General features: G+C 39.6%; 1 protein-coding gene across 1 annotated transcript; it reads left to right on the top strand.

Moving 5' to 3' along the window:
* The first annotated feature begins 3,314 nt into the window (after positions 1-3,314).
* On the top strand, positions 3,315-38,802 carry BICRAL (BICRA like chromatin remodeling complex associated protein). Its single transcript, XM_050893377.1, has 12 exons — positions 3,315-3,523; positions 19,034-19,082; positions 22,049-22,097; positions 22,180-22,248; positions 27,031-28,731; positions 30,511-30,610; positions 31,861-31,958; positions 33,795-33,856; positions 33,986-34,131; positions 34,283-34,377; positions 35,858-35,960; positions 36,778-38,802. Exons 2-12 carry the CDS (start codon positions 19,039-19,041, stop codon positions 37,578-37,580), a joined length of 3,270 nt encoding a protein of 1,089 aa, XP_050749334.1. The 5' UTR covers positions 3,315-3,523; positions 19,034-19,038; the 3' UTR covers positions 37,581-38,802.
* The last annotated feature ends 33,287 nt before the right edge of the window (positions 38,803-72,089 follow it).

Genomic DNA, 72,089 nt, shown 5'->3' on the forward strand with positions numbered 1-72,089 from the left:
GGCATTCTTTTCCATCCAAGATACCGCAGAGAGGATGCAGTGAGTTGAGGTTACAAAACAACTATTCACGCAGGAATCTTGGGATGACTGTGGAATTCATTCCTTTAATGCAAATAGCTTAGGCCTTAAGTTCTTTCTTATGAAGCTACTGCTGCTTGATCTTCTTTTGGGGTACAAATTCATGATTGCACAAGAATTGGAATGCTTGTGATGCAGACCTGGAAAAATGGGCTGAATAATAATAATAAAGTGACTTGATCTAGGAGAAACCTGCAGACAGAATGAATGAGGAGGGTGTTTTGTACACCCTTGTTTTCTCCCTCTCGGTATCTAAGCCTAGTTTTTACTTCGGTACAATCTGTCATTTCAGGGCTATTTATCTCAGCTCACTCCAAATGTCATTTGGTGTCTTTGCACACCTGGGAGAGTGGTAGTTGTTAAACAGCATGGTCACAGTTCGACAGCTGATGTCAAAATATAGCCAAGTAGTATGTTGTGTGATGGGTGCACATGATGTTCCTGGTAGCTGTACTTAGAATTATTACGCCAATGTCTGTCTTCTAAGGATTTCTCCTATTCCTTTTTGACACTGGTCTTGCCTTTCTTCTCATGCTTATTTCCCCTTACTCCTCCTGAAGCTGCTGCAGGAAAATAAATGAGAAAATGAATGAATGTGATTGAGGAAGCTAAGGAGAGACAGCAACTGAATGTGCATTGTACGTAATTTGGAGAATAGGACTCTGGTTGAGGATGACAGCTCTGGGCAGGTGACCTTGGGGTAGAATAATTTTGACATATTGGGGTCTTTTGTGTTAATGCAGTAAGGCAGTGAGAAGAGGGGCAACCTCCTGGGGCAATGACACTCAGTTCAGAAACACCATGTGATCATCTTAAAAAAGCATGAGTACCTCACGGCAAAAAGCACTATTTCTTTACAAACATGGTCTGGAAAATTCTGTAGTACACCAGAAAGTGATAACACTACAGCTGAAGACCGCATTCGAACTTCTTAGTATTGAAGGTAACATTAAGTGCGTACTTCAATCTGACCTATAAAGTCACATCCAACTCTTGATTTTTTTAGTAACCATTTCTACCTGAGCCAGTTTTGTTTCTGAACAGATATAGCAAATATAGAAATATATGCAAATTTACTTCTGCAGAGGGTACAGTGTGTTCTGGTTTGGTTTTGTCCACTCAGTGGCAATGTAAAGGGTTTTCATTCTTAAACTCACTGACTTGTGTAGATCTGGAGAAATGTAGTTGCTTCAGGGTGCTTCACTGTATAGATGCTAGCTCTCCTTCCCTTTTTGTACTGTCCCTGGTTAGCGAGGTTATTGCCAACGCTGCTTTGAAACATCCTTCAGGGAAAGTAAGTGTAAATTGTGGTACAATCATGGACAATTTACGTAGGCTTCCTTGTGTTTCGTATGATAAGGGAATCTATTCAAAATCATTTGTCCTCCTTCCTCCTATTCCTTCTTTGTATTGCCTACTTCCTATTTGTGGTTTCTGTAGGCCTGGGAGAATAATAATATACTGATCAGATGTTCTGCCTCGTAACCTCTGAAGCAAAGTTCCTTCCTGTTAACCAAATCAGAAGAACGCTTGTGGTGTCCCTCCAGCTCACAAGTTCTTACTTCAGCAATGTTCTCTAAAGCCAGTGATGCTGAGTAGGCTTTAATTAAGGGCAGAGTTTGGCCCCTTGAAGCATTTGCTTAAGTTAGGGACCTTGAAGTTTGGCCTTTTCGATTTTCTAATGCTAGTGTCAGGCGTATAGGCTGTAAGAGCAATTAGGACGCTGAGCTCTTTGACATGTGGTGTTTATGTCCATATTGTTGGCTATTCAGCTCCATACTGTATTTATGAAAAGTGAAGTTAATATATTGGCTGATGGATTAGGCAGCGCCATGCTTAGGTTCAATTTGTCCGGACTGGATAAAGGATGTGTTGGACTTATGCGAAGGCCTGTTTGCGAGAGCCCAACCTTTCCATTTAGGGAGTGATTTGAAACTTCACCTAAATTTTCTACTGTGGGCATGCATGTGAACAAGAATTGCAGATGAGTCTTGGCTTTGGCAAAGGTTTGGAATCAGGCTTAACCTTTGTTTCCCATATTATAATATCAATTGGTTGATTACTTAAAAAATAATATAACCAGATTCTAGTTGAAAACAATGCTGAGGTGCTGACTTTTTTTTTTTAAACATAATAAATCTGGCCAGCTTCTTCGAGAAGGTCCACTTAGTACACGGCCCATAACCGTTTTCATGTAATTGTATTTAAAGACCAAAAACTTGAAGGGTTTTTTGAGCTGTAAAGCTAATCAAGAAGAATGTGCTACTAAATAAAGTCTTCAAATCCTTGTCTCTAAGGAGTTTTAACAAAGTTACTTTTTCTTAGGAAAAAAAATAGAAAAGGTTGCTGCCTGCACGTTCTTGGGAATTACGATTACTAGCAGAAAAAAGGTCTTAAAGAGATTTCTTGTTTTAAAAGCATTACCATACATATCTCTACACGCTAAGAATCTGTTTTCAATCAAAATGTTTGTTTTAAATAAACTAGGCTTCTCTGAATCATCTGAATAAAGAATTTTTAGTTATATTTTAATGAACAAAGTGAATATTTTAAGTTGAATTAGTTTTGTATAACCAAAAAGCTTTGAACAAAATTATAATACTAATGCTTTTAGCTGAAATAAATGGTAACTTGTATCAATGAACTCTCAGTGCTATAAGCTTTGACTGCAAATTAGGATTTTTAGGTTACTCAAAACTTTTTTTATGCAGGTGAAATTCATGTCATTTGTTTCCACCAAGGGTGATAAAAAGAAGAACGTATCTAAAAATATTCAAAATATTGCAACTTGTAAGAGGATCGAATCTTATCAAGGTGACCTTGCATTTATTTTTCTGGGGACCCCCCTGCCCACCCCAAGCGTGTAGTGGTTTACAACTTTTAATATGAAGGAAATCAACCAGGTTGTTAAAATTAACGTTCTTTTTAGTGGGAGAAAACCTGTTTATTTTTTTACTTTTCTGTAACCCAAAACACACCCCAACTTTTAACCGAAAGCAAACAGCTCAGGCACATATAGATTGCCAGACCTACGGCTTTCTCAAAAAAAAAAAAAAAAGGCAGCTAAACTTTTTAAAGGGACTGACTGTAAAAAACGCGAAGCGAGGACCGCGTTGGAGCTGGGGACTCATCATGTCAGGGCGGCGGTGCGTGTGCCCGGGCGCCGGTCTGCGGCACTGTCTCCCGGCGGAGCTGCACGGCCGGGCCCCGCCGGTGCGGTGCTGCGCGGCGCGGTGCTGCGCGGCGCTGCGCGGCGCGGTGCTGCGCTGCGCTCTCCTCTCTCGCTCGCTTTCTCTTTCCCCCTCTCTCGCTCGCTCGCTCTCTCGCTCGCGCTCTCCCCCCTCCCTCCCTCGCTCTCTCGCTCTCCCTCTCTCTCTCTTACACTGCCAGCCCCTGATGTGATGGCGAAGAAACCCCGTTGACAAGGCACTGCTTTTTCATGACGGTGAGTTTCCCTTTGAGTGTATTATAATTTTGTGATAAAAATTTCAAGGAAAAAAAAAACACACAACCTCCTTCCTCCCTTCCTTCGGGGAGGGAAAAGAGAGGGGGGAAATCTATCTCCAGACAGACAGAAAAGAAAGAGGAGCAAATTAACAACCAGGAGTTGCCAAAACCAGGATATTAGGTTTCAGCCCAGAGAGCTATTGGCTCTGGGGCTATGTATATAAATATATATCTAGAGAGAGAGCGAGCGAGAGGGGAGACGAGGAGGAAGAAGAGGGATGTTTTGTGGGTGGCTGTTGTTTGGGCAGATGTGGATTCACATGGAAATGAACTATATTTTTTTTTTTTTCCGCGAGGCTGGCGGTGGTGGCTGCTGAGGGCACTTAAAAAAAAAAGTTGTTTCTTAAAATAAAGGCGGGGGGGGGGGTAGAAGGGAGAGATAAGGTTTCAGGTCCAGGCTGATAGCTGCAGAGAGGGGAGAGGTTTGGGGTGGGTTTTTTTTTTCTTGCTGATGCCATGCAAATTCAGGAGAGGAGGGAAGAAAAATCTCTTTTAATGACTCATTGATTGAGCCGGTTTAAAATTAGTTGTTGTTGTTGTCTTTTTTTTTTTTTTTTATTTTCCGCCCCCTTGATGGCCATCAAGAGAGGGATGGAAAGAGGAGAGGAGGGAGAGAGAGAGAGTGTGTGTGTGTATGTGTGAGAGTGTGAGAGAGAGTGAGAGGGAGAGAGGGGGATAGAGAGAGTGTGTGAGGGAGAAAGAAAAATAATCTTTTCAAATCTCCTCCCTCTTTTTTTTCCCCCCTCGTTTCTTTGCTTTTCTCTAAAGCTCTGTGGTCTGTGAAACACTCTTTCTTCCTCCTCGTCGGGAAAATGGAGACACTTCGTCTCTCTCCTGGCTGTGGAGCTGGGAAGGATTTTTCTTTTCTTTTTTCCTTTTTCACTCCTGGCTTGATTTTTTCCTTTCCCACGTCCACTTGCCACCACCCTAATCTTGTCATTTCTTTGAGCTTGTGTCTCAGATTTGTGCCTTCTGGGGATTTATTTTTCACTCGTTTCCTCGTTTTCGGTGTCGCCACTAGATTTGATTTGATTTGTTTGGTTCTTTATTTGCAATTTCCTCTGAATTGCTCCGTGCCTCCTGCTTTTAACCAAGGAATGGAAACGGTGCAGCTTTTTGTGGGTGCGCGAAATGCTCGGGCGGTAGGTTTGGGCTAGTGCGCTTTTTTCTCCTTTTCGGGACGAAGTTTTCCGCTGTTTTGGTTTTCCACCCCCCCCTTTTGGAGAGAGAATATTTAACTGTAACGCCTCTTTAAAAAAATCTAACAATAAACCGTCTCTTTCTGGAGTAACCCCTTTGGCTTTGCTGTAGAGTGGATGCGAATCTGATCCTTTGTGCTGCTGGGATTATTTTCCGTAGAAGAAACAATGTTTTATAAATAGTTTTTGCTTGTGGCTTAAAACAGTAGTGGGTTGCGGAGGGGATTTTTCTGAGATCCTCACGGTTCACACTTACTGGTTTATGGGGGGTCTTCAGTACTTGTTATTTATTTTTGCTATTAATTACAAAATTCACTTACAGATTATAGCAGAAAGCAGATGTAGTAATGTTGAGAAATGGGCAAAATTAAACGACGTATAGAGGGCACGTTTATATTTACTTAGAACTGTTACTGAATTATCACTGGGGGAAGGAAAGAGATGTGGAGGCCTTTGCTTTTCCCCGATTCTCTGCTCCCCGCTCCTCTTCTCCTCGGGGCTCGGCAGTACGGAATGAAACAGGATTTGAAGGAGAGGCGAGAGGTTCTCCGGAGGTGGCTCCGGCCGTGCTCGGGCTCGGCGGCCGGCGCTTGCGATGCGGCTCTCGGGGCGAGTGGGAGTGGGAGAGAGCGGGGAAGATGGCGCTGTCTGGCTTCCTGCCAGCGTTTGTTGCGCAGTTTCACTCTGACTCTCCTCCCCCACGGGCGCCATTTTAAGGTCCTTTCTGCTGTCGCCGCGCCGCGCGGGGCGTTGCCGTCGCGCCGCGCTCGGGCCATTTCTCTTTCTGTCTCCGAAGCGTTACTGTCTCGGGCCTTGAGATCCTCTGCCCGAAATCCCAGAAGCTGCTTGCTCCCCCCCCCCCCGTTCTTTCTTTAAGAAATTGCTGTAAGGGATTTCTTCTGCGTGTGCTTTGGGGAGAGAGGTGGAGGATTCGTAGCTGTGTGTGTGCAGGGGAGCAAAAAGGTGGATTGTTCTGGGCATGGGTCTTTTCGGGAAGGGCCCTGTCAGAGTTGTTCCTCTTAATCACTACCTTCTCAGGCTTCCCCCCTCTCCTGAGTAGTCTGGGTCACGGTCCTGTGAGGTATTAAGCTGGCTTGGTTCAGGTGGGCCTGTGCTCCCAGCTTAAAGCCTGTAAACATCACTTCAGAGCTTGTTTTCTTATCTCTAAAATACGTGTTTCTTGATGGGAGATGCATTCAGACTGCAGGAAGAAGATTTGAAAGAACATCCTGTTCTGTTGAATGATGACCACAATACAACATGTCATTAAAAAAGAAATCCACCTTTAAAAAAATGCTCTAGTGTAGCACATAGGGCAAAGTAATCTTCATTGGAGAGCCTTCAATACCTTCAAAAGTGCATGTGAAAATACAAGGGCAAGTAACTTTTTGGTGGGTGGGTAGATAACTCATTTTGTTGCCGTTACTCTCTTGGTAATTTTTTTTGAGGGGGGGACTAGGATCTTTTCAAGTTTTTATCACTCCTTAATGTCTCACAGGAAGCAGTGCTTTTTCCAAATTACTCAAATTTGTCAGCTCCACTTCAATATGCTTTTTAAGTTTTATTTTGGTGCTTTTTTTAGGGAGAGCGTTGAAAATGGTCTCCTATTTTTTAATCAAACCTTTTTTTTCTTTACATTTCTTTGTAATCTGATCAAGGCTCATGAGGCTTGAGTTTAATACCAGCAACATCTGTATTCAGGAACGGCAAGTATGCTGCCAGACCAACTCATGCTGTGCCCACTAAGGAGTGTGGAATGCTTATTTAGTTCTTCATTTTATGTTTTTTGACAGATCAGAGGAGGGCTTCCCCATGCCTGTTGCTCGTTCCTGAAGGAAGTGGGAGTTTTTTTAAAATTTGGTATTAATTTTAAAGCTGTTTAAATTTTTTGCCTGTTGGTGTTGAAGGGTTTTAAATGACATTTCTTGTGAAATACACATTTTTATTGCTTGGAATATAGTAAAAAAATTGTTGGGATATAAACTCTTGTCTAAAGACTTCCATGGGGATAACCTCGTTAACATTTTAGCTTTTTAAACAATACACCTGGTAAAACTGTTTAAAAATCTGTTGAGTGTGGAGTACAGTATTTGTTCACTTATTTGAGAAATATTATTATTACTACATGAAATTCACTCTTTCTTGAAATTATTTTGCATTTTTCTTAACAGTCTTGGGATCAAGATAGTGATTTTTTTTTTTAGTGGTAGTGTATTTTTATACAATAAAATTTCTCTATTATGCACTAATGTTTGGCAGATTGTGTGTGGATTTTTTCATTAATTTGTGAAAATAATGCAGAAATGACAAAAATGGGATAGAAATGACCAGTTTGTATTCTCTCAGGGCATACTACTTGCCAAATGACTGTGTATACTCTCTACTCCGACCTGCTTGCCTTAAAGCAAAATGTATTCTCATCTTGAGTTGAGGTCTTCGGTGGATAGTGTTTAAATACACTAGATCTGTTCTTTTTAGATGTATTTCTTTGGCCTTGTCTGAGCTTAAAAGTTTTTTTCTTTTTGTTGTTGTTGCAAGTAGTACTTTGTATTTCGCATGGCTTGTTTACGTTGATGGAGGAGTGCAGAAGCTCACCATGTTGATGCACTAGCCCAATTGTGCTTTCATTGGTGCACTTTGGCTTATTCACTAGTACGATACTCGTATTTTAAGTGTGTTTTATTTTGTTCATATTTCGAGCACTTGCCGTGTGTATTATACTTGTATTCTTGAGTTGATAATACTCTCAGTGTACGTGTGGCCTTAGGTGAGGTCAGTGCTATGTAGTTTTGCCCTTGACAGGGATGCATCTACTGTAGCTAAATGTTTACCTCACCTTATAGATGTGGAGTTTTCCTGCCCCCCATGTGTCCTTTTCTAGTAGAGTTTATGTATTTAGCCTAATTGTACTGAGAGAAAAAAGTCAAAGTCCTGCTAGTATAAGCTGCATTTCCAGTTTCCTCCAAGAACCCTTTCTGTATCCATAAAGTTTTGCAACAGAGGTAAGTCCATAGTCTAGAGTTGAAGAGCTTTGCAGGCATGGATGTGTTCATGTGCTATTTGGGCTTTTTTTGTATTATGGCTGTGTTTTCAGAGTTTTGCTGGTATACTTCCACAGCAGTTCCAGAAAAGTTGTATCTGCATAACTGCAGTTATGTTTTATAATGTGGCTCTAATGGTCAGTGATCATGCCTTTTCATGCTGCATTAGGCTTGTGATAAGTCTAATGGCTGGTGCTTTTTAGCGTAGATGTAGCAGTGAGAGTATGAAAGCGTGCCATCCCTGTCTAAGTAATAGATATAGTCCAGGCACAAGAGCCTCTTTGATAATGTAGTTCATTCTGTTCAGAGAGTTGGCATAATTTCTTCTAGTAGTTCTGCTGGAATTAGCTGCATCTGTGCTTGAAAGGTTTTTTGTGGTGACATACCTGGTCCAGCATAGACATGGGGATTGTCTACAAAAACAAGTGTGTTTTGCTTTCTTACAGTAGGGGAAAAGCGGCAAGATTAATAAACTGTTCTAACATTCATTGTGACCTGCAACTGTTCTAGTTCGAAAGTTGGAGTAAGCAGTATCGGTAAAGCCCTTGTTGTACCAACATAAATGCATAAACACCGACCTGAACTGATGTTTTTTCAAGATCATCACGTAGTTAAATGAATATGTGTATATTTTCAAATGTTCATTTGTCCCTGCTTTCATTGTTGAAAAAACAACTACTGTGTCTGTATTATTTTTGCTTTATTTGAGAATCGCTGAGGTTTTAGACAAAATAAAAATTAACATGATTAACTAGCACAAATAGACTACCAAGTTTTTTTATTGCTTTAATTTATGTTCTTGCACTAGTTTTAAAATGTTCTAGAGCTACTTCTGATGTTACTTTGAGTAAGGGAATGCTTACCAAAAGGAAAAGAAAGTAGGCAAATCACTGTCAAAACTTAATACAATAGCCTTTTTTTCATTGAACGTATTAAGAAAGGGTGGTGAAGTAAAGAGAGGGGAGTCCAGGGAGAAAGTTTTAACTTCATTGCAAGAGACTGATAATTTTTGTAAGGGCTGATCTTATGCCTTGTCTCAGGTGGAGCTTGCAGTCGTTTTACTGTGAACTTGATCTGAGTGTGGAATTTCAAGATCTGGTGTTGAGCTTGAATTTATTGAGATGTGTCAACTACAGAAAGTATCTTGGCCCCACTGGAATAGGTGGCAAAATCTCCACTGGCTTCAGCAAGGCGTTGGCTTCAACAAGGACAGGATTGGCAGTGTGGAGGATTTTCTGTCTGGTTTTGGGGGCATTGATATGGACTGCACTGCTGAATTAGTTACACATCTGTCAATTCATTGTATTCAAATTTCAGTTGACTTCCCAAACATAATAACTGAAAGGAGTATAAATCTCTGTTCAGCTTTAATTATTGGCAGTTGTTAGCTGATACTAGCTTGTGTGAACCATGCCTGTGGCAAGGTAACCAGTTTTGTGTGGGTTTTTTTGTTTTGTTTTTTTTTTAAACTAGTATGGACTAGAGTGGCACTGAAAAGGTATTAATTGGGCATTGGTTTATAAATTAATTGAGAAATGATCAGTTCATAAGTTACATTCTGGGACTGCAGAAGTTTTTTTTCAGAATCTTTGAAAAGTATGCACAGAATGAGAAGTATGATACACAGGTATTCTCCAGTAGAAACAAGGTTAAAACATCTGAAGAACTGACCTGACATTTCTTGCATTGTGTTGCACAAATAACATATGCTAATAGCCTGCATTATTGCATACAGTAGTTTCTAGAAATACTTAAGAGCATCTAGCTTCCTTTGCGCAGGCGAACCTTTCTTTCCGAAGGAACTGTTGAGATTACGCCTCCTCCTTTTCCTGTTTTGGTATGAAACCAGGACCTTTCAAAATGTTTTATGAATATTGGGATTCCTGAAGAATTGTGTATGCGGTGGAGCAACTTAGAAAACAGAGCCCAAACTAGGCCATAGTGTAGTGATGAGGATAGCCACTGCTGGGGAAATGGGCTGAGCCGAGTGTTCAACTTGGTGAATCCTGTGGGGTAGGTAAGCGTCCTGACCTCCAGGCTGCGAGTTACTCTGGATTTTCTCTATGTGGTTTAAAACATCTGTTTCCAGATGAAAGTTGTGTCAAGATTTTGGTGTTGCCAAGAGCAGCTCTGGATGCAGTAGGAAAAAATTGTATTGAATAAATTAGAAATTCGACGCTGAACATGTGCGTCTGAGGGAAACTAGATTTTAGACAGCTGCACTGGGGGTTCACACATGTACTCGGTGTGCTTGACTGTAGCTGGCTTAACCTTTGCTATCATACATACTGTTAACAATTGAACTGCACATTTCCATTTTTTTCTTAATGTATTAAAATACCAGTAGTTTTTGGAAGCTTGGTAAGTTACCACATTTGCCAAACTCAAATCGAGAATCTTTTTTTTATATGGTATACTAAAGGGAAATAAAATTTAAGAGTTGGATAAACAACCTATTGTAGGTTGTCAGTGCTTTAGTGTGTGTTTTTTATTTGCCCTTCTGTATGTGGAGTTGGTATTTCACCATTGTGTAAAGACCCTGCCTGTCCTCTTAGGTGTTCTACTCCTGGCAGATCTTAGAAATCATGAAGATACATAATGTTGTGCCTTATCTTGTTGCTATTTACCTGACTCCTGAATGGTTCCCATTTTTTGGAGTAGTTTTTCACAGAGAGGTTTTGCATCATTCTTCTGAACATTTAAAATTACAAATTTCTTCTCGTACTCTGTTGCATAAAGATGTCCTTGAAATACTGATGATTAAATTCAGTTCCACAGCTAATTTCAAACATTGTAAGCTCATCTTAAAAGTACTACTCAGATTTAGAATCTTGGAATGAAAACACGTTTTCATATATAGAGAAAGTTCACACCTGCATATTGCACTGTGTTACTAGGTTAGAATCCCAAATTTCTTACTTTGTTAGCTCTTTTTTAGAGCACAATTCCTGGTAGATTTTGCAACAGTATAGTAGTTGCTTTTTGTTGATTACTGTGGAACAGAAAATATTCATAAGGAGTAATTACATATTGTAGAATATAAGCACAGCATGGTTTACAAGTGAGTAGTTAAATCCTTGGGTTTTAGAACGTACATTTTAAAAATTAATTTTGCTTCCTTACTCCTGTTGTCCTGAAATGACAACTTTTTGATAATTATGCCTTCTGTATTTTTGCCTGAATAAAATTGAGAGTGAGATTTTAATTTGCAATCAAGTTTTTCAATATTTACCTCTTTTCCATTGAATACTGTGTCATTATTTGGCTGCACATCATTTCTTACAGTAATGAGAGAGAAGAAGTGGAAATACCTCTTAATACTCGTTTTTTGTATTCCATCCGTGTAAAGATCAGTTTCTTGAAAATAAAGGGCTTGATGTGGTGAGCAGCTCGTAAGTTGATTATAAAACACACGCTTGGTTGGTTAAAAGAATCTGAAATTGTCCAGTTTGCAAGATACTAGATTGTTCAAAAGTAGCATGGACTTGAAATTTAAGAATAAAATACATGGTAGTAAGGGTTTGAGTTTATACTCCTTTCTTACACTCCTGTGTTGCAGAGAATGCAAATGAGGTCTGGTTGTTCCTGCGTAGGTAAGTTTCCTTCAATGAATCCAAGGCTGACTGTTTGTTAGGAACCTGAGAGATAACTGACGGTGTAAGGCAGGCAGTAGTTATAGCACCTTAGCAACCTGAAGCGCATACTGCTTAAATGATATACGTTACCTAATATGTGGTCAAATGGCATCTTCCCGCACCCCCGGTTCAGAAGCACACTGAGCAAAATATTAGCACTGTGAAAATTAATGGGAGTCGTGGTGGAAGTTCAACTCTGGGTGTTTTGCCTCTAGAGTCAGTGTGGAATCACGTAACGCTGCTGTAATCCTTTGATGTAATACAACAAGGGATGGATGCTTGTATTGGGTTAATAGAGTTACATCTGTATTCAGAAAGGACACGAGAGATAAAAATGTCATAAATTTGATGTAGTACACAGTTCACGACAATCCCATTCTCTACCGTGACTATTACAGTAACTTTGACGACTTCTATTTTTGTTGTTCTGATGATTATTGTTATAGTGACAATGTATTTCTTCAGATATTCCATAATGAAGTTACTGTTAATGTTGGGATTGTAGATTAAAATTCTGGAGAATGGTGTAGAGCAAACAGAACAGTACAGAAGATTTGATGACTCAGATCTATTATAAAGCATGATGGAGGTGTGGTCAGATTCCCTGCTGACTGGATGTGTACAACGTCTTACTGAGCTTGTGAGGATTAGTGGGCATGTCTCATAACTCAAACAGTAGTTGCTTCAGGTGCTACGTATGTTACTGTATGCAAGTCTGATTATCTCTCACTATAAAGCTGTAACTACAGCAGTCATTTCCTTGCTTTAAAGCATTGATTTCCAAAGGTCAGTGTTCACTCTCAGAAGTCATGGGCCAGCATGCTGCCAGCCAGGAAATGATCCCATGTAGTTGCATGGAAGTTATGAGTCTGTAGATTTTTCCAACAGTTTTGCAGATAAATTTATTTACTTGTGGCTTACCAAGTTTTGATGTTGATTGTATCACACTTTTGGGAATTACTGCTCTAAATGTTGCTTTTCTAAACTAGCCACTATCTTAGGCTTTTTACAAAATGTGAAAATAATATTTTACTGCTTTGTATCTGAAGTTATGTATTAAGGTTGCATGAAATTATAAACAACTTTGAGAAAGGAAAATAATTCTTTTGTGACAAGTGTCCTGGTTTCGGCTGGGATAGAGTTAATTTTCTTCCTAGTAGCTGGTACAGTGCTGTGTTTTGGATTTAGGATGAGAATAATGTTGATAACAGGCTGATGTTTTAGTTGGTGCTGAGCAGTGCTTACACTAAGTCAAGGACTTTTCAGCTTCTCATACTGCCCTGCCAGCGAGGAGGCTGGGGGTGCACAAGAAGCTGGGAGGGGACACAGCCAGGACAGCTGACCCAAACTGGCCAAAGGGATATTCCATACCATGTGACGTCATGCTGAACAATAAAACTGGGGGGAGTTGTCCGGGGGGGTGATGGCCCGCTGCTCCGGAACTAACTGGGCATCGATCAGCAAGTGGTGAGCAATTGCGATCACTTCTTTTGTATATTCTTTTATCATCATTATTTTCCCTTCCTTTTCTGTCCCATTAAACTGTCTTTTATCTCAGCCCATGGGGGCTGAGTTTTACCTTTTTTCCGATCCTTTCCCCCATCCCACAGGGGGGGAGTGAGCGAACGCCTGTGTGGTGTTTAGCTGGCTGCTGGGTTAAACCACAACACAAGCTTGAATATAATTTGCGTGAATTTAAAATCCAGTATTTATGGTGGTTTTGAATACTCCCATTTTTTAAGTCACAAAAATCATGTACAGTATATGAAGCATGTATGAATAGTTGGACTGTTTCTGGACAAATCCAGTTTGAATGACTCTGCAGGTGGTAGACCCTGCATGTGTTGCATGATACTGTGGATTGTGCAGCATGGTGATTAAAAATTTAGGCTGGTAAGGACCACTGGAGGTTATCTGGCCCTGCTCCCTGTTGTAAGCAGAACTAGCTTTCAAGTTAGGACAGGTTGGTCAGGGCCATCTGAGTTTTGAAAATTTCCAAAGAGCGTGATTCCACCCTCTTGCTTGAGCATTCTTGTCTGTGAACTTCTTTTTTCCTTATATCCAGTTGGGATTTTCTGCGTTGCGTGTTTTTGCTGTTGCCTTGTGTCTCGCTGCGCATTGATGAGAAGAGGCTGGCTCTGCTCGTCTTAGTATCCCTTTTAGCTAGAGGCAGACTGCAGGCAGCGCCTCAGCCTTCTGTTGTCCAGGCTGAAGAAATGTAGTTCCCTCAGACTTCCTTAGTGTCATGTGCCTGTAGGATTTTACTGGCACTCTGCTGGACTCTTTCAAGTTTTTCTGTATTTCTTCTAAAGGGGGGGGTGGGGTGTGGCAAAACTGGACACAGTATTTCAGATGGGAGCTCACAAGCATAGAGGGGAATAGAGGATAATAATCACTTCCATCGACCTGCTGCTTGCACTGCAGCTAACCTGAGAGTGGTGGCTGTATTAACTGTGCACATGCGGCTACAGTCCGACGGTCGCTTTAAGCTGGCTGAAGCACTGCTGCCTTTCCCCGTACTTAACTACCCAGCTCCCTCATTCCTATTCCTTCTCTTGTGCTGGTGCTAGTGCTCTTGTAGCCCCGTGGCAAGCCAGAACCAAATCAAGAAGCTAATCCAGGTTGAAACAGATCAATGTATTTGGTCAGATCAGTTTTCTGTTCCAGGTGACTGTTCAAAGCCTTGAGCTGACTAGGGGAAAGTGGATGAGAGGGGCGCAGGACTGCTCTCTTCCTCTTTTGTTGGTCTTTGCTCTGTAGTAGGTGAGAGTGTTGAAAGGGAGGCTGATGCTTTAAGGCTAAGTAATAACAGTCCCCCAGAGGATTGGCCTGCATAGCTGGGATTTCCTTGGCAGTTTTATTAGTTTCACCTTGTCTTATATTCTGTTTGGGAGCGTGCGATAAAGGGCACTCTGGTTATTTCCCAAAAGGGATAGGCAGTGCTGCTTCCAGAAGTACATGTGACCCAAGTTGAAGTTTACCAGTACAGTAGCAGGGGTATGAAATAAAACCATAGAGGCTTTGCTAATAATAAGTTACAGGGAATATCTGTGCTGGGTTGTGACTAATTAGTAAGGATTGCCCTTTGTAAATTAGTTGGATGCACCAGCAGCGCTCAGTTTGGCCTACTTATGATAAACAGATTTTTTTTGTGTGGGTTTTTTTAAAATTTTTTTAAAAAAGACACTGTTGAACAGTATTGATGATAACTAGATATTTGTTAGGCTACATTGTAACAGCTCTTCAGCAGGTTGTGTGAATCTTCCCAATGTGTATTTTCCCTGAACAGTCTCTAGCGTGGGCTCTTTGTCAGGGCCCTGGGTGCACTGATGGGCCCCAATGGCCCAGACAAGCCTCACCTGGAGCCTCCACCCACACCCCTTGCCCATGGGCTGAAGCCCCCATCAACTGATCCAAATACAGCAGTGAGTCAGTCTTTAAGAATCTAGGCCAGTGGTCTCCAAATGTTTTTGATCGCACACCTCTATTGCTAAAAGTTTTTTGAGCGTGCACTGCCAATATATGTATATTTATTTACAAATTATATGCATGTACTACTGAAGTTCTAATACTTTCTTCCTGCACCCCAGTGGATTGTCTTGCACTCACCCCACTTTGGAGACCACTGGTCTAGGCTACGTAACTCTAATCCTCTAATTCCACTCACTGTGTCGAGTTTTATTTTCAAACTGTGTTGGCTTAATACAGTTTATACCCATTTCATACATCAATCATTGATTTGGCCCACTATGTGTTAACAAACAGTGAGGAGGACAGAATTTGTATAAATTATGTCTAGAAAACCTGAAAAGATAGTCGGCAAGGAAAGCAGCAAACTTTTCTACCATTTGCGGTGTAGAAAACGTGTTAGGAAAATTTCACAGGATAGGCTTGCTTTTATTAACACACTTTTAAATGATCGTCTGTGTCAAGGTCATGTGTTGCTAAAGTTGCCCTCTTTTCTAAATAGACTGAACGAGTAGTTGCTTTTGGGTGTGGAAGGACTTGGTCTGATTGTGCACCTCCTCTGTTGCTGTCCTGAAGTTAACAGGACACTAATCCTCATTGAAAATCTGCATCAGTTAAAAAGATTTAAACCTGCAGTTACGTGGTTATGTAGATCTCGGGCATGTGTGGCGAAGTAGGAACAAAATTTAGTCTAAATAGGTAGGTTTGTGGCTTGGTTGTGATCTTCGTTGTTCTTTCACAGACCACATACCCCATGTGCACTGTTTAAATTGCGTGTTGGTCCTGTGGTATTTCACAAAAGCACTGCCATGCAGCATCATGTTAGTGTAGTGTTACCTAGCCATCATTTGTGGGGATATTGAGATGGTAGCGATCTGTCGTGCTTTATATGCAGTTTTCAAGGTGCGGGAGCATGTAGCCCCTTAGGCTGTGAATGCTGACCAGAACAACTTTTGAAGGTAGCAAGAGCTGTGTATGATAGGTATGTTCGTGGCTCTTTGATGGTACATTGATCAGCTGTATAAAAACTTGGTGATGGTTTTATACAGATTAGCTTTTTGGTAAACCAGCATTAAAAAAAAAAAGATGACTTTTTTTTTTTCATGTGTATATAGAATTCTGCTAGTGATGACAAGAATGTTGTTAAAGCTTGTTAGGGAGATGCACTTCTGGAGGGGACTGGTTGTGATTCCTGGGGTTTATCAAAAATATAGCTGTTTTCTTTGGGTTTTATTGTCTGTTGTAACTGGTAGGGGTTTACAGTATGTTGGGTAGATTTTTCTTGTATCATGTTTGTGAAATGAAAAACAAATCATTTTTTCTAATAAAGCCAACTGCATGTTCAGGTAAAGGGCTGAATAGTGAAGAGTATGTATTACCATTAAGATTTTCTCTCATTGGTGTTTTCAGGCAATTTATTTTCCTTCTGATCGTTATATGCAGGTTTTCAAGAACTTAGTGAACTTATCAAATTTGTCTAATTTGAGTTAGTAGTTTTAATACCCACAGGAGTACTGATTGAACAAAGTTCTCTGTGGTCACTTTCAATAATGTTGAACCCTTACGGTAGTATAACCACAGAAAATATTTGGTTTGGTAAAGCAAAGACATTTTATTTTATTTTATTTTATTTAAATAATGATGTCAGTATTGCCATAGACAGATGGGATGGGATTTTCAAAAGTAGGCATGCAATGTGAAAAGAAAGATCATGTTGACTTTCAATAGAGCTGATTTTTACTTTTGGTTAGCTAGGAGTCTTTGAAACCTTGCTCTTGAGAGATGGATATGCTCTTTAGCTGTTAGAGGAAATAACAGCTTTCTGTAAGTAGTACTAAGAGTGCAGTTAAAGCAGAATGCTAATCACTTAATGCTAATCACTTATTAATGTGTTCTTACTAATGCACATTTCCATTTAAATTTCGTGACATCATAAAATGTCATGTTATTTGCTTAGCATTAAATTGCAAAGTAAGTGCTCGTGCTAGTGGCTGTATGCAACAATGAGCAGATGTAATAATCATGGGAGAAATTATTTTTCTTAAGATGCATAATCACCTCATGAATGCTGATTTTGTCGACATTTGAGGTAGTTCTCTGTAGCCATGCTTTGTTTTCATGTTCTCCCAGAGAGGTAGTACTGAGGGATCCTTATAGCGATGTATGCTCTGGTTCTGCTTCACCCTCGCTGTAAGCTAAAGCACAGGAGATTGACGAAAAAATCTGATTGAGGCTATGCAGTATAGAGGACAGGGTACCCTCTGTGCTAGTCTACAGTATAAACCAGTTTCAGAATCAGTGCAGTATAGAAAAACTACAGGAAAGAGGTTGCAGAATCACAGGACAGCTGAGGTGGGAAGGAATGTCTGGAGATCATCTCATCCAACGTTGTGCTCACAGCAGGCTCAGCCAGAGCAGGCTGCTCAGGGCTGTGGTCCAGCTGGGTTCTGGGTATCTCCAAGGATGGGGACTCCATGACCTTGCTGGAAAACCTGTGCCGGTATTTGACTACCCTCGGAGTTTTTAAAAAAAAAAAAAAAAAAAAAGTTTTTTCTTACATTTAAATAGATTTATTTTGTTTGTTTGTTTCAATTTGTGCCCCTTGCCTCTTGTTCATTCACTGGATACCACTGAGAATAGTTTGGCACCGTCTTTGTGCCCTCCCACCAGGTATTTATACACATGGATAAGATTCCCCCATAGCCTTCTGTTCCCCAGGTGGAACAGTCCTGGTGCTGTCAGCCTCCTGTATAACAGATGCTCCAGTCCCTTCATTGTCTTAATCATTGTGGAGATCTGTATGAGGGAGAGCCTGAAGAATGATTCACGTGGATCTGGTCAGGGAGGGTAAGTTTCTATTTGGCAGGAAGTAAGAGAGAGAGCAAAATGAATTAAAGCCAAAACTATATTAATAAACTTGAGTGATAAGTATGATAGCAGACTTTTTAAGGGAAGTTGAGAAAAAACCAAGCATGGAATGCACAGTGGTCAATTTGATGTGTTTAGAAGATACTGTGAAGATGAGATTGGATAACTAAATGGAAGCCAGGGTACCAAGAGGTTTAGGAAGTGCTAGCATCAGTTGATAATAGAACTGGTGGATTGGATGGGATCTTTACAGAGAGAATAAGGGAGGATAAAGGGAGAAGGTACAGTCTCAGATGACATTCTGAGAGTTATGGTGCACAGGAGAACCAGGATATGCAAATAGAAGCTTCGAAGGAACAGTGATCGGACGAAAGAGTGATAGAATGTGTTTGGTACAGGCAGCACCTGACTGAATAGGCAGTGCATAAGAGAGTTGGTGGTCGTGATATTGTGAGGCTAAAAATGCTCTGCACCCAATGAATGGATGCTTACATTCAATTTGGCTAATGCAAACGTATTCCCCACCTGTTAAAAGGATTGTCAGAACTCTGTACTATTAATCACAAGTTCGTTTAAGTACACTTGCGAGTATTGTTGAGCAGAAAGTGGAAGTGGCCATATTGTCACCAGCAGTAGCTAAGAAAGGTCTGCTAGAAAATAGTGTTCTTTTTAATGCTTTGTAATGTCTTGGCTATAGTTTTGGTTCTAGCCTGTAACAGCACCGTGATCATACTGACCTAAATTTGTTTACCTTTTTGGCTGGTCAGTATTATAGCCACTAATGTAACAGTCTTTGTAGGTTCTGTAGTGTTCGGTTATTCCCTCACTAGGATTAGCTGGGAGTAAATTCCTATAGAAACATTTTAATTGGAGTCTTGAGATTGCATTCAGTGTTGATTTTTTTAGTACTCTTTTTAAGTCATAGAACTTCTTTTTAATCAGTTCGGTTAATCATTTGTCTTTCTCCAGTGTAAAATTCTAAAAAAAACCCTAAATGGTAAAACATTGCATGGGATTTTGTATATCATTACATGTGACTGAATTTGATTTTGAGATAGATCAGTGGACCTCTGTAGAAGGTGCAGGTTTATTTAAGAACTTTGCCAATAGTAGACATCTGTCAACTTCATAAATTGTTTAATAAAAATTATTGAGATAGTCTAAGTTGGTTTTATTGTTGAAAGCAGTCTTTTGTCTGATATATATCAAATATCCATCCTCTCCCTTTTTGTTCTAGTTGTCATGGATGATGATGATGATGAATCCTGTCTCCTTGATCTTATTGGGTAAGTTTTCCTTAAGCAATTCTTTCAGAAAAGTTGGGAAAAATAAGTTTGCAAAATCATCTTCCTAGAAGGTGATTCTATTTCAGTATTGTCTCAAGACTAGGTGATTTGCAAATGAAATGAGTAGCTGTGCTTCACTTCCTCCATGTGGAGATGTGTGTATCACAGAGCCTTCAGTCCCAGTGTGTACTAGCTGACGGTCCACTTGCTGGTATTCTCCTCAAGAGAGGCTAAGGAATGAGCGTGCATGGAGGTTGGATTCTCTTCTCAGCTAGTGGTAATATCAGGTCAGCGTTGAAACACGTTACTAGAGATGTTGTTACAAACTTCACTGCAAAGAACTATTTTTTGGGGTTTAAAAAATATCTCAATTTTTTTGAGTAGTGGAACTAGATGCTTTGTTGACACTATGCTTGTATTTTAAAGGGAAAAGTAAAATTACTCTCTTCTTAATTATAAATACTTAATATCTACTACTAACATGCATTTGCATAAAAATGTTAGAAAAATAGAATTGCTACCCAGTACTATTAAGTACTCACAACAAACAAGAATTGATCAGCATTTTGCTCAGATACTTGATTTTAATAAAATTGGGGATTTTTAAATGGTCCTGGTTTTTTGTTTTTCTTTTTTTTTTTCCCCCTTCATTATTTCCATAACAGATTTATTTGGACGTTTATAATTCCGTATGGGAATCTCAAAAAATAATTGGCATAGCTGAAGAATGAGCAAGATTTTTGTGGATTGTGTATGTGACAAGTTACCTTCCTTTGGCTAACATTCATGTCAGTATTCAAGAACAGATAATATGCTATAATGTATTTAAAACATAAGAATAAAATTGAAAATTTCATATATGATACTTTGTTCAAACTCTGCCAGAAATTAGTATGACATCAGTCTCGTAGCAGCTACTAAAAGATTGTCTCCGCTCATAGAATAATTTTCTACTGTCTTAAATGTAGTAAATAAATAGACCTTTTACCTTTCTCACGCACTCAAAGCTTCCAGTGAAACCAGTGAGAGCTTCAACTTTGGAAAAAACCAAAATATCACCACAGTGGCTGCTGTAATTTGAGGGTTACTCTGTGGATGCTATAGCAAAAGCATTGCCAGTAATGGCTCACAGTTATATTCTGTGAAGTGTACTGTGCAAGATCTAGTGAGGATATATCAAGCTGTAGCCCTATATGTAGTACTGATTGTAGCCGTATGAAAACACATCCTGCTTGGAACATAAAGATGATAATTGACTGCATGGGACAATTAAGCGCTCTGTCATGAGCGTGAATCACGAGGATCCTGGTACAAGTTCACAGGTGGTCGAGAAAATGAAGTGCTCTCTATACAGATGAGTGTTTGTGTGAAAAATTACAGTGTTCTTCCTGCTGCTGGCAGCAATTACTGTCTTAAGCATCTAGAAGAATGGAAAACAGCATTTTTTTTTCCATCTGATCTTTGATTTTGGTAAGTGCCTTCTAAAATTCCTTCCTTACTAAAGACAATATTTAAGGTGATGAAGTGTTCTTCATTTTAAATTGCATTTTTCATGATTTAAAGCCAGTGAGTGTAATTAGTATTAAATGGCCTGGTTATTTTATTGATAAAACTTGTAAGCATGATAGAGCCCTATATGAGATCATGAGTTCTGTTCTCCTTAATTCTTGAAATCTAGTGTAATCTACTATGAAAATGACACTTTCGTTTGAAAACATATGTAATCATTTGTATGTTGTAAGCATAATTGTACCATAAAGTCCCTGCCACGTACTGTCTTTAACATGTCTTTTGTAAACAAATGAATGCAGTTTATTTTTTAAATGAAAAAAAGAGGAATAGAGGTGTATTTGTGCTTTTAGAAAAGTAGTTGTAAACCTGAAAGATCTTTAACTTGTTCCCTCTTTATTTTCTAGGATGATCAAGAGAGAAGGAGAGATGTTTTGAATTAATTTTTTTTTACATGAGAATCTCCTGCTTCTCAAAAATGTTTTATTATTACTTGTTAATCAATAAAGATGTTTTAAAATCAAAAAACTCCATGTCATTTTATTCTTCATGCTAATGGGCATGTTGGGAAATGCTGTATAATTGTTATATTAAAATAATCCCATGTAACATGACCTTTTAATGTTTTTTACTTGGTCTATATGTGCAATTACATTAATGTATTTTTGATTTATTTGAATTTCCAACACTCATTCTCTCAGACCACATTTTTAATCTGAGTTTTATTCAGTGATAGTGCTAAGTTAGTGAAATACACTGCAATTTTATTTCATAATATTTAATTAGTTATTTCTGTGGTTGATTTCACTTGGAAAAGGTGCTGCTTTTTTCTCCAAGTGAAGGGACTGTTACTCTGGCAAGCATAAGTTTTTGTTAACTTATGTTAAGGGTGGCAGAAAACATGTTAAAGATTCAGGTTTGTCAATAGGGTATTTTTGTTAACTTATGTTAACGGTGGCAGACAACATGTTAAAGATTCAGGTTTGTAAATACCCTGTTGACTTAGGCACTAGCTAAACAGGCATTATAATTCATATTTGTAGAAGAGATGGTACCTGTTTTAGTTCTCATGTTATTTGGTTGTAGTACTTTCCTTAGGTTTTGTACTATGTGCTGTCATAAAATACTGTGTGTTTTAAGAGAATATGAGTAATACCCTCATAAAGGAAAGTAAAGCAGAATGCCACTAAAATTTTGTGATTAACATAGTTTATTGCTTGAAATGCCTTGGTACAATGACAGCAAATACGATCAACATCTGAAAATTGTGCAGATACAGAAACACAGATCCTCAGTGTCAACTTTCAGCTTTGCATTGGAGTCAGTGAGAGAAATGTGTTTTTACTATAAACTGATCTATGTGAATATAGTATCTGGCTTAGTTAAATTAGCCCCATTAGTAGAAAGAGCTTCCTGAAAGTGGTAACTTTTTTTTTTTCTTTTTCCCCCCCCTTAAGGGACCCACAGGCGCTGAATTATTTTCTGCATGGACCTAGTAGTAAATCTGTAAGTAGCATTCCTGTGTATTAGACATACATAAGCTTCATTGAGTGTATTATTTCTAAACATGATTTTTGTCTTTTACCAGAGCAATGAAGACTTGACTAATGCAGAATATTCTGTAGCCAACTCAAATTCAATTTTCGCCAACTCCAATGTAAGTGGTCAGGAGATAAATTGTATTTGTATTGAGATTGCATGCTTCTGTTAAGGCTTTACTTGGCTTTTATAAAACTGTGTCCTGGTTTCGGCTGGGATAGAGTTAATTTTCTTCTTAGTAGCTGGTATGGTGCTGTGTTTTGGATTTAGTGTGACAATAATGTTGATAACACGCTGATGTTTCAGTTGTGGCTCAGTAGCGCTTATCTTAAGCCAAGGACTTTTCAGTTTCCCATGCTCTGCCAGCAAGCAGGTGTGCAAGAAGCTGGGAGGGAGCACAGCTGGGGCAGCTGACCTGAGCTAGCCCAAGGGATATTCCATACCATGGAATGTCATGCCCAGTATATAAACGGGGGAGTTGGCTGGGAGGGGCGGATCGCTGCTCTGGCATCGATCAGTGGGTGGTGAGCAATTGTATTGTGCATCACTCGTCTTTTCTTGGGCTTTATTTCTCTTTTTTTTTTTTTGTTATATTCTTTTTCATTACAATTATTATTAGTTGATATTACATTTTATTTTGCTTTAGTTATTAAACTATTGTTATCTCAACCCACGAGTTTTACTTTTTTTTCCCAATCCTCCTCCCCATCCCACTGGGAGGAGGGAGGGGTGAGCAGCTGTGTGGTGCTTAGTTGCTGGCTGGAGTTAAACCATGACAAACTGAATGAAGTAGATGTGGGTTTTGACCTTTTTCATATGAAAATTCTGAATGCTAACATAGAACCACCTCATGCTGTTAGTATTTTAAGTATTTCATTGGGTTTTCAGTGGGGAATTAATCAAAAGATACTGTACTGTTGGGCTGTGTTTTGTAAATATGTAAAACAGCTTGCTGAGCAGTGAAAATATTCTCCGGTGTAGCGCTCTCCAGTAAACTGGACTTGTAATTTTAGTGATTGTAGATGTAGTAGTGCTCAAATGTAGACCTTAAAAGTTAGTCATTCATACATTTCCTGTGTATGTTAGGATGGTTTTGTTTCTTATTTCTAAGTAGAATCTGAGCTAGCAATTTTTTTAAATTAATGAATGGGGTTTTTTTGTTCTTTAGACTGAATATCTAGCTTGGGATCTGTTCTTCCTCTAACTTCAGTGTTAGGGAAGTCACTTTAAATTCATTAGGTGTTGCAAGGAGTCTTCAGTATTCTTTTTTCGCCAGGAGTGTATTGCAGCCCTGGACCAAGTTTTATCCAATGAGGTTTTGGAATCCCCATCCTTGGAGATAAAGCCAAGGCTGATCTGCTCTAGTGCTAGCAATAGTCCTGCTTTGAGTAGAATGTTGGACTAGATGACTTCCAGAGATCCCTTCTGACCCACGTTTCTTCGATTTCATTGGTGTGTTTTTTAAAAAAACTGAATTCTTCATCGCACAATTCAGTTATTTGAATACATAGAGTAGGGTTTCCTTGGTAATTCCTCTTTCTGTTCTACTGTTATCTTGACTCTGTCTGTTTGTCCCATGTTCCTAACAGTTATGTGGATATACTTGGAGGTGTGTAGGGACCTTAAATAATTGGCATAAATAAATCCTGAAAACTGTTTATCTGTGCGTAGAAAACTGGTGACTTTCTGTAGCCACAGTAGTGTGATGTGAAGTGTTTGGCCTGTCCTTCCCCTTTCAAGATCATTATTAAGTATTGTAGAAGAAACATACGTTGAGTGGCAGTTCTTTCTCCTGATAAGCTGGTTGAGATAGTGGTGAGGGAGTTGGGTACCAACAGTAATAGGGTGTGCCCAATTTTCAGCTCATCAGGAACAGTGATTTCAGCTTGGTACCAGGCTAGCCATTATCGGACAGCAGCTTCCTATATGCAACATGGCAGAGGTGGGTTTTGAGGACTCATCCCAAGAAAAATGAGGTTATGGGGAGAAAACCAGTGACATATGACATGCATTTGTCATAGCCTAGACTTCCTAGTTGTTCTTTGTAGAGATTCTTCTGATAAGCATGAGTAGATGAGCAGGAGTCAGGGGTATATTTCTGGTGTATTTTCAGAAAATGAATTTTTGGGGTAATTTTGAGAGGGAGTGGGAGATTCTGGGCAGGGTGGGATTGTTGCAAAGGGAGTAGCAGTTGGAAGAAACAAAAATACGTGGTGAAAGCCAAAAGAGCTTTCCGGTATATGAGATTGAGGGGGTAGGTAATCTAGAAGGCAGGTGATCAGAGGAGCAGGGATTTCTAGTGTGTGTTCCTAGGATGGCTTACTGTATTTTCATTCTCCAGCACTGGTTCCTCTCGTGCTCTGTTCTCATCCTTTTGTATCTTCATAATGAATACCAATGCCATCTTCTCTTCCCTTCCTCCCTCGCGTGAGAGCCCTGTGCTGACCTAAGTGAAGAACGACTTGATTGCAAAGATAGATTCTTACAGTGCATTGTGAAGGAGCAAGGGGTATCACAGTCCCTGCTTATAACGTAAGATACCTGAAAAATTAAAGGCTTCTGAGTTTTTTGTCATTAAAGTTTTTGCAGATGCTGAAAGTTCTGTCTTTGTATGTATTCAGAATTGCTACCATGAAGTAGGATTGCCTGTCTTGATGGTCGTCTCATGGCTTTCAGTGGCAGAGTTTACAAATTCAGTGTCAAGGGTTCAGTGCCTCAGCTGGTAAGCATGCTAAGCCAGCACTTGACACAAACAAGATTAAGTTCCTGCTGACTGAAGGACGAGAAAGCAGTGTCTGCTTTGCCCCCCCACCCCCACACCCCCCCGAGTTGAATTGATTGCATACCACCTCTACTGATTCCAGGTTGGTTTCCTTGGGCGGTCGTCAGTCTCTGTTATAACCCTCATGAGAGGGTTCCTTAACCATTGCCCTGTTACCTGGGTTGTACTCACTGACTGCTTCCACCTTCCTATTATAGTCTAGTAGAACAGCTTGAGTGAGCAGAATATTCATGGAGCCATCGAGAATAAGGCTCTTGTTGGTAAGCAGATTCATGAAGTTGCAGAGGCACTAATTTCTTGTTGAAATTAGTATGGTGTTCTGTGTGGCTGTTCTGAATCTGGGCAGCAGTGATTCAGATGTTAACTTGGAAGGTCCCTGGTTCCAGTTTACGCACATAAAATTGTTTTTGGGTGTTAAACAGTCCTGGGAGCAGGGAATGAAGCTTGGGATTCTTCATTCCAGTGGGAAAGTTTCAAGCTATTAATCTTGATTGCATGTAATATTATTTATTATTGCTATTGCTATTATTAGTAGTAGTAATAGTTGTATTGTTAGTACTAACTGGAGTAGCATTAACTGGAGCCCTCTTAAGTTACACAGTCGTGAAAGATTTCAGAGTGGTCATTGTCACTGGAGACAAATTACAGATGCAATAGGGAATTCTCCACAAGAACCTGACAGTTATGAGTCCTAATAATGCCCTAGTTAGTGACTCCTTTTTTGCTTTGCCTGATGGTAGCTAGGTACAGTTGAGAACCTGATTTGTAATTTTAGGTGTTCATAAGGTGCAGACATCGAGACATTTAAGTACCAGTTTAATTCTTTCTGTTAACATAAATGTAAAAAAGTTTATAATTGTATTTTGAAAATATTTTATTGAGTTTTAAGAACAATCTTCTAATATTTTAAAACATGACCGAAGTTTCATAAAATACACAGGCTGATTCAGAAACAAATTGGGGTAAAATTCTGAATAAATATGCTTGGGGAACTGAAGTTAGGGTGGGGATGTTATTGCATGTGATAATTACGGCTTGCAGCATCTTCACACTGTTTATATGAGGTGAAAACAAGCATCTATGACCTTCAAGGAGTGAAGGCTCAGAGTATGAGTGTGACTGATAATTTCACACCCACATTTTGCATTTATCCTGACCTAAAAAGAAACTGGATGTTGTTTTTGAATAGTTGAGATATGATTTTGCAATTTAGAAAGGTGTACTCTGTCTACCTTAAAACTATTGCAATTATTATTATGCATTTAAATTCACCATTTCACCTGTAGCAACCTAACACTTGTGTTGTCTAGAGTTTCTGGACATAATTTTGTTTTAGGAAAATCTTATTGACAGTAGGCCAGAGTAAAGTAGGTTCTCATTTTCCTTATCACAGTATTTATGGATGTAGATTTGAAGAATTTTTTCATTCAAGGTGCCACTTCATATTTGCTGTATTTTCAATGTTTATAGTTCTCCGTAATCTTTTTACTAGCATAAACCACAAAGTCTGTAGCATTGTTTTTCTTACTCTTTGTTTCTAAAATTTTGTAGGCAAAGAATTATTGTAATTCCTTAACCTTATGAAATGGTCACTAGTTTGCACTGTGTGACTGTAGAAATATTGGTAGGATTTTGGAGATGGATCTCATTTGATAGAGGAAGTCAGTGAAAGAGCAGCTTTCTCCTGCCTTTTCCCTGCTACTACTGTTGCTACTGAAACCTTGCCCCAGATTGAGTTACAGTGGAGGTCTCTTCAGTCCTCCTTTCTTTTATGCTTTTGTCCATACAGTGCTCAGCTTGAGGAAGGGAAAATGGTGCTTAAAGAGCATATCACATCCTCTTGAAACAGTGCAGCTGCAGAGCTGAGTGCTGTGGAATTGGGAGATTTGAGAAGTGAAAGGAGAGTAGTGTCTCCAGCAGTCTGTTATGAGGGCATGAGTGGGATGTGACGCACATGTTTATGCTGGCCCACTGTATGGGATGAACGTCACCTTTACATACTATGCAAAGAATATGATTTTGTAAAGAAAGTTTGCTTGCATGAGAAAAAGCTTAATGGGGAAACAAGGTAGAGCTTGGAATTTCTGAAAGTGATTTATTTCTTGTTTTGCATTTCAGAACACTGATCCGAAGTCGTCTGTAAAAGGTGTAAGCGGTCAGCTTGGAGAGGGGCCTAGTGATGGACTGCAGCTGTCCAGTAGCCTTCAGTTTCTTGAAGATGAACTTGTATCTTCTCCTTTACCTGATCTTACTGAGGATCAGCCTTTTGATATTCTTCAGAAGTCCTTGCAGGAGGCCAATATTACTGAACAGACTTTGGCAGAAGAGGCATATTTGGATGCCAGTGTAGGTTCTAGCCAACAGTTTGCACAAGCTCAGCTTCATCCTTCTTCATCAGCATCCTTTACTCAGGCTTCTAATGTTTCTAATTACTCAGGTCAGACGTTGCAACCTATAGGAGTTACTCAAGTGGTACAGCAACCTGTTGGAGCATCTTTTGCAAGCAATACAGTCGGTGTGCAACATGGCTTTATGCAACATGTCGGAATTAGTGTTCCCAGCCAGCATTTGTCTAATAGCAGCCAGATTAGTGGTTCTGGGCAGATACAGCTAATTGGTTCATTTAGTAATCAACCTTCCATGATGACCATTAATAACCTTGATGGATCTCAGATAATACTGAAAGGCAATGGTCAACAAACACCTGCAAACATGAGTAGTGGCCTCTTGGTTCATAGACAAACTCCAAATGGTAACTCACTGTTTGGTAACTCAAATTCAAGTCCAGTAGCACAACCTGTAACCGTTCCGTTTAACAGCACAAATTTTCAGACGTCATTGCCTGTCCATAATATCATCATTCAAAGGGGTTTGGCACCAAACTCTAACAAAGTTCCCATTAATATCCAACCAAAGCCTATCCAGATGGGTCAGCAGACTGCTTACAATGTGAATAACTTGGGAATACAGCAACATCACGTACAGCAAGGGATTCCCTTTCCTTCTGCGAACTCGCCTCAGAGTTCAGTAGTTGGTCCTCATATGTCTGTTAATATTGTTAATCAACAAAATACAAGAAAATCAGTTACACCTCAGACAGTTAGCAATGCTGGAGGTAGTATTGTTATCCATTCTCCTATGGGACAGCCTCATGCACCTCAAAACCAGTTTCTCATACCTACAAGTCTGTCTGTTAATTCTAATTCAGTTCATCATGTCCAGGCCATAAATGGACAACTTCTTCAGACTCAGCCTTCCCAGCTGGTTCCTAGCCAAGTGTCTGCTGAGCATGTAATGCTCAACAGGAACTCTACAAACATGCTAAGAGCCAACCAGTCGTATTCAGGACAGATGCTGAATAATCAGAACACAGCTGTTCAGCTTGTTTCCGGCCAGACATTCACAGCTCCTGGAAACCAAGTTATAGTAAATCATGGAACTTCACAAATTGTTGGTGGACAGGTGCCACTACAGCAGGCGTCACCAACGGTGTTGCATTTGTCACCCAGTCAAGCTAATGTTTCTCAAGGTAGATCGAGTTTTACTACGATGTCACCTGGGCAGTCTACAGTCTCAAATATATCAGCTTCTAATCGATTTGCTGTTGCAAGTTCTTCTGGTTCAGTACATCCTAGCTTGGGACCATCAGTTCAGTCTGTCGCATCAGGAGGAAACTTTACTGGAGATCAGCTCACACAGAACAGAACTCAAGTTCCCGTCAGTGCATCGCATCGTCTTCCAGCATCCTCTTCCAAATCTGTCAGCACCTTTAGTCACACGTCAATTGGAGTAACACAACAACAGTTTGCCTTTGGTCAGGTATGAAAGCTGCTTGAGAATGTAGCCAAAGAAATGCTGCTAAGCTATGCTAAAATCTGGTTAACAAAGTTGGTGTTAATACAGAGAACATTAATTTTGCCAGTTTGTATTGTTACAAATACTGTGGAACTGCTGAAAATTACTGTAACCCAGGGCATACTTTCACTCGGTATTTTCTAAAGTCTGTCACTGAGTGAACGAGTCTGTCGCTTTCATTAATTCAGAAGATTTTGTTGGTGACTTATAGTAATATTTTCAGAACTGCTTAGCACTGATCTATTTCTGCTACCATTTAAAGGAACGGACATTGTAAGATTACACAACTATGAGCTCATACAACTATGAAAATCTTACCATAGAGCTAGATGTAAAGGCTCGGGTACATTCTTAGCACTTACAAGTCTTTTGACCTCACTAAAAACTATGCATGTGTTTTTAAGATTTGACCTATTCAAATTAGAGATGAAAAGGTTTCTTGGGTTTCTCTTTTTTATTTACCGTACTGGCATTTTGCCCACTGTAGTTCTATGTGTCTGGAGCGGTTAGAAGCTTTAAAATTTGAAGCAAAGACAAAGCAAGAGGTGTTTCTTAGAATTCTTAAAAGGAAATACCTTTTAAAGCACTTTGTAAAAGCATAACATTTAAAAAATACTTTCTCTAAGAGGTCTGCTTAGTAATAATTAAAAAACAATTTCTGAATTTACTTTTAAGGTGAGAACTGGTCTTTTTTTGTCCAGTTGATGCAGCTGCAGTATATATTCAACTCAAGTTTGTCTGTTTTCATAAGTGAACTTCCAAACTCTGCCAATATTTAGCTCAGTGACTTGTCGCACGATTAGCAACAAGCTATTATTCCACTTCTGTCCTTTTTTGCTTTTGTTTTTTTTTCCTTGGTCATTATAAAGTACTGATAGTAACTGTCTCAGAATGCATTTGCACTAATTATCTTAGATCTTTCTCTTTTCCCAAAGGTCTAATGCATTTTTTTAACCAAGACCAAAATGGGCAATGAAATAGTGTGTCTTAGAAAATAATGTGTATTTAGAAAATAAGGGCGAACATGTTGTAGAACCACCTTTTTAGTCTTTGCCAAAACTGCTAGCACAGGTTGTAACATTTTGTTTGCAGATGAGTAATTTGAGGCCTGCCTGACTTTCTCTTCATGTGTCTACATCTTCCTATTTGTAGGATACATGCTGGGTCAGTGAGTTTCAGCAGTTATAAAAGTGTAATATATCTTGTTGCTGTAAAAGGTCATTTTGTTTTTGTGCTGAAATTTCAGAGCTGAAAATGGGAACTACAGAGAACAAATTCTGTTTACTGGAATCTTTTTTGTTTGTACTTGCATTTTAAATATTGTACTGTATCATAAACCATGTATCATTTAGTCGCTAAACACTGGACAGTTTGTTCCACTGTGTTATTTTTTTGTTGTGGAGACAGCTTATTTAGTCATCTTGCAGTTTTGAGACTCTCAAAAGCTGAGCTTTCTGAGGGCCACTTGTAGTGGTAAATCATGGGTCTTCTAGAATGTAACTGGTGTATATTTGTACTGTTAGTGTAATTTCTATTCCTCTCTGATTTACTCTATAAAATTCTTGAATTTAGGAGAAATTGAGATGCCTGAAATTTCACCACTTAGGAGTTTGAGGTTGAAAAAGGATGTGTAGAGCTGAATTTTAGTTGTCTTTTTTGCTTTTTTCCTCTGTTCGTTAAAGCTTTCAGTAAATATTTGACTGTGGTTTTTTATTTTTTTATTTTTTAATGTATGTGGCACAGAAAAAAGCTATGAACCAGACATCACCAGTATCTGCATCGAAGACGCAGGATAATTTGAGACAACCTCAGCTAACAAGTCTTCTGAGCAACACACTATCAGGTCAACTAAGGTCTTTTTAAAATAATTTTCTTAATTTTCTCTAGCAACAGAAGTTGGTTCTTCTTCAGTGTGTCAGACTTGCATTGATGGCTTATGCTGAGAGAGTCCTAAAGGTTATCAAATTTTTAGAAGAACGCAAACTAAATTTTTCAGTATTGAATGTGTGCTTTTATTTTTCCCAACCATGGCACTTCATTTTGTAGAGTGGAAAGTTGAATCTCCACAATAAGCAATTATTTCTCCCTTCTATAAAGTCCAAAATTTTACCGTCTTTTATTTTTCTTATTTTTTTTTCAGCTTAGGAATATAGAAGTAATTCATTTTCAAAATAATGGACATCAGCTAAAAATTCTATGAAACTTCTAGACCCTCTCTTGTGATGGCTGCTTCAGATACAGAGGAAAGAAAAATAGCGATTACAAGGTTATGTGCAGGCTGTCATCACTCGATTTGTTTTTGAATGTGACTTGCAGTTAGAATAGTTAATGCATTGTTCATGGCAAAATACTGGGCTTTTCAAGCAGCACCATGCTACTAAAAGAACAAAACCAATATATTCAAAGCAAACAGAAGAATGCAGTAAACTTCATGTTCTCTTTGTACATAAGTAACCCTTTTGAATAAGGTCCCATAATCTACCTGCTTTTTTTTTTCTTTGTGTAGTCTTATGTGCAAGCTGTCCAGGCAGTTCTCTACAATCAGCACAGTGTGGGTTTTTCTTGGGGGTGGGGGTGGGGTGGAATTCTTATTTGTGTTGTTTGTAATGTGGCATGTCTGATAAGATGCTGTTCGAATTCCTGAGCAAGGTAGTTGGAGGAAGTCTGTCCATCTAGAAAGTCGGGGGGAGGGGGAGATGCCTGGTGTCTAAATACTTTCAGGAGCTCTAGAAAAATTGGGTTTATATGCTTGAGAGAGGGTTAGTATTGAAAAGCTTGATAAAATGTACTATATGATTTTCAGTGAATTGTTGAGACACTATACTTACGGTACTTGAATTTCTTACATTGCAGTACTATGGTAGGAGATGATTTACATCTGAGGATTTTTGTACTTTGCAGCACAAAATTTCAGTCCTGTTTCGTTTTTATGAGCCAGTTTCTCCACAGGGTAGTAGCACTAATGCTTTTAAGCGTGAGACATGTATCTTTCTCCTAAAAGCTAAAAAGTCAAGTAAAATGATCAGGATAGGTACATGAAATTACTCTGTTCTTGCTTAGGATGACAGAGTCTTTTTAACATATTTTTTATAGGACAGGACTCTGGAGGAAAAATCATACAGCAATCTCTAGGAACAGCACAGCCACAAGAAAAAGTAATAGGATCATCATCAGTTCAACAGAGTATACAGGTAGAGAATACTTCTATTTATATGTTTCCCTTTCCCTTAAAATTTTAGTGACGTCAGGGATGTTTCAACTCCATATTGATGATCTAGGAGTCCTGGCAGGTTTTTTTAGAGTATATGAAGTCACTCAAACGTGTCAAATTCTACCTTGACATAATAAACATTGTATTTTGCAAATTGATATTCTGAATGCTGCTTTGAGATTTAATTCAGTAAGTGGAGTCTGACTACTGTTCCCTGAAGATAATTTCATATGACATAGCAATTCTTCATTGAGTTGGACATAAGTTAGACCTACTCCTATCATTACTTCTTACAAACTCAGCTATTCTCTAGCTGATTGGGAGGGGATGGTTTGTGAGAAGTAGCAGAAAAATTCCATCTGGTCTTTGTCTGTTTTATTCTTTACTGCATTGTCTTCTTTCTTTCTTTTTTTGTTGTTTTTTTTTTTTAAACCACCAAAAGTTCTCCTATATAGGGCAACTATGTACAAAAATTTAACACTACATCCAGGATTTGGGGCTGGAAGGGGAGGCCAGCTTTTTTGGAGAGGGAACACAAGAAGTTCTGGAGGGAGGAGACAGTTGTTACATTCATGGACTGAGTAGCTGAGGGCAAGAAGCGAGGATTTGATGTAAGCTTGAAAGTGTGGGCTTCATTGTGGATGGAACTAAACTACAAAATGACAGAAAAAACCAAGGGAGGATCTGATTTAGGATTTTTGTTCCTTGCTGTAAATGTATTGGTCAATGTAGTATGACACGAATGTTTTTCCCTGTCTTACTGATGTCCACGTAGAGCAGAAGATACTCACAGCAGTGCTCAACTATGAGTTCAGTATGGTTTTGTAAGTGTTGGTCAGATGTTCATTCTCCTGTGGTGGTAAATACTTTTTATGCTCTGAAGCTAGAGGCTTTTTGGCCAGCAAGTACCATTACAGTGTGCCTGCTTCATGCTGCTCCTACTTTGCTAAGAAGGATGCTCTGTACCACATGTTTTTTTGTTCCTTCTAACCATGTTTTAGTTCAAAAGAGCTTTCATGCAATCTTTTTTTAAATCATAAGTAACTTTTGCTCTGTGACCAATTTCATTAGTAAGACTAGTTGACTAAAAAAACCCAACAACTTCGTATTGAACAAAGACTCTTTGATCCAGAATGGCTTCTTTGGGAGAATACTTGGATTGCAATAATGCCTCTCATACAGTAGGAACGTGAGTTTTACCACCTCAGAGAGCCTCACGTCTTAGGACAGTGTTCCCTTGAAAAACCTTGGCTTCATAAATGTCTAAGGAAAGGAGAAGATGATGTAGATCTACCTGATGGGTATATCTATAGCATCGACACTGAAACAGAATTCCTAGAACCACTTTCACCCCCCACCCAGTCACCATGGCTTTTGAGAATTTAAGTACGCAACCTTAGCCTGCTTTCCTGACAGGTACTCTAATCCATCAAAATCAGGCAAGATGATATCAGCTGAGAAATGCGGAGACAGTTCTTGAGAGCAGATTTCTTTGGAAAAGTTTTTAGTTGTACCTTTTGTTCTTTTCACCTGCTAAATTGGATAACCAACCTTTCTCCTAGTGAGGCATGTGTATGCACTACAGTGGAATTTGCCTACAAAAGCATTTCAGACCTTTGGTTTATGTAAGAGAAGTGACTTGCCTATTTCATTGATACAGTGCCCTGTGAAAACAGGAGATAGTTGAAAGTGTTTATACTTATGTGGTGGTTACACTTAGTATTGGTGATATACTTAATTGGCAGAAATAAATGCTGAAACTTAGGCTTTGCAAAGGAGTGGATCTATTGTAATTTGTCTTTTATTTTGAACTTAGGTGGATGGTCATTTAGTTGGACAGAAAAGGCCTGCTGCTAAACAGTTAACTAAAGGAGCTTTGTAAGTCATTCTTCTTTTGTAATTTTTTTGCAGATGTTTCCTCTGACCTTAATTTCTTTTTAGTTTTTGTCAATGTGTAAACTTCTGTTAGAGTATGTGTTAATTATATATAATTAATTTTCCTTGTAGTATTCTACAACAATTACAGAAGGATCAGGTGCATGCTGTGACACCAGATAAAAGTCGGTTCAGATCATTAAATGATGCAGTTCAGAGACTGCTTTCATACCACGTGTGCCAGGGGTCACTGCCAACAGAGGAAGACTTAAGAAAAGGTAATTTTCTTTTTAAAAACTGGCGATAAGTTTGTTGTAAACGTATTGAGAGAATTCTTCATGTAAGTTAGAGCAATAAGAAAGAGAATATTTTTAAATTTGGGCAGGTTACTGAAGAACAGTATTTGAAAGTGTACTCTTGTCTTTCTAGTGGACAGTGAATTTGAATCTGTAGCTACACAGCTTCTGAAGAGGACACAGGCTATGCTGAACAAATACAGATGTTTGCTTATAGAAGATGCAATGGTAAGGTGTAGAATCCAGGTACTTTTTACGTTTATAGGATGAGATTCAGTTTGTTAAAAAAAAAAAAAAAACACCATCTACCGGAAGGTGAGAGCTAGCATTATAATTCATTTTGTTTTTACTATTTATCACCTTATGATAATGAAGGTTTTGGAGATATATATATAGCACCGGTGCACTTGTTATTGCACCAGCAATCTCAGTGGCCAGCCTGCATTTTTAAGTGTATGCACACATCTTAAAATCAGTGAAATGGGTTGAGTTTGTATTTCACATACCGCCTAAGTAAGGGTGCTGTTACATCTAAGTTCCATAGACATTGAAGATGTGAACTTCTGCTCTCTGCTTATACTTTGCTCTTGCGCTGAACAGGCTGTGGTAGTCAGGCAGGTGATTTCTGCATATTTCTGTGGGTGATGGAGCCTGAAAGAATGTTGAAAGTCTCCATTCAGAGGCCTCCAGCCATATTATAATTGGAGCCAAATCATATTAGAATTTAGAAAATCACTACTTGTCCTTAGAAGCTAGGTGGAGCCTCACGTTTTCATCAGAAATGCTTCTGATTTAAGTGCTTTCGCAATGCCAAGCATGAGGTAAAAAGAAAACTGACAAAGTTACTTCAAGAATGTATTTTAGAAGATCAGGAAATGTCATTGTGGCTTCAGACATGCTAGTTTTCAAGCCTGGAAAAGTTTTGAATTTGAGTATAATAGACATTTAAGTTTCTCTGCTTTAGAGACAGGTATACGTAATGTAACTGTTAGAATTAATATGGTTTTGTTCCGTTAAAAAAGGTACTAACCATCAAATATTTGCAGGTAATTGCAGGTGCAAAGGTGGGGTGGAGGTTAAAAGCTGTTCTTTCAGCATCTGGTATGTTGTGTGGTAAATCCCATTCAGTCATTTTGAAGAGGTTATTTCACATAGCGTTCAGGTTTGGAACTAGTTGCCTGTGTTGTGACCTAATAGCCAGTGAACTTTCTTTTATGATGGATGGATCCACCTGGCTTGAAGGCATCATCAGCAAAATGCAACTCAGCACCAAGTAGTTAAAACGATAGGAAAGAAGTGCAGGGAAGAAACAAGATGATAGGATGGTCCCATTGCAAGATTTTTGCTGTTTTTCTCTCTGAAAGAGAAAGATACTTTATGATGTAAAAAACTGTGGTGTACGGTGGTAAACATACTCAGTCCTGAAAAGGTACAATTCTTGCAATTGGAATAGTAATTCTCTGTTTTAAAATCTTTAACAAATAAAATGTACCATAAAATGTGAATAATATTTTATGGTTGAGTTTCAGTAGTGGTTGGGGTCACAGTCAAGATCATTGAAGATGCTGTGGAATTGTGAACGTTCTCCGCAAAGATCTAATGAAAGACACTCTTTTTCTCTGAAGAGTAACTAAGCTATAAATGTTTTGATTTGGTACCAACATATGAGTGACTACAGAGATGGCTGTTTTTTTTCCTTTTCCTGCAGCGGATAAATCCCTCTGCAGAAATGGTTATGATTGATAGGATGTTTAACCAGGAAGAAAGGGCATCTCTGACCCGGGATAAGCGTCTTGCACTTGTGGATCCTGGTAAGTAATGGTTAACTTCTGAATCTTACAAAAGCAGTGTAAGTATGGAGTGTTTAAAAATAGTTGTGGCCACAGTGAGGCACTGATTGCTAGGGATTCCAGTAATCGAAATACTGAATAAGCAGTTGCAAGTTAAATTTTAATAACTCCCAAATTCAACAATCTAGAGACACTGTAAGGTTGAAGGCAGTTATTTGGGGAAAAAATATATTTGGCCTGTTTGGCAGAGAAGTATTTCTGAGTTTCTTTTGACAATACTCATGATTCCTGCATGGTCTCAATTCTAGTAGGGAAGAATCTGAGAGTTTGCTGGCAGTCAGAAAGAACATCGCTGTATGAAGCATGAATACTCTCGTTTATCTTAATGGGGTGTTGCTTTTGGAATGTCATGGCCACTTAAATGGCAGCATTTTTACCAGGCTGTTGTTGAACGTAGCAACTAGAAACACATTATTTGTGTAAGATAACAGTTACTATTTGTTTAAATGTTCTGCATATTCTGCGTATTTTAAAAGATATTCAGAGGATGTGTTGAAGAAGGTGTTAGTCTTCCAGATACCATATTTGCATATTTAGAATGCTGGGAAGTGCCCTTAGTCTGGTTTTACAGTGCACATATGTGCGTAGTATGCTGATTAATTTGGTGATAATCTCCTACAGTGGACGCAGCAGAACACTTAAGCATGTGTACATCTCTTAAAGACATGAATCTGTAGGCTGTGGATGTTATTTGAATTTTGATACTCAGAAACTACGTTGGAGTGTCTTATTTTGATGTGTAGGTAATTTAAGTAAAATGTTGCTACTTAATTTTCAGATGGTTATCAGGCCGATTTTTGTTGTTCTGCCAAACAATTTGATAAAACAGCTGAAGAAGCACAGTCCAGCAAAAGTGACCATCAGTCTAGCAAAACATTACCTTCTCGAAGTCAGACTACCAAAACCCAAGCCAGAGACCGACCAAAATCCAGCTCAGCAGAGTCCACAAATCACAGTAAACTTCCTCTAGTGCCTAACAACATTCTGACACCACAAGAAGGAATAGCTCCTACTAAAAAATCAGAGAGCCTCACTAAAGCTTTAAAGTTTGAAAAAGCTAATTGTTCTTCTGAGAGCCAATACATGGCCCTTTCTGAAGAAAAGGTGACTGGGAAAGATCTTGCCAAGTCCACTGAGAATTCTTTGAGTTCTGAAGACTTGTCAAAAACTGTGTCAAGAGGCGGTCATGGAACACATAATAAAATATCAAGGAACACAGTTCAATCTTTCTCAAAGGTAACGTGTAATAATTCCCTCCAAGACAAAACTCTGAGGAGCTCTCCAAAGAATGAGGTTTTACATCCTGATAACAGGAAAGGCTCTGGTGAACCCCAGCAAGACTTACTGCTCAGTAAGAGTTTAGAAACTACATTTAAAAACATCTTGGAACTTAAAAAAGCTGGGAGACAGCCACAAAACGAGGCAACAAGTAGTGGCTCGGTTGAATTAGAATTTCCTAATTTTTCACCTATTGCTTCACAGGAAAACTGCCTGGAAAAATTTATTCCAGACCACAGTGAAGGTGTTGTAGAAACTGACTCTATTTTAGAAGCAGCTGTAAATAGTATCTTAGAGTGTTAATAGTTACAGTACCATGGACAAGTTATGTTTCTCTTAGCAGAAGCAAATGTGAATGACACCACAAGTACAGCCTGACATGCATTTAAGGTTAACCTTTCTAAACTAGATTCTGTTCTGTGTTTGAGAGCAATACTCATTGTGGTTACAGTGAGATATCCAAGTAAAGTTAATCCTTGTTAGAATGCAGTCTGTTAGGGCCTTACTATTTCAAGTATTATTATGATAGTGCTTTTGATAATTGTGCAGTACTGCAACATAACAAGGTTGCAGGTCGTTAGGCCCTATGTAATACGGTAATATACTGACAATCACAGTCATTTGAAAGGATATATTTATTAAGAAAATGTTTTTAAAAAGTGATGGAAGCAACAATTCTCCCCTACCCTTCTCTTCCACAAATCATCAAATTCTTAGTTTTTCTGGAAAACCCACTGTACCTCTATTCAGAAGTGATTATTTGCTTTGTTAATGAATCTGTGTTCTAGGATTCTTAAGTTGGAAGGATATCATCAGTGTGTTTACAAGCTTCATAATTTAAACTTAAAGTGCTTTTCTATTGCTTTCTGAGCAGAAACTAGTACTTGATATATTTGTAGTGGGTAACTTTAGTCTGTGGGATGATATTATATGATCTTAGTCACAGTGGCATGATATGAAGTAATAAATGCTTGACTAAGGAAGGTAGAATGGAAGCCAGTGAATGGCAAAGTGTACAGGATGAGGCCATGATAGAGCCATGAATTTATATATATAATACATATATATGTTAACTCTTGAGGAAAAGATTTTGCATTTTATAATTGGATGTAGTCAGCCTTGAGTCTTTCTGAAGTGGTATAAATGTTTTTTTTATTTGTTGTTTGTTTTTTTCAGACCAAGTGTCAAAAGCACTTTTATTTGAAAACTGTTATGATATTTGTAGCTTATATTTTAAGAGGACATTAGCCTTACTCTGATTAAATTTAAAGGCCAGTGTTTATTTTTGATTTTTTTTGCTGTCAGAGAATGTTAAATCATCCACCGTAGCAGTCATAATTATCAAGATATGTACAGACCAAAGTCGATCAGCAATCCCATTGTTTAAACATATCGAAAAGTGTGTAATTATTAATTCATATTGTAGAGCCAAGTGAAACCATTGCATGGTTTGGCTTGTTGTCATGTTGTTAAGATAGAATCTTATTATTTTATTTATTTATTTTAATCTATGACATCTTTTTTTTTTTTTTTTTTTTGCTGCCCATGCTGCTTTTTCCTAGTTTACTTTGGTCATGAGTGCTTTTGTGCACATAAGTGCGCTGACATTCGTCATGTGCGTGTAGTACATATGTCTGCTCAGGAGGATATAGCTTTTGTGGTTTCTAAGGTATGCTCATATTCTCCCCCAGACCTTCTCCGCAATTTCTTAGAAAAATTACCAGCCATTTTCCAGACTTGCTGATTACAATTTTCATGATACAGAGGCTCATTGTGACAAACTGTGGTTGTCAGTCAGATTGCCAGGAAAGAAAACAAAAGGTTTTGCTGTCATGTAATTCAGTCCATCTGAATAGCGCAAAAGAAAGCAGAATTAGATCCTTATGACAGTAGATTACAGTGCAGCTCAGTATTGAGCTACAGTCCACTGTCTGACCACTAAAGGAAACCAATCTAGAAAGCAATGTGAGAAAGATGAACTTACTTAAAATTCATTTCCCCTTCAACGTGAATGGAAATACTGGTTTTGTATGTTACTAATTGCCATTTAAAAAAATTGTGCCAACTTTAAAGTACATGTTTGTAAAAACCCAACATTCCCAAGTGTTGTATGAAATATTCAAGGTAATAATAAGTATTGCCAGTTTTAAATTTTTAGTTAAGTGTCCATAGAATAGACTCTCAGGCGGTTAGTTGTTTTCTTATTGGCAAAACTGACAATATAGTCTTCACCTATTGCCTTTTTAGATTTAATAATATGCTCATGGCTGTGTATCCTGATGCATATTCTATTTTATCATTTTGGAAATTTCACCATTCTAAACTATGTAGGAAGGAAAAAGGTAAGTTACACAGCTATATGTTAGCTAGTTAATTTTTTCTTTTATAGGGAAAGAAAAGTAAAGTTGCACATTCATTGATCCACTTGCTTTTTGTACCACCTCAAAATGAGTATGGGGTTTCCAGCCTCTCTACAGCAAATACATAATTGAAGTATCAGGCTATGTGTCTTCTATTGGATCTCATTTGGGGATGGGGGACAATGGCATATAAAAAATGACAAATTACAAAAAGTAATCATGGTTGATTTGGTCAGACACATTTCTCTGAACTACTTACGAGAGGAACCCATTGAACAATCCTAGCAAGATTAATCTTAGATTGTTAATGTTCTGTTGTTCACTCCTTTGAATTCAGTTCTAAAGGAATTCTGGTACGTGGTGAAGCAGTGAATGAAAGAATTGTATTTTTGTTGTGCTTAAAAAAAAAAGTATGAATTTATTAATCATATGGGCTTAAGTCCAGCAAAGTATTGTGAATGTGCATGACTTAAACATGTTTTCATTATTTTGCTGGATCAGCATTGTGATTTCAATGTTATTTAATACTGCCTAATATTAAAACAAATTTTAAACTGGCAATTAAGAAAACTATGTTCATTTTGAAGATTTTAGTATAATTTATCTGTTAGATTAGGGAGGCCTTACAGACTGACTTCACTTAAAGAGGATGTGTCACTTATTGTCAGTGTGGTATGGACTTTATTTGCTTAAATACCTTCATTTGTAAAGTATGTCTCACTTGAAATTGCTTTGTATACATTTTGTAAAAATATTTATAAAATGTTTTGTAAAAAAAAAAGTATAACAAATTGCAGTTTATTTTGTTATGTTGGATAAATACTGTTAAAAGACACAAGTCAGTAAATATATTGTTAATCCATGGATAGGAAATGTTTAGTTGGAGATTACAAATTGAAACAACCATTGCAATACAGCCAAAGATTTGGGAAAAACTGTCTATCTGTGATTGTCTTGATTTAACCAAGTTGAATATTTATATTTCCAAAAGAGGATTGTTCTCAGTTTTAAGTAATATGGTTGCAAAATATTCTTACTCCTGTGCTTTTTATAATGCAGCCCTGTTATAAAATATTTAATAGGCCAACTTTCCATACTCTTTATGAATCTTTCTGAACATATGCTATTAGGATTTGGTTCATGTGGCATTATAACTACATATAGTAATGTTCATCTCCAAATAACAAGATTGCCAATGGTCCTGCTGTGTTGTCATTAGAAATCTTGTCATGGTGAGGTTGCTGAGACACACTCTCCTCCAGCATGTTTTTACAAGGTAGAGGCATCATCTTCCTGATACCTCAGGGAGATAGAAGAAAAGAGGGGGGTTTTGTTAGTCAGCTGGCCACCTCATCCATGCTGCAGGTTTCAGAGTTGTGCCAGTTGTATTTGGTTATAGATACCTGTGTTTGCAGTATTTCCCATTCCTTCCTTTTGGCTGTGAGAAGATATTACAATTGCTGGTGATACAATGCTGCTTCCTACTTTTAGAGGGGTGATGAACCTTTTCTTACTGTGATTGAATTTTTCAGAAAGTATGCTGAGATTCTGATCTAGTAAAGCTCTTATGCTTGGAACGTCAACACTTTGTTTTTGGAGGCTATGAAAATGAAGGATTGGTGAAGTGCTCTGCCTCTCAACTTGGAGTAGGGCCTGCAGTGTTGAAAGGTAGAAATCTTTATGGTTAGTATTAGTTATTTTGTCAATGAGACAAAATAAACCTGCCTTTTGAATGCTTCCCACATGGATTCAGACAATAACAAAATGAATAAAATCAGTTATATATTATTTTAATCTCTGTTTGGGTTAGGGTGGCTAAGCATCTTGGATTTTTTTTTTTTCTCTTTATCCTATCCCTGTGGAATTACCAGGCAAACTTTCTGGGTTGGGAAACATTTGGTGTACAGTTTACCATGCAGCTGTCTTCACTTTAGAATATCTTTTTGTTACAAGAACATGGTGTATTTTTTTAATTGCCTTTCAATAGCATTTTTATGTTGGAGTTTGTTGTGTTTATTCCAACATTCAGGGCAGAATTTCTGAAGATTTGGGCATGCGTGTTAATGCATGACTTATTTAAGAAAGTCAGAACACCTTTCATTTTCAGGATCCGTACAAAGAAAAAAAAATTGCCAGAATAAGCTTGGCACAAGAAAAGGTATGTAATTTTAAACCTTAGAGAAGTTCCTCTCTTCTTCACGAAGTGTTTTCTTTATAAGCCTTTGAATTTTTCCTTTAGAACTGTACACGCTTTTTCTTGGAGTTTTCACAACGATGTGTTTGTCAGACAGCTTCAAGAAATGCAAGAAATTGTCTTCATGACTTGGGGCTCAGCTGTCACTTTGGTTAAAGAAAGTCATTGCAGAAAATAAGTTCTGGTGAAGATCTGAACAGCAGCAGCTCTGGTGCACAGATACAATACACTGTACACAGATTTCACATTGCAGTAGTGGTGGGTATACTGAATTATTTGTTTATAATTTATGGATCAGCATTTGTCTTTCTGTGCTACTAGTCTTGCAACTAGTCATTGTACTGGAAATTGAAAAAAAATGTATCCATAATAACGAGTTGCAATAGGTAAACACCAAGCAAGCTTGCTGTACTAGGGAAGAAAAAGATAAAAGGACACAAAGTGTCCAGCTGAACGAGTATTTTTGGTATAAAAGCAAAAACCTCTAAAGTTGCCCTGTTGTGTGCTGAGCATAAAGCCCTGCTTTGTTTTTTGCTAGACTTGGTACCATACAATTTTGTGGGGAAAAATGTTTCACAAATGGAGGAACAAGCTAAATCAGAGTTTAAAGCTCTTCTGTAGTATACTCTGCTTGGCCTCATACACTAGCTTTTGTTTAGGTGGGTGCCATTGTTTCTGCAGGTTATTAGCCTTCTGGAATGTAGTGCTCAGTCTTCACTGCTGCTTTTGCATTGCAGGATTTTTTTGAGGAATTTCTTCCAAGTTTTTTTATTTTTTTGATATCCCCCCCCCCCCCCCCCCCGAAAAGGAAGTCATGGAATTGTAGAATCATTTAGGTTGGAAAAGACCCTTAAGATCATCGAGTCCAACTGTTAACCTAACACTACCAAGTCAAATGAGGTATTCTCATTTGTGGTAAATTGTTGCAACTATATTAAATGACAGCGATTTTAGAATTCAGTGCTTTGAAGGGGAAGCAAGGTTAGCTAGTCCATGCTGACACATCTAGGCAGCTTTTAATGTTTCAGTTAGCTTTTATGTCTACATAGCTTTTAATTACATAGCGTAGTCACCAGAGGCCAAATTTTCAAGATTATCCTGAACTCTTGGCTATACAAGTTCCTTACTGTCACATATTTATTACAACTTGTGAAGATAGTGATGTTTCATTCCAATTAATTTACCAAAACAGACTTGTCCTGATAGAGCTCCGCTGTCTCTGCCACACCACTGAGGTGGAAGTAACGTAGACCTAAGTCTGACATTCCTTTTTAGACACCTGGCATGTAGGGCCTGATCCACAGTCTATGGAGTCAGTGGAAAGATGATTTTCAATTAAGGATTATGGTGGTAATACTTCTCTTTAAAAAATAAAAATTAAAAAAGCATGAAATTTAATTGATGTAATATCCTTGGGTGGGAGGCGATGCAAGGACTTTCAGATTCTACAGCGATGACCATCTCAGCACTTAGGTAGGTAGCTTTATATAATTAATGGTGTTATTTGGGGTGGTGATTGAATAAAATATTTTCATATAAGCAGGCTGCTATTTTTTTCCTCTAAACATTATACACGTTTAATAATTACTGCACAGTTCTGAAAATACAAAGCTTTACTCTGTCCTGTGAACTTTGACTCCAAATACTCATGCTGAGATGTGAAACCATGCGCAAGTCATGGTGAGAAATTCTTGCAAGTACTTAATGTTAGTAAGTGGTACAGTGGCTGGAATTACAAAAGCGAGCTAAAATAGTTGACATTTATATGAGGCTAAAATCCTGTCTGGATTATTGTGATCAAAACTAAAGTTCAGCAGCTGAAATTAAATTCAGAAATTACAAATTGTGAAGTTTAATTGGAGAAGTACAAGGTTGAAATCATTAAAGTAGTGCATGTCATTCCTGATCTGTGTCTCAGCAATTGGATTTTCCTCAACTTCAAGCTTTGGGAATTGCTTCAGCGATACTCAAAACTAACAGCTTTTTGAAATTATCAGGTGGCACATAAATGACACTGGAAAAAGGTGCTCATTTTTTAAACTTTTCATATAAATTCTTAAGCTGTAATTGCAAATTATGCTTTTATTTTTGTGTGTGAATTCCATTTGCTGACGAGTCAGGCAGCTAATAGGCTTCAAGAGAGCTGCATGCAGCACGTACTTGTTTGCATACAGAAAAACTCGGTTAAAGAAAATTGGCCCGATTTGGCTTCAGTGATTATTGTTGGAAGTCAAGGGGCTAATGTTATAAATACAGGTATTTAGATGCTTTTACATTGTGGCATTCAGCCACTGGGTCAGCAGTGACAAAACACATATATAAATGTGTGTTTTGTTCTCTCTAGAGTACTTTGAGGTAAACAATAATATTTCTGCACTATTACTGAATTTGAGTATTTTTTAAAATTCAGTTCAAGTTGAAGCTGGTTTCATCTCAGATTAGAACTTCTTCCAAAGTCTCATTCCAAAATGCAATAATACACAGAAACTATAGGTTTGTTTTTAAATTTCCTAATAGATCTTTTAGGCTCTTTTTTAGCCATACTGTGGATGATGTGTGTGTGGTGCATATCCTTTGAGTGAGCAGCAACAGAGAATAACACTGCTGCAAACCTGCTGTAGTTCACTTCAGAGCTTGATATTGCTAGGTGTACCTGAGGCTGACAAATGGCAAACAGAATAAAAACGCATGTGGTTAATATTACTGAGGTTCAACAATTCAATTTCACCTTGCTTTTAAGGTAAAATTAATCAGGGATTTGGAAGGCCCATATTAACAGGGGCAAATAACAGACTAGTCTGCTGTGTCTGTGAAAGGTTGGGTACCGAGTGCTCAGGAACAGGGACTCGGAAACCTTTGTGTACAGAGAAGGAAATTCAGATGAAGCTGAAGGAGACAAGGCTCCAGGGTTTGGAAGAGATGAGCAGGAAGGTAGGTAGGTGTGTATGGGATGGATTTTTGGGAACCTTTGATACTTGAATGACTAAACCTGATTTTAAAAACACAGGATGTATTGTGCACACAGGAAGTTGTACAGGATTGTATCCATTTCTGTATTAGATCACGTAATTAACATATTTAAAAAAAAATATTAAACATACTGTCTTTTTTTCCACTTGCACCTCTGTGAAAATACCTGGATGGTACTGGGTGAAGAATGAATTTAACATAGTGAATATTAGATGTAGATTTGTATGTCTTAGTGTTGCAAGGATGGGCTCAACACACAGTTTGAAAGCTGGTTGTGAAAGAACGTACCTAATATGCAAGGTCTGGTTTTAAACTGAGCAAGAACATTACTAAAAATTGTGAGTAAACTCCAAAATATTGTGGAATTGGGGAAGTGTTTTCATGATACTTAATGAGCATCATTGACAACATATTCCTTACCAAGAGGAAAGGGAGGTGTGGAATCTGTTTGCTACTATGCTGTTTTTTTCTGAGATTAAATCTTCCCCATTGATAGAGTAGATTTTGAGTTTTTAGTGAAAACTTATACAACCTTATGACACCTGTAATAATTAGTATTCAATTTATGAGAATGCATTATGTTACTCTCCTCTATTAAGGAGGGCAATTTTAATTCTGTGACAGTCTGAGAGTTAAAAGTTACTTCCCAAGGAGTTGAAGACCTGCTTTTTTTAAAGTTGAATTGCACCACGTTTGATTTGTCAAAGCCAAAAGAGAGGTGCCAGCCCGCTCTGATGTTTTTGTTGTTGTTTTATCCTTTGGCAATCAAATTTGAAGCTCCTAAGTAAATAAGCATTCTCAGATACTTCTAGCCTTAAGTCACTTTGACCTGTTTCTGCAGCAGTGTTCTGTCGGGGACTGCTCGGTTTATTTCAGAGCTATTGTGATCAAGCAGGATCCTACAAATAATCATAACTGTTTGTCTGTGCTCCCATTTTCCCTAGGTGAGATGTAATAACTTTTGGGGGAATTTAGGTTTATGTCTTCAATTTGTAAACTCTCTAGCTAAGAGACCCCCTTTAGCATCTACCCCAAGCAGGGTGAAGGTATTTTCTTTCTTACCTGGCTGGCTTGGTAGAAATAAATACTTACCTAGATACCAGGGCAAGATTATTGGTGACAGTGAAAACTGGAAATTTGCTTCATTTTTTTTTTTTTTTTCATCTGACATGCTCTTTCAGACCTGAAGATGCTAATAGCAGTTTTATGGCTACAACTTTGATACCAGGGTCCAGGCATTGAAAGAATGCAAGACTGAAGGTTGAAGTTAACTATGCCATGAATGGTGAGACCAGGTTGAAGGAGCCTCAAAATGTTGTAGGTAGATACGGATCTGTTCGTACTGCAATGCAAAGGCAATATTTGACTTGAAATCCAATTTTGTTGTGTGTATGGAGAGGAAGAGGAGAAGGAGTGGACATAAATCATTAAAGGTCCGTTGTTTTTTAGAACAGCCAAAAAATGAGGATTTTTGCTTGCTTCTTGCTTCCCCTCCTTTATTTAACAAGGCTGCAGGAGCTTTGGCATTGGTGAGTTAGTCCTCTGTAGAAGGTTTAAAAAAAGAAAAGGGAGGGTGGAAAGCAGAATACTCGGCTCTGTGTGTGTGTCCATTCCAAAGGTAGTTCAGTAACATCAGGTTCTGTGCAAATAAACAGTAGGTTTCAATTGTCTGCTGCTAATTATCACCCAAATTTGATTTGCACGCTCTTCAAAGGGACTCATATCTTTCCATTTAGTTATTTGTTTCAGTGCGATGAATCTTTAATTCAAACCAAACGTGGGTCAATTTCCAAGTGGAAAAAAAAAATGCGAGGAATGTGTTTATCCGCGGTCATATCAGTGTCTCTCTTTAGTTTTATATATGTGGTGATTCATGGCCTCAGTGGGGAGGTGAATTTGTGTCAATCTGTGAATTGGCTTTGCCTGTTTGGCAAGTTTGTAAAGGGTTTGGTCAGTTGTAGAAGGGCTTAAATAATTGTGCCTAAAGGAACGGTTCTGGTGGGCTTTGAGTAATGAGGGGAAGTTTTACAGTTAGACAGGTGTAACCAAATCTCAGTGTGAGTACATTTTTTCCCCAGGTATGATTTCCCTTATGCAACATCAGGTCAGTTGGTCCTTCGCAGGCACATTTTTTCTACTCCAGTAATTTTCTTTTTAATCTTTACAGGCAGGCTGTTTGCTCCTCTGTCTGTAGTGATGCAGCCTACAGTCTCTGAGGGCATTGAAATAATGGTTGCATGCCTTTCCTCCACCAAAAGCATCAACTACAAACTATAGGCCTATAATGAGAAAATAAGGCAATTTAAGAAATGACTGATGCCACAATTAACTAGGAAGATGTCGAGTGCTGCCTTAAAGATCTTGCAGTGCTGTGTCATTTGCACATTGTCCTGGGCAACTGGCTCTACGTGACCCTGCTTGAGGAGGGGCATTGGACAAGATGACCTCCAATGATCCCTTCCAACCTCAACCATTCTGTGATTCTGTGCCCATGATCCTCAGCAAAAATTGTGAAGAAAGGATATTTTAGTGTGCAGTACTAAATGTAACTTTGGTTTCACTGACTGCAGTTTTGAATTGAACTTTTTGGGTGTATTGAAAAATCACACACAGGTCATGGGTGTATTGAAAAATACATTGGTTTCAGTTCTTCATGACCTAGAAAGAGAATGTATTGTCAGAAACATGTTAAAAGGTTGTTACCAGTCAAATGCTTAGTATTTCAGAAAAAACAGAATTACAGGTGCCTGTATGACTATTTATCCTGCTTAAGGGAGCATATTTTTAATTTTTATGCTCTCATAGATTAAGTGCTGAGAACACATTAGCACTGCCCTGCATTGTCGTACAGTGCATTCACGTGCTTACACACACTCACCACATTCCGACTTGCAATTATCCTTGGCTGTCAGACGGCTTTTTAATTACATGACTGCCTGCTCTTCTTCCAAGAATGCGTGTCTCAGTGCGCAGGACAGCACAGGTACCTTGTACTGTAGTCAGGTCTATCTAGAGGCTTGTCTGCGTGCTGTGTAAAAGTTACGCCAAGCCTAATGAGGCCAAAGCCCCGTCTGAACAGCATCTCCATTTTCTAGGTAAGAGTCTGTCCCGTAGCAAAATGCTTAGCATCTATTCCCCCTTCCTCAGCCTCCTCTAAGAGCCAAATGTCTTCCTCTAATTGTCTCTGCTGGGAAGAGCACCGATCTCCCAGATCCCTGGGTACGCCCAGTACCAGTCTTTGTGAAGCCAAAATAGCAACTGGCAGTAAAGTAGGTGTCGTTTCTAGCAGAGCTGGCTCTTGAGTATTTACCAAACGCCACAGTGACTGACCCTCTGTTGGGGAGTCTGCTCTGTGCTGCAGCTCATCACTCCAGGCAGTCATTCATAAAGCGTTCGCTGGATGGAGTGAATGCTCTTCCTTTTAACAGGCCTTGCCTGTTTTCACTGTTAAAAATGTTCAACGTCCATCCTCATCCACAGTCTCTGTTATCTAGTCTGTTATCCACTGCTGCAGTAGCTGCCAGCTTCCCCCTTGAGAACACTCTTGATCTCTTCCTTCAGCTCATGGTGAAAGCAGCGCTGGCAACTGCTCTCTGGGCACAGATGGCAAACTTAGAAGGTCCTTGTTCAGACATTTGAGCCTCTGCTTTTTCTGCACCTTGAAATCAGTCTTTGTGATAAAAATTTGTTATTTATTTAGTGCCTTTGTGCTGTCATGGATCCAGCCAAAGAGCAATCTGCCATCCAGCTGGCTAGGCACTTCACAGTCACAGCAGGGAAAAGGGTAAATCCAATCAGTGAACTGCTGCCTATAAAGGTGGTAGTGACATTGTTACCTAGCCTTGGTAATTGGTAACAGCTATTTACCGTTGCATGTAGTTTTGGTACAGATTCTTGTAAAAAATTGTATTCAAGACTGCGTAGTCCTGTTTCCTCTTCTGCACGTAGGAACGTATAGACTTTCCAGGGTCTGGGTCCTCACAAACCAGGGGCGTGCGGTGCCGGCTTGGTGCGGGTGTTAGAGCCTGCCTTAGTTGTTGGGATGCCTGACTGCACTGCGCCTGATGCAGGGGTCTGGCCTCTCTTACCCTCAGCCAGCTGAGTGGGTTGAGGCTTGAATCACTTGTACCTCTGGATAATGAGTTTTTAGGAGTGGGGGTTTTTTTATTTTTATTTTCCCAAGAGAAGGAAGATGGAATTGGGGGCAAGTAAACACTAGAATCTGGGTAAAAGCTAAAATTTGCTCTACAAAACCATTTTTTTCTGCATTTTGACTACTTTTCAGAAAGAAATAGCATGTATAGATTCTGTAAGCAGACAGACACAATAGTACTGCAAAGTGTGAATTTCTCCCAGCTGTCTTAATGGAGTGTTGATTTTAAAACCTAATTTCACTGCTGCTTGCTATGCAATTAACACCCAGTTAATACATTTGGTTAGTTCAGCTGTGTGGTACCGTACTTTGTGTTGGGGTGGGTGTCAATGACTAAGTGAGTAGTCAAAGAGCAAACAAAATTTGAGGCTATGGAAGCAGGAATAAGCCAGGAAAAGCTGGCAATATTGTAATTCTATTAAAATTAATTTGAATAAAGTGTTAATTTGTTATGCCAAAAAAAACCATAGCAAAAAGAAAGAGAGTTGAGAGACAGGAAACTAAAAAAATGTTTCCTTGGGTTTACAAAGGTATCAAGTAAAAGGGAACCTCACAAAATAGTGGCTGACACAAAGACAGTGAATCCGGTACCTCCATGTAAACTTGAAATACAGGAGAACAGGACAGCTGATGAAACAAAGATAAGCATCAAGTGAGGTCAAAAAACTTTTATTAAGAATATAAGTGTTCCAGAATGATAACAGAATAGTAGTTACTGTCTTGTGTAACAGCAATGGTATTTGCTGGTACAAGGTTTTGAAACCTAGAGCGCAGTGAGGTGAGAAAACCCACCCTGACTGAGGACTCTCTGCACTTTTTAATGAGAAAACAATTTGTAAAAGTTATAACTTTCACAGTAGTTTAAGATCTGACCATTCCTTCTCAGCAGTGATCTCTAAGTTGCTTCCCTGAATGTCTTGTAAATTTAATGATGTTCTTTACTAATAAAACAAAAACAGGGTTTTCAACCACTTACAGTAGATCAGGTGGAACAGGAAACTATTTCCGAAAACTCTGGAGCTTTCTGGGCTGGGGAAGGGATATTTCTCTGGATTTAAAATTTCTGTATTTTATCAATTCTTGGCCACTGCGATTTGCGCATCAGTTTCATGATTCTCCACGAGGTGGAGGAAGCAGCTTATGCTCCGGCATATGCCGGCGTGTGGGCTCCGGCGTGGGGAAGCAGCTGCAGGGTGGCTGTGGAGCTGTGGGGGTGGCTGTGGAGCTGTGGGGGGCTCCTGCTCCCCTCCTCTCCCATCCGACAGCCCCCGCACCGCCCGGCCTCTCGGGCTGCACGGAGGGAGGCTGCCAGGACAGGCTCCGAAGGTTTCTTGCTGGTTTGCTGCCTTTTAAGAGCGGTAACGGGGATGTCAATATTATGATTCGTCAGGAGGTCTTTAAGGGCTTCATGAAGGATGCCGGCGTGATCACGTCTGCTTTTCCATCGCAGAAGCTTAGTCCCACACCTGTGCAATGCCTGTCCTGTGGTCAGGACATACAGCAAGGTAGTGGCCGGGCTGGCCAATAAACCTGGTTCTCCGAGATTCAGTGTGCTGCAGTGTGTTCACTCCTAGAGGTCAATTTCACTATAAAATTGGTGTTCTTTATGCATAAAATACAGGTAGGAAAAATAACAGCTAGTGTCTGTAATTAAAATATTGCAACTTATACTAGGTTTCTGCTAAAGACTCTGATTTTGTGAACAGTGTTTCAGGTTTTCTGTTGACTGTGGTGGGATTTGGAAGGACTTGCCTTGCACAATTAGCCCCAAGCTTGTGTGTCTCAGAGTCCTGTGTTTACAGTCTTTGCAGCTCCTAAAAATCAAAACCCATGTAATTTGCAATTTCCTTTCCTTGTCTTAAACCCTATCATCCGATTGATTTTTATTTTTGCCTGTGGTGAAACAGGTCAGCCCAAAACAGAAAATACTGGTTAGTTTTAAAATTAAATTTAGTTAATTTCTGTTGAAAAAAAGATCTCTGTTAATACTCATGTACGCGTGACACAACACTACTTCTGTTTTAGCTGGTCATCTTATGGCAGATCATGTGAGTTATTTTTCAAGGCGTTAAAGTGTGTTTGCAGTGGTGCTAAAGTTGTTTCCGAGTTGCACAAGGCTAACTCAATTGTATCAAGATAAGAATCCATTGGAATGGGGTGTTAGTAAGGTGATTTACAGTAAGTCAACACAGGAGTAGAACTGTAGACTGAAATAGTAAATTGCTTGGAAAGAAGGCTGGAAAGAGGTCTTGAGGAGCCATTTCATCCTCGATACGTGATCCTGTATGCCTATACCATTCTGGGCAGAAGTTTGTCTAAGGTTGCAGTTATGAGTTTACACAAAAGGTCGTTTTGCTTCCCTTTAGCCCAAGCATTTTCTGTGAGCTGCTTGTTTCTGTGTTCCCACAAGCATCGTGTTGCCATAAATGAAGCATCTGTGAGCTGCAGTGTGAGGTTAGAAAGAAGTGGGAGGTGAGGAAGGCGCAGACTTGATAAACAGTGTTGACATCAGGGAAAATGTCAATGAACCTGTTCTTAAATGTACAAAGGAGTGTATTCTACAATGTCGCAAAGCTTTTATTTTCTGGGGGCAAGGGCAGACAGTTGTTTGGTTGCTTTAGTTGATGCTTTCTTTTATTTTTTTCCTTTACTGGTATTTGTGCCAGTTCCTTAAAGGAAATAAACAACAATATTTATTTTTGCCAAAATACGTGAGGGCTTCTTCCAGCATAGCTTTGCCAGTTAGGGCCATAATTTCTTCTTGCTTCTGATTGATATACCTATGATAGTAGCTCATCTAGCTCATAGCCAGGACTTTGAAATTTCTAACAGCTTGGATATGTGATCTGTAATTCAGGTGAAGTTTGGTCTCTGTTCCTTTACGTACGTTAGATTGTGACAAACTAAATAATGTTAACATAAACTTTACTGAAGGATGTTTACAGGAGTCAAGCTTTGCTAGCTTCTGTGACAGCTAAAAGAATGTTTTGTTACTGAAGACTCAGTTGATTAGTGGCAATCTGTCAGTGTAGTAAATCAGTAAATGCTGCTCTCGCTCCCCTGCCGGTGACCGGCATGGGAGAGGTGTTACCTTCTCTGCTGCACTAATGACCGTCCTTCCATCCCTGTCGTCATGGACGATTGATATAAAATGAGGCAATAACAGGCTATAGGACTCAAATTTTACTGGCGTAGTTCAGAACTCCAGCAGATAAAAGTGAGCATGAAATGAATGCTCTCTCCTTCTTTTGGAGTGATGGCTTTAGTAGCTCAAACTGGGACCAGTCTCCTGATACAGGAAGATCTGTGTCTTAAAGCCTGCAACAGCATTTTTTTCCTGTGTAATTCATTATTCTGATTGCTAGTTCCCTTCATCACAAAGATGCTATCATTTCTAATCTTTTAAAAATCTTTTTCAGGCCTTCTTTTATTTGCTGGTGGCTCAGGCTGACTGAAAAAAAAAGAATCTATAAAACCTGTGGTGAAGTGAAAAATACACCAAAATTTCACTTGAATGCTCTGGCCAAATCTGTCTTATGGGAGTTGCTACTCTAGCCTGCTCTGTGCTGGAGAGCCATTTTTCTCATCTTCACTTATGCTGCAAAATTGTGCTTCCTCTTATTCTGGGGCCAAACACATCCCGAGAAAAAACTGCTTGGTTTGCCAAACATGCAGCTGATGACACATGTATTTATGCTCCCTGGCAAACTAAGTTAAACAAACAGGGACTAAGTTGGGCAGAAGTTATAGGAGGTAATACTTCATTATAACTCGACTATGAGCAGCTTATTCTCCTTTCCAATTATGGCATCCCTATGCATCACTTTCCCAAGAGAGGAGTATTCTGGGGAAAAAAAATCACGGCATATAAAGTCTTGAAAGCGCAGTGACTGTACAGTAGGGGACAGTAGCTGGAATGACGGGTCTGAGCACATGTACATCTGTCTCATTTTGTTAAAAGCATGGTTGTTTCTACCTCAGATGTTAAACTGTTAAATTAATTCCTGAAAACTCAGTCACTCTGTTCTCAGTGTGCCTGAATTCAAGCCACGTTTCAGTAACATCAGGTTCTGTGCAAATAAACAGTAGGTTTCAATTGTCTGCTGCTAATTATCACCCAAATTTGATTTGCACGCTCTTCAAAGGGACTCATATCTTTCCATTTAGTTATTTGTTTCAGTGCGATGAATCTTTAATTCAAACCAAACGTGGGTCAATTTCCAACTGGAAAAAAAAATGCGAGGAATGTGTTTATCCGCGGTCATATCAGTGTCTCTCTTTAGTTTTATATATGTGGTGATTCATGGCCTCAGTGGGGAGGTGAATTTGTGTCAATCTGTGAATTGGCTTTGCCTGTTTGGCAAGTTTGTAAAGGGTTTGGTCAGTTGTAGAAGGGCTTAAATAATTGTGCCTAATGGGATGGTTCTGGTGGGCTTTAGAATAAGGAGTGCAAGTCCTGAAGTTACACAGGCACAGAAAAATCTCGTTAGACTTCAATTCTCATCCTACCTATAAAAAGATACGTGTGCGAGGATGAAATGGAGAGATGGGATAACGCGATCTAGACTCTCTTCTCCTGCATTGAGTCTGAACTTAAAAATGTGTATATTCTATTTTACGCAGGCTCCTTGGTTGTCACCGTGACCCTCTGCCATGTGCACAGCCATAAAATTTCAGTCGCAGAACTGAAGGAATTCTGGACATTTTTCTTTTTAAAATAAACAGAAAGCACCAAATGCAAGCAAGAGGGCTACAGCAACAATAAAATTTCATTATAATAAGTACCACATGCGATCACGATTTACGGAGCAGACAATAAAGACTCATTTAAAAAGAGAAATCCTTCTATTCTCTTTCATGTGGCTAAAGGCAGCATCATTTCTGGCTGTCTTTACTGGAGATTTATTCAAAGATTTAACACCCCTTTCTGTTTTTCTTCTCCTGGAAGCTCGGAGGAGGGTACTTTATTAACTTGCTATTCTTTAGATTCACATCTGACCTCTGTTTTCTTTTAACATGGAGGCAGTTGGTAGGAGTTTTGGACTTTTTTCTTTAACACTTTCAAGATATTTCTGTAGTATGGTGTAGCATTGCCTGCATTTATTTATTTTTTCTAGCGACCGGAGTAAAGGGACCCTATTTTAGGTAAGTCCTTGAATACTGAAAAAACCCTCCTCAAATTCTCTGTGTTGGCTTTTGATACTTTCAAGATAGGTTATTTAATGTCTCAGCAAAAGAAGAACCTATTTTGGTTTGGTGCCCAAACAGTCAGCTAAGTCTGAACTGGTGACCTAATGTAAAAATGTTTGCTGCTGTCAGTGGAAGAAAGATTTCAACTTTATGGCAAGTATTTCTTACACCTCACTGTTTTGGGCTTCTGTCAGTCACAATTAAAATCAGGGTCCTTCTGAAGTGGAGCTGTAGTTACAAAATGAGTATCATGTGCGTTTTTACTGTGGCTGTCTCTATAAGGTGCATCGCAACAGGGTTTGATACGGGGAGTTCTTCTTCGCCAAATGGAAACTTTTCTGTTTGTCTGGACCAGTGTTTCTGGATTCCAGTGCTATGTGACTAGTTAATCTCCATAATATTTTTACAGTTTATTTTCAGTCCTGCCAAATCCAATCCAAATAGTTGTATGTTTTCTTCCTACAATGGAGGTAGAGTATGCGCTGGTAGAATTGGTACAACATACAAGACACATTAGGATGTATAGGATAGAAGTTTTATGTTTGGATTGTCTCAACATTTGTTGACGAAGGTGGGGGATCTTATTTAACAAAAACAAAAGTAATAATAGACTTAGGAACAAGTACTTGCCTGTCACAATAGGAGTGGGATAAATCTTAAGGTAGGGACGTTCAGATTTGTAGATGTATTTCATGTAAATTCTGTGGATGACTTGTAAGGTTTGGTTGTGATGTATGTAGGCACCTCTTCTTTCCTAATATCTGTGGCTATTCTGCTCAGGTGATGAAGAGCAATATGAGAAAGATTTTGTCTTTTTATATTCTCAGGGCCTTCAGATAATATCTAAAATTATTTTTCTCTATTAAAGTAAAGCCCTAAAGGAATGGTCACCTCTGTGCAGGGGTTTTGAGAATGGATGGTGGTGGGCTCTGTTAAGTTCTTCAATGGTTTAGCTATAATCTTCATAGTAGTTGGAGCTCACTTTAGTAAAACCTGAGCATTCACCTTTTTAAGGAACTTCTGTCTGCAGGTTAGCTGCCTGGAGCAATGTTTATACCATACAAAGCACAATGCTATTGCTAAAATATCTTGGAATCATGCTGTTTTGTGGGAGGGTCTCTGTTCCCGTTCTCGTTCCACCAAAGACTCTGAGTTGAGACTCTGGGAACTTGTGAATGTGATGGATACTGTTTGAAATCACTGGTTCTGAATGAACACACGGGCTTTCTCTTGAGCTGTTGCATAGCGATAACTGGTATCCTTCAGGATTTGCATTGGCCACGCTTGTTTCACAGTTCTCTGTAGTTTAGACTTTCTCTTTGAATTGACAATTCAGAGAAAATTAGGGCTTGAAGATGGGCTCCAACTCGTATACCTTCCCAGGTAAGGGAAAAGACATGGGAGAAACCCCCTAATCACACAATTTTCTGACCTTGAGATCATCTCCTTGTTGTGTATCTGGCTCTAAGTGCAACCATTTCTGTGGGATTGATTCTGAACTCTGGTCCTTCATTTTTCTTCCTTCCAAGAGGAGGAGAGTGACCTGAAGTTCTCTTCTAGCTAAGTAGTATAGAGTAAATGGATTTTAAAGTAAAGATACATTTTTGAAGATATGTTTACTTTAAAATTCTTTTGCTTCAGAAAGTCTCCCCCCCCCCCCCAAGGTACCAGACTGCTTGAATTTTCCTTAATGATTGCTGTTCGTAATATCGTGGAGGAGGAAGCTTCCCCACTCCGTAATCTTTCACTCACTCTGTCAGTCTGTCTCCCTAGATAGCTTCTGTGACCCCTTTCTCTTAGAAAGCTTTTTAACTGAAGTGGTCTTTTGATGTCTAGTTTTTTAGCCAGCTTTGTTACTTTGGCCAGGAGCCTTATGTTGTTGACTCATCACTTATGAAGAAGATACTTAACTGCAAACACCTTGATGCATTCTTGGTAATTCAACACATAGCTTCCTATTTACATAGATCAATTCAATCATAGAGGAAATTCTTATAATTTTCCAGACTGGACAAGAAACTAAAATAATACTTTGCTTTGCGTATCTAGTAACTTTAGTTCATTGACTAGTTCCGTCTAGAATAATTTGCATCCCTACTACATATTATTGCTCATAAATTGGTAACACAGACAGTCTGTGTGTGCCAGAGCTTGTGTCCCCAACTTTGTGCTGGACATTTGTACCTGGACTGTCTGAGACTTAATTTGCCTTTACGTATGTAGGAATCTACTCTACAGTATTTGTTTATTTCTGCTTTTGGTCCAGCAAGTCTGTTAGAGCAAAGTGAAGTATTACTTTAGATTCTTCTCTAGTCCTAAAGTAATTTGAATTGTTTATGTAATTACAGTCAGAAAGTAAGTATCAAAAGAAGAAATGTGGAGAAAATCAGCTCAACTATATATGATTTTAAATAGGTTTTCCAAACTTGGTGCAGCTCAATCCTGAATTGAGAATGGGGAGAAATTAACTGACCTCCATAAACCTTCAATGGGGCATGGCAGAAATAAGCTTTGTGGAGAGCAAAGACAGATATTTTATCCACTAAAATGTGTCCAGTATATCCTAGCTGATCTTGACACCTGAGGAGTCTTGGGGCTGATGTGACCCCCCATGCTGCTTTCACACCTAGGTAACTTTATTAATTTCATCAGGGTGAGGTCAGGAAATTCTCAAAGCACAGAGCAGGTCCATAACCGAACTTTTATAAGGGCTCCAAGATTAGTGGTATTCAGGGAATAAAAACACTTTGAGAAAAGTCTTTGACAAAATATCCACGTCTTTTCCCCCCTATGTTGCTATTAAGAAAAATGGGCCTTTTCTGTCCGGCGGAGAAATCTTGTCACAGTTATCCATGCCTTTGACACCTTGACGCTGTATTATGTTATCGCCATGCACGCCGTACGGGGCTCTGTGCTGAGACCCTTGGAAATTGGAGCCGGTGCACAATGTGGAGCTTCATGCCAAGAACACTTTAGATCAGCTTTGCTGGTTGTTAATAAGTTCCTGGGCAGAATTCAAGGTGTTAGTTTGAACCTATAAAGCCCCAAATGGTTACCCAGGAGGCTGCTTCCCTTCCTGCAGCGCAGCACTTGTAACAGGGATCAGCCAGAGACACTTGACCTCGGCTTTGGAATTCACTTCCCAAATCCATCCACCTGGGCTGAGGTCTGTCAAAAGTTAGTGTGTGCTGTAAGCTCAGCTTGTCCGCCTGATGACCTGGTAGGGGATAGTGTGAGGTACTGGGGGTTTGCTTTGTGGTGGTGGTGGTGTGTAATTTTACCTACTGGTGAGTGGGTTTTTTTTTTCCTTTCTCTTTATGCTAGAAAGAACAGTATATTGTTTTTGAAATGATACCTGCAATCATGTGGCTGGAACAGAGGCATTGCCAACTGCATTTTAATTACATTTCTGATTCCGTTGAAATCGCTGGGAGTATACAACTCATTCCCTGGTACTAGGATTTATTCCCCTGAGCAAAACTTCTGAGATCAGATAAGAATCTATAAAGAAGTTCTATGTAAAGACAGATGAGATCAGGAAACCCTGATAACAGGACTTCTCTTTAAGACTGAGATCAGTGATGCGCCATTATGGAGCAGAAACGACAGTTGGAGAAAACAAAGCAAAGACAAGCAATAGTATAAGGGGAGGCAAAATCCTTGTTGGTATTTGTCATGCAATCTGTTTTATTCTCAGCTCGTTAAATGAAGTGCAGAAGAGGGGAAGCTGCAAAAGGATGTGATGTGCTTGCCCTTGATTTCTGATGGGGAGAGGTAGGAGGTGCAGTTACAGTTCTGCAGTGCAGAACACACAGCTTGCAAGCTGAGTCGACTCTTGATCGCTGCAGACTGTGTGAGATGCCATGATGCGGTCTCACAGGGCGCATCAAGGAAATTAAAGCTGGAAAACTAAACCTGGGATATTTGGGCATCTAAGTAATTTTGCATGGCTGTGCTGTGCCCTTTAAGAAAGTGCCTGTAAAAATATTTTGGGTTTGTAATAGTGTAGTCCATGAACAGGAAGAAATGGTGACAAAGGAATTTGTTGTGTTTAGCAATGGAAATAATAATACAAATAATAATACATAGCTGTTTTAAATGGGAAGACTAGGAGAAGGCCAGTGACTTGATGAGAGAAAGATCTGTTGCTTCTCTGTTTCACGTGGAACTGTCAGGAGAGGGAGGATAAGGCGTTAGAAAGCTGAGAGTATATATAAATCCCAAGGCTGGAGTATTTTATTCACCAGTGGCTCATCCCTAATATTGTTTGGCTATAGGCCAAAGTTCCTATCTGATAAGACAGGATGTAAAACTGTGAGTAATCCATCCACCAAACAGCACAAGCCGGATTTGTCTGGTTTTGCGTGTACAAACAGTTTGTCCCTGCATTTTTATTCCTGTTTGTTTAGACAGATCCCAGATTTAGGTGTTGCACTATGTTGTCGTCCACAGGAGAGAGGCACTGAACCCCCTGTCCCAGTGCAGCACATTCCTTCATAGAGAAAATATGTCAGATGCTCGATCAGCCCAAACTTAATCTTTTTCTGCTTTCAGCCTCCCGACTATGGGGATATAGCTGTTTTAGGCAACCTGGAAAACTGCCTCTCCTTCTTAAAGCCCTTACATATTCACACAGTGAACAAACCCCACACGTCTGTCATGACAAAAGGCTTTTCTTCAGAGGCAGAGCCATCCCTACGTACTCATGATTTTTCTAAACTGTGTGTTCATTGCCAGTAAAGAACTTCTTTTTTTCCCTAGGAAAATGCATGTCCCAGCTCTAATAAGTTTATTTGTAAGTCTGATTGACATATGATGGGACAAAGTTAGACTGACAGTGAGTGTTTCATTGATGTGAAATTTTACACCGTATCTGGACATAGTATATACTTGGTTTATGATCCAGCTGGGCATGCTTGTTAGTTATTGTTGAGGTCAATCAAAGTGTAATTGTAACATAGGGAAAGACGGTCCCAGGGCTACAAAGATTTGTTTCCAACAGCTGCTATTCATTATTCATTAAACTCTACCTTCTGTTTTTGAAATTAATAACCCTTGGCCTTCTAACAAGGCATCAGACTTTAAGAATATAGATCTAAAAATCAAAGATGCACTAGTTTCATCCGCAGACAAGTGAGAGCACAAAGCACTTCAGCCAGTAATAGTAGTTGGCTGCAGAACTTAGTATTTCTGCTTGTGAAAACCAGATGTGAGTTAATTAACCTGAAATTTACGGGCACTGTATGCTGGATGTGAGAGAACTGACTGGTGTACAATAAACCCCAAGCTTATGGAAGTCAGGAGGAACACTCAAAACTTCAGTGAAATAAAATTTCATAAAAATTAAGGCGAAGTACAGTATCACAAGTCTACAATGGGGGAATATCAGATTAAACAGAGTTTATTCAAATTGGCACTTGCACCTCCATTAAATTAGCGATTTTCCAACATCCATTGGCCATTGTTTGTCGGAAGTATAGCACAGGCTTTGGCTCAGGACGATGGCGGAAGGAGGCACGTGGTGTTTCTGTCCCGTGAATCCCATTCCTGTGTCCCCATGAATGTTGCTCCACTGAGATGGCACATGGGAAACGTCTCAGGACAGGTTTGGAGGATGGCTGGGGACAAGGTCTGCTTCGCTGCTGAGTGCTAGCTCTGCAGTCCTGCTGAGCTCCTGCGCGGCTTCGTTTGTTGCTGCTGAAGAGCAGCTACAGAGGGACCTGGAAATTGTGGATGCAGTCCTACTGAGCTTATTTGACAACCAGTGTTGTTTTGGGAGCGTTTTCTGTAGCTGGGTGAGGGATGTGTTTTTTGATTCCAGGAACCACAGAAAGAAAATAGCGATATCCGTGAGTGATTTGTTTGAATGAAAGCTGTAATTTTTGAATTGCAGTATTAGTTGTCTTGTCCACTGCAAATTTCTAAACTCTGCAACAGTTAGTGACCACTGCTTCAACTGGTCTCAGAGCAAAGCAGTCAAATGTATAGCTATCAGTGATATTATGGGATTAAAAAAAAAGTTATGTAATTAGCTGCAAGGAAACTTTGTGACAGGCTTATGCCCACATATCTGTATATTTGCAAAGAAAAAATTTTTTAAAAATATTTACATTTTTCAGTGGAAATATTTCAGCCTCTCTGCAGTGTAAGTTCCAGTGCAGGATCCAGCGCTCTAAAAACAATCTAATGAGGGGAAAACATTATCTTTGAATTCTACCCTACCAAACCTCCACTGGAACAGACAAAAATTTTCTAGAGTTCCTGACTAGACAACACCATCTTTGTTGAGATTTCTGCTGTTGTGAGATACCCACCTGCCTGAAGAATGGTGCCCTTTCACTGCAACATCCTACCTGTACATTGGCGGTGGGTGACTGTGGTAGGACTCATTACTCTCTCTGGGACATCCTGCCTTCCAGATGTGTTGGGCACCATCACTAAATAGTGGAGTTTTAAATCCTGTGTATAGGAACAGGCCCTATGCCTCTTTCTCCAAAACATTGGACTATTCTGTATTGGCATGAAACAAACTTGCAACACTTATAATTCCCCTCCAACAGTTATTGCAAGTTTTAACAAATACTAATAGTGAGCACTTCAAATTGTGCTTATGTTTCTTCTTGAGTTTTATGTCAAAGTCTGTGGAAAACTTACTTCGGTTGACTTCAGAGGACGCTGGGTCCAGCCCAGGCAAGTCCAGGCACATTTTCCCCCTTTCATTACTTTGTCATCACAAAGGGCTAATACACTGTGGCTAAAATATGTACAGGATATTGTTCTGACGCTGCGTGTCTCAGTGCAGGCCATCTATGGGAAATATGATTACATTAACTGTGATGCATGATCATAAGACCAGTAACGATGGTAGTATATCATAAATTTAATTAAAATTGGTCTAAGAGTGTTAATGCAGCCATCTCTACTCTCTGAATCAGTCTCATATCCTTTTCTTTCCTGTGTAAATTCCACTACTTGTTCACGTGGGGTACTTTAAACCATCACTAAACGTTACATTTATGACTCGTTTCTAAGCAAACATTGGGATATCCATTGCACATGAGCATGTTTCCTCAGCTCTGCTGGCCTTGTTGAGCAGCTTATCTACTGTTCTGCCGAAGTCTGACCTTTCATGTTTAGTTACTTTAAAGACACTAGAAAGCCAACTATCTACTCAATTTCCTTGTAGCTTGGGGGTAAGGTTAAAATATCATGTAGCTACCAAATGTTTGACATTATACAGCCACAACTGATAAGCAAATATTTTCTTTTTAAATACACAGTACATTTTGCAAGAGTACATAACAAGTATTCTCATTCCTATTCTTTATCCTGGAGAAGGCCTAGTGTTGTTAAATATAAAAAGTTGCCACTGGAGTTTATCTTACTAAGTCTGTTCACATCAATTGGTTCTGCCTACCCCATATTTCAAAGCAAAATGATGGGGAAAGGTCATATAGATTGCCCTTCTCTTCAGTTCTCAGCTTAAGGGTGTCCTGTTTGTAATTAAGGAACAATTTCTTTTGTGATGGTAGTCAAGAATTTTTTCTTTCTTTTCTTTCTCTTTTCTTCACATAATATTTGGAAGGGTATGTGGAAACCAGAGAACAGTTAATGCAGTTGGAAAATTTGTTGCTACAGAGGTAATTTGTTTTATTTTTTTGAGAAAATCTGAAACAGCTTCTGTATTGTGTATTCAAATCCATACACTATCAGCAGCGAATTTGGAGTTAAAGGGCTGAATGCGAAGGTTTTGATTGCAAGGCCATCTGGCATTATTATGAAAAACGTTCTTGAATGCTAAAAGAAACCTAAACCACATTGCTCAGTAGGTGCTGACTCCAATGAAATTGAACCATCTTGGTGCAGGTTTGTTGTCTGACTGTTGGAGAGACTGTGGGAAAATCAGCTATTTCTATACTGATGAAGTGGCTGTGGCTGAGAATCATGATTTTAAGGGAAAAAATGCGAAATGGAATGTCTGGCATGTTGAAGCAAAATATTTTAAAATTGTAACTTTTTTTTTAAACTTCTTTCAAGATGCATGCAAGATATACCTTTTTAGAAGACCAGAAAGAGATAATGGATATATTGTTGCTCCAGTCTGGTCCTACAGAGATAGATAGACCCTGAAGAAAGATAAAATCTATTTGCCATCACAGAATGGTCTGAAAGCATTTGGGCAATACAGAGAAATACGCTTCTAGAGGATATGGAGACTGATATTACTTGGGTCGATCTCCTGAAGTCTGAGTTTTTAGATTTCTGTGAAACTCGATTTGTTTGCCTGCTTTTCTTAAAGTCCGTGTGCTGTGTTTGCTTGCAGGCTTCACTGCTTGGATGGAACTGAAGGGATTAGCAATGGGATGTAAGGGCTTTTCTATCTAGGTCAGATTGGATTTAGCACTGACTGAAAATGACACCGGTTGTTTAGTATTCTGGATCAAATGTACAGTGGCCAGATTCATAGCAGTCTGGGTCATCGGAGGTCATAGTGCAGCTAAAGTTGAGAAAACATAGCCAAAGCTGAAGCAGCATTTTCAGACTGCTAAGCAGGGAAGAACAGCACTGACTATTCCCACACAAGGTTTCGTTCGTATGTATTTCCTCTTCCTTTTTGAGGCTAAACTCTTTATTCCTAGGTGCCACATGTAACGCATTTACGAGCTAGGAAAGCATGCATCAGGCCAGGCATAAATCTGATGGAATTGTTTTTAGTTTGAATTCTGGAGTCCGAATTGCTTTGTCACTACTCTGAGTCAAGAGTCTGTCAGCAGGTCAAAAGGTCCTCCTTTAAGATTTGAGGGGGGGAAGATCTTTTTTATCTTTTCACTTTGTACAAGATTCTTTTCAAAATAAATAATTAGGAATGAAAAGTCTAAATATGCCATTCAAAAAAAAGTGGAGATAGAGAGCCTCGATCACTTCAAATTACTTTATTTCACCTTTAACTCAGTGGACTCATTTCCACAGACAATGCCAGTTTTGGTGAAACAGGTGGCAAGGAGGTTGCCTGGGCTTCCCACCTTACGATGCTGGGGCTCCTGCCACAGACACAGTTTCTCGTCCACCCGATGGGCTGTGATGGGAGCATGCAGCCAGTCAGGAAAAGAAAGGGAAGATGGAGTGAAGGACACGTTAATCTTCCTTGTGTGTGTTTCTACCCTTCCCTTTCCTTTGCTCAGTAGAGAAGGGAATTGGAAAGAAAAAGGAACCGGTTTCTGCTTTGGCACCAAGGACCTGCCTGCACAGCAGTTTGGTAGCTTGTGAAAAGCAAATGCTCTTTGCCCCGGTTCTCTTATCGCCAAGCTGGGTTACTAGCATCACGCGTGTGGGAGAAGGTTCAAGCTGTAATGCACTGGGTGACAGCAAACAGCTAAAAATCAAAAGAATGGGGATTTAAATTTTGTTATCTGACTTCTACATACCAGGTGTATCCACCATGCTTGTTGCTGTAGTATCTGAGAATTACAATTCATTTCTTGTTTGAAATAGCGGAGCCCCGGTTCAAGGCCTTTGTTCACCTTTGGCGAAGTAGTTCAGCCATGCAAAAATTAGACTCCTAAGATTTATAAATTTGGCAAAGTATGGGACCTTCTCTGTAGCGGAGATCTTTTTCATGTCATGGGACAACGAGCTTCAGTGACTTTGCAGTTGCAGACATGCTGAGCTGTGTTGGTAGAATATTTCCTGTTTTGGGCAGATGAGATGTCGTAAGTCTTCATTCTCTCTGTGATAAATTGTGTGTTAATGAAGATAGAACTTGCTTTGATATGAAACCAGGTTAAAAGAAGAATTATTCTGATGAGACAAACCCAGAGATAGTGAAAACAGCAAATTAGGATACAGGGGAAATGATGGATCCTGAAGAGGAATTTTTGTGTGGACAGTGACAAATTCTGTACAGCTATACTTGAATATTTTTAACATTTGAGTTAAGATCTAAGGGGTGCATTTACAAGCTACTGGCACAGATAATTACTGAAAAATTTAGCACTGAATTTTGGGCACAAGACGGATTTCACTATAAGCACACCTCCTCCGTTCCCGTAGAACGCAGCCTGCCTCTGTATGTATAGTCCGTCTTGCCTTATTCCACAAAAAGGGTCTGCAAATGAGTAACTGAAAGGTAGAAGGGATGATTCACCCAAAATGCTGCCTGCAGGGGTCACTGTGATGCTCTCACTGGTCTCACGTGCAGCATGTCAAGAAATGAGCCCTCATGTTAGTTGACTGGTATGTCCTCTGTTTGACTCACCGCTGCATTATTCCAATTTTATATTGATATAACACCACGGGAGTGGCCTCCAAGCTTTTTATCTCTGTGTCTCATCGAGGCATTTATTAAGCATCGAGTCATCTTATTAACTGAGTGTCTTTCAGTCCTGTGCATAAGGCTGGCAACTCTGACAAGGGTAGAGCGTGCATTGCTATTGTATATACACTCCATCTTCAGGACCAAATCATTCAGAGCTTGGTGGTATACAGAAAATCTCTTGATACCTGCAGATTGGTCTCGTATGTCCTCGCGTAAAGCACACTGAAATAACTAGGGACTTTACTACAGACAGAAAGGTCACCTTCAATAACAATTATTCCCTTTTTACAGCTCACCTTCAGTCACGATCAGGCTGCACATTTTTGTGTTGCTTTCATTTCTCCCACTGATACTGGATGTTTTAAAGAGGTAAACCCTGGCCTCACCTATCATTCTGTCAAATGATGAACGTCAGACCTGTACTTGAATTATCAGTTGCATGTGGATTATGTTACCTGTCTCTGTTCTGCTCTGTTTCTGTTTTCTATATGATACAGCTGGTGTAGGGTTTTTTATCATATAAAAGCTATAACCTGGAAGAACCAACATTAATTTCCTCTGGAGCCTTATGAAAAGTATCAAGGGTGCGCCTGACTTGTGGTGACAGAGCTTTTCAGCATACTCTGAGAAAGAACTGCTTCTGGGCACACATGGCAGCCAGATATAACTTACACGCACAGCGGCATACATATAGTACTAGTTCATTAACTTTCCCTTCATGAATCTGCTAACCAGATACTTTACTAGCACTTTTAATGTACCCATCACATGTCTGGGGTCAGATACTAGTAATACCCAGCTGCAGATCAGGCTGAGTTTCCATAAGACCTCAAACAATAGTGATTAGGTGAAAGCTTAATACCTTTAGAGTCTTATAAACCCTCTGTCTCATATATTACATCAGGCATTCATGAAAGGGAAGACAGAATAAATTAGTCAATGTAAAATGTATCCGGAAGCCTAAGATAATCCTATAATTCCCAGTATTATCCCTAATAACGTGACCCTAGAGCCAGTGATGAAATGGAGCAACAAGGTCATTGCATGCCAGGGTTCAGATAAGATCTTCCGTGGATTCTTTCCTGCAAGATCTAACCAAAGAAGTTGAAAGTAACTTGAAAAAAACTCTTGAAAGTAGTCTTTAGCCTGAAAGGATTAGGAGCCCACAGATGATTATGATGTTCCTCAATCTCCCTGAAAAAAAAGCTTTGCTGAGACAGCCTCAAATCACTGCAAAGAAATCATTATAATTCAGGAACTTGGGGTCTGTTTTATCAATTCCCAGACACAATGCGGCAGATACTGGGTATGATTAAGAAATGGTGCAAAGGGACTTTAAATGGACCCTGCACGGGCAGCTGATTGAAAAAGCTTCTGGAAGGGACATGCATCTGGGCTAGGTTTCCGGGAAAAGGAGGGCAGCTTTTTGGAGTTACCTTTATCTTCCTCCCAGAGCCGCAGCAAAGGCGGTGAAGGTGCGAGGTGGCTCTGTGCGAAGGGATCGCAGCTGTGCAGTGGTCCTCAGCTGGAGCGCTTGCACCCTGGCCCGATGAGCCACCGGCTTGTGGCTCCTGTGTCCTCTGGCCTGTGTGGTGTCAGCTCTGCAGCGGAGGCCTCTCCATGACTGCAGTGGGTTTTTTTTAATTTTTCTGTGGGACAGGTACCATCAGCAGGAGCTAACAGATAAAAAGGGAATGGGGGAAGTGGTTGATGCGAAGGCTCAGCTGATGTTCATCCGGTCCTGTGCCCACAGCTGCGTGTGGAGGAGACGAGTGCCTCTGGCCCTCTGGTTGTTGGGATCCTGGGGTGACTGTAACAGAGGGGCCAGCAGCTGGGACAGCAGCAGTCTGATGGGCAGGCCACCAAAAGTGCGGTGGCGCACGCCCTAAGCTGAGAGGGGAGTCTCTGAAACCAAGAAAAACTTGTTTTTTGTTTTCTCTTTGCAGAAAAAAGACAGGTGCCAGCAGAATGTAACTGATCCCAAGGTATCTGCTTATAAATTAGTGGTGCTGTTGATGTCTGGGGCTTAGTACCACGTAGTCCTCCTTGCAACCACTCCCTGTTCGTTCTTCCCATAGGATCCTAGGAGAAAGGGTAAGCAAGAATTTCTTGTTCCCACTGGAGCAGACTATGAACGCAAAAGGACTCTCTATGATTTTCTCTGGAAAGGAACTGTGGTCGAGACATATGGTCTTTTAATTTGGAAAAATCTTATATTTTCCAGGGTGCTTGCCATAAGTCAGGGAGAGTTTGGGCTCACGGCAAAGATGGGTGGGTGGAAAAGCTGTTTTTTGTTTGGTTTTTTTTTTTTTTTATTTCTCCAGTTTGGGCTCTGACACACAATGTTTCACTCTGTTGTTTGAGATTTTGCCACTAAAACCTTGGGAAGAAAAGAACCTTCTTCCCCATTGCAAGGCTGGTATTGTTTGGGATACCCTGCTGGGCTTCTGAAGAGAAGTGATGACAGACACCCTGCGACAGACATAAAAACCAGCTCTGGAATCTGAACAGCAAATCAAGCATGTGAGCAAAAGCTACACTGACTTGTGTGTGTCTTCATCGTCGCCTGCCAGTTTCAAAACAGGCTATGTAAGTATAGCACTTTAAATGCTTCTTGGGAGAACTGGCTGCTTTGAATAACTGAAGAGAAATGTGAAAGATAACTTACAACTATGAAATGTATAATAGTGCAGTTTCTGGAGAAACAATGCAATGTAGGGATATGGAGATCTGAGCTGTAGAAGCCTGTAAGTCAGATAAGCCACCAGGGATTCACTTTTACCATAGTGAGAAGACTCCCAGTCCTCAGTACGGATGCGAGATGTCTGCGCCCAATCAGAAAGAGCTGAGCCCCTTAGACAATTACGATTAGGTTGTTAAAGTTAAATGCCTGGCTGTATCATTAACTTTATACTGTAATAATAAAAGGGTAGTGAGAACCTACAGTAAAAGTCAGATGATGTGCTATTCCCAACCTGTGATTCCTACAGATTATGGGCATAGTCACAGCCAACACACAGCACAGTTCCCATGTGAACAGATCTGGTTTCAAAATCACCGCTATGAAATAAACACAAGAGTCTCAGGCAAGTGAGCTCTAGTCCAGTTTGGTTTGACAGCAGACTACGTGATTCCTGCCTGTAAACGCTTCCAGTGCCGCGGGGCCCGAGGGGATGTTGTGCTCTGACCTTACCTCACCTGAGAGCAAACAGATGAAGACGGATGAGTAGCTACGTTCATGGCACCGGAAGAGTGGAAGGAGAGAAACAGCATAGGCCTAACGTGGTTAAACCAGGCTTGGTTAATCAAGGGCTGTCTGGGGTATAGAGAGACAGCCTTGAGGCAGGGCGGGTGGCAGTAGCAGCTTTCACTCCCCGTAGCAAAGGGAGCTGTGTCTGCTAGATGTACCCACACTGAAGGAAGAGGAGCCTTAGACTAGTATACCTCATCAGATCAAACAGCAAAATTGGTCACTTAGCACACCTGGAAATGCTTGTCAGAATCTTATTTTTCTGTTTTCCTGTTTCTAGCTTGATAACCAAATATACTTGCATACTTACAAGTTCTACAGGAGTTAATTTATTGGGACTGCCTTGGGGATAGAAATATTTGGAAGCACTGGAATTCCTGTTTCTCCAAGTGTGAGTGGATGTTATCTGTTCATGTCCGACTGTGTCTTTGATATCTTCAGATGGAAGGTGATGGTGACGCCCCAAGCCGTTTCATGCCAGCCATATATCACCGTTCTGGCACCAGTCCTCCTTTGACATCTGACCTGAGTACTATCAGTTGCAGTACATTCAATTGCCTACAAAGGCCAGCTTTTTGCTGTAGGGAACACCATTTCCTGTAGCTCCTGGCAGACCCAAGGGGCCAGAGAACTCGCTGGGCAGGGCTCTCCCCTCGAGACTGTCTGAAATGCCTGTTTCCACTGTAGAAGAGGTCCTCTTTGCCTATGTGTAGCTTGCACCTTTGAGGGCAGCTCAGCCTTGCACAGGGGACAGGATGGATAGCACTCACTGAATTAATGAACAGTTGTTCAGTGTCTCACTTTATTATTCCATGGTTTTTGCCAGCTCTTCTGCGTCATACATGTTTCCAAAGTATCCTTTATATATAAAGTGCTCTCTTTTTGTGGTCTTTTCTACGGTGCTGATCATGAAGTTATCTGAGACTTTCATATCAATGCATTCATTTTTACTCTGCCCCTGTGAGGTGAAGAAATGGCCCAAACCAGTGGCAGAGGGGATTAAGACTGCAACAGGGATGTTGAGAGTCTTCAATAATTTCATCTGGTTTTGTGAGAGATTAGCACTCTAGACGAATCTGGTTCAGACTCTCACCCCAAGGTGAGGCTTCCAGAATTGGTGATCATCTGTGGGGAACTGGGAGTACCCAAGCTGCCTAGAGCCACCTGAAACCACTATCCATCGGTAAGAGCAAACTTAAATTGCTGAAAGCAGCATTCATGTGCTGAAGCCATGAAAATGGCTGTCCCTGCATTCACTTTGCACCTTCCAGTCTTCCCAGCAAAAAGGCAGAATGAAGAAGAAAGCAACAGAGATGTAAAAACCTGTGAATGGTACATAGGCAGCTCATCTCTGGGTTTTTTGAAAATCTCCTCCAGCAGCGTCAATGCTCAGCAAGGATTTAATCCTGCCCCACTGATGATAATGCAAGTTTTTTTCCCCACTATCTTCTGCTGGAACTTTATCAAACCTACTGGCCAAATCCAGGTCATTTTGTGCACCAAAACACTCCTGAGTGCTCAAGTTGAGAGCCTAAATGCTCTGACTTTTTTTTTTTTTTTAACATATACTCTGCGTGATTCCTGGGGAGCTTTGCACAAAACCCTTCTCCCTAAACATTCATGATATAGACTCCCATGCGATCAGTCAACAGGTCTGAACTGTTAGAGCAAGCACAAGCCTGACTCATGTGAGGCAATATGCTCTCAGACTAAAGATGCCACAGTCTTTCTGAAAACTTGGGACAAACTCCATAAGACCACCAAATTGTGAGGAAAAATCAGTACAGGAGATCCCGTCCTTGCAATGATAGTGGTAGCTGAAAAGTTCATTTTGCCAATGGGCTTCCCAGTTAAATGCAAAGAGGAGGGCTTGTGATTCCTGACTGAGGTTTAATGGCATACGAGAGCGGGATATGTCTTTCAATACGATCCTGACAATAACATCTACTAAGCCCCATTTGGCAAGGCTCGCAAAATAACCTCTGGTTGATATCACCTGGACCACTGGAATTTTTGCCCTACATTTTAAAATTAACTAGTCACTATATGTTTTTTTTTTTTCTTTTTGAAAATTGCAGAAGTATTCTTTTTCTGTTCATACTGAGGAATATAAAGACGTAAGGAAAAACTTTGCTTTTTCTCCAGCCCCCATTAGTTAATGCAAACAGTTTTGTCCATCTGAGAACAACACTTCCACCGAGGCCCAGTAACTGAGTTCTAACTTTGCTTTTAAGCCATATTTCATCTAATGTTGGGAGAGAGCGTAATTCTCTGCTCCTCTATAGCTAGAGCTCATAAGGAAGAAAGACCGAGATTTTCTTGCTGACAGAGTACTTTGGAAATTTAGGTTTTGAGGTTTATATTTTTAATATTACCATCCCATGAAAGTAAATGGATAATTAGGACTTTTTTTTTTTTACGGGGGAAGAAATGGCAAGGGAGGATGAGAGAGAGGTCCAGATCTCAGCCTGACAACAGCAGTCTCTTGAAAGCAGCACTGTGGTGGGCAGTTTCAGTATGGTGATTTGTTTGATCTATTATAAAATCCTCTATACCAGTGTGTAGCTACCACCCACTTATATTTATTATGCAGTTTTATTTTTGCTTGGTAATATTTTTCTTGTGTTTATTTTAAAAGGTCTACATTTTGTGGTGACAGTCTTCCATTTTCCAAATTAACTGCTAGCAGATGTTGCTGTGTGGTGTGAAGCACACACAGCAGCCTAAACCGCCAAGGTCTGGATACCGGCTTAGGAAAAAAAAATCTTTGTGTTATTCAAGCAAGTTTCAGGAGTGTCTATAAAGTGCTTATGTAGAATCTTATTCAGAAAATAAATTACTGTTGTTTTTATAGCTTTTAGATGGTTTTAGTGTTTGGAATTACTGCTGAAACCTAACAAGTCCATACCATGGTTTAAGAAATGAAATACCATTTGAGCGGTGTTATTTAGGAAGAGATTAGCTGCTGATACATTATATACAGGGAAATACAGGTAAGTCGTACTTAGAGCCACAACTGCCTAGTATTGTCCCTTATAAAATCCCTGCTACTGTTGCACACGTCTGCTAAACCTTAGCTTTTGGAGCTAAAAGCTTCAGTGTGAGCAGAGCGCTTTGAGCAGGCTATTTTTGAAACTATTGCTGAAAATGAGATTGAGAAATGGGGGTCTGTGCTCTTCCTTTTGGAATAAGGTCTTGCAATTTGGCTGGGGCATTGTCCTGTTGCCAGGGATGTGCTTTTTTGCTGCATCTGTGAAATTTCACCCAGTTTTGGACAAACCATGCGTTTATGAGAAGCTGAGGTTGCCTGTGTTGCAGAGTGACTTGCTAGACAGGTAACTAACCTGTCCGGACCATTTATATATCATGCTACAATTGCTCATCCAGGTAACTAGGTAAGTCATAAGGACTCACTGTTCTCCGTGCCTGTCATGAGTAGGACAAGAGGGGGAAAGAAAGGGTGTTATAGTGCAGCAAGTCGTTCACTGCCTAACTTGTTGCAGGAGTGCTCAGGAGGAAGCGTGGCTGGCGCGGCTGTGGCTCCATCACAGAAGGTTTTTAAGATCTGTTTGTGAGAGTGTTTGTTAGGACTGACGCAGGTATAGTTGGTTCTGCATTAGAGCAGGGAGATGGACTAGAAAACCTTCAAAGTTTCCTTTTAAATCTACCATTCTCTGTCTGAGCCTTGCTCTGCAGCCTCCCTCAAAGAAATGGGAAAATTACCCGGGTTTGCCCCCATTAGATACATTACTGTAGAAGAGCTGTCCACTAGATGTCACTGGTACTTCACTGAAATAAGATTTAAAAAGCCTTTTCTGGTAGGCCGTTAACGAGGTGATGTACAGGTGAGCATCATCTCTGTGCTTGCACCCCTCTCAGCGCCGCTCCTGCCCCAAGGCTTGTGCTGCCTCTCCACGGGCATCCCATGATGACCTGAGGAGCAGAGCCAGCCCTGGGCTTGTGTGTGGTGGCTAATACCTCGCTCAAGTTTAAGACCAGCAAACGAGACTGTGTTACACGTCAAGGTTTCGAAGAGCCTGTGGATGGGTGCAGTAATGCTTTTGGGATTAGCACTGGGCAAGCACATGAGGGCAGATGCCTCTCTTGTTGTGGAAGTATTTCAACGGTGCTCTATTTACTAGGATTGCTAAGGATTTTATTTTCTTATCTTCCAAATGCAACAGCTAATTCTGCATTTTATTCGAAGACAAAACTCCATGCTGATAAGGAATATGCAGACTTTTGTGTGCTTTTTCCCTTTTAAAAAACACTGTAAAGAGGACCTGAATGTCCAATAATCTTGTTAAAGGAGCGTTATCACAAAGATGGCAGATAAACAGAAGCTGGTCTTCACCAGTGTTTTTAATGCGTAAGCTGGAC

This window comes from Gymnogyps californianus, chromosome 3, assembly GCF_018139145.2.
Source record: "Gymnogyps californianus isolate 813 chromosome 3, ASM1813914v2, whole genome shotgun sequence".
Classification (NCBI taxonomy): domain Eukaryota; kingdom Metazoa; phylum Chordata; class Aves; order Accipitriformes; family Cathartidae; genus Gymnogyps; species Gymnogyps californianus.

Excerpts from the sequence above, each read along its gene's own strand:
- BICRAL (XM_050893377.1), top strand. The coding sequence starts at position 19,039 with ATGGATGATGATGATGATGAATCCTGTCTCCTTGATCTTATTGG. Across the intron at positions 19,083-22,048 it reads TGTCTCCTTGATCTTATTGG|GGACCCACAGGCGCTGAATT; the intron begins GTAAGTTTTCCT and ends CCCCCCCTTAAG. Across the intron at positions 31,959-33,794 it reads CAGTTCAACAGAGTATACAG|GTGGATGGTCATTTAGTTGG; the intron begins GTAGAGAATACT and ends TTTTGAACTTAG.